Genomic DNA, 72,089 nt, shown 5'->3' on the forward strand with positions numbered 1-72,089 from the left:
CCGCTGGAGAGACTTGTGTCTGCTAGCTTGAGCGCCCCCACTTCTCCCAGGGTGGAGAGTCAGAGTACTGCTGAGGGATTGAACTGCAAGTTGACAATATATCGCCCCCTACCTTGAGGCAGAGGTACTTGCTGCCTCAAGACCTGCCTTTTCCATGTGGCAACAAGCATGCACGCCCAATACACACCGTGTGTAGCCGTGGAATTGTGAATTGTGAATTATATTTATATAACGCTTTACATAGTGAAACCCAATATCTAAGTTACATTTATACCAGTGTGGGTGGCACTGGGAGCAGGTGGGTAAAGTGGCTTGTCCAAGGACACAACGGCAGTGACTAGGATGGCGGAGGCGGGAATCGAACCTGCAACCCTCAAGTTGCTGGCACAGCCGCTCTACCAACCGTGTCTGCCTCACTTCTCATCTGCTGCATTGTTTTGATCAGGAAACATGGAATTTACGCGATTTTGACGGTGAAAATTAAAAATATACAGGAACCACACAAAAATCACATAGAAAACATAAACCAAAAAATAAATATTAAAACGTATTTCATTTTATTACTTCGTTTTTGGAAAATCTCATGGTTAAGCCACCTGGTGGCAGGTGAGGCACTACCTCACTTGCCTCCCCTGACAGCACGTCACTGATTTCACTACACACCGTAGCTCACCGGCGTCAAAATGTAAACAAACGCCATTGGTGGATCTATACCTAACATCTACTGTAATGATACAAAGTACAGGAGCGTATCTAGTTGATTGTAAACAAACGCCATTGATGGATCTACACCTAACATCCACTGTAATGATACAAAGTACAGGAGCGTATCTCGTTGTTTCTACTATGATTACGTCGGTATTTTTTAGCATCACAAACTCTTTTTTTGTTTTTTTTTGTTTTATTTTATTTATATTATGTTTCTAAATTCAGAAAATATGTTTCTGGACACATGAGGACTTTGAATATGACCAATGTATGATCTTATAACTACTTGGTATTGGATCGATACCTAATTTTGTGGTATCATCCAAAACTAATGTAAAGCATCCAAACAATAGAAGAATAAGTGATTACTACATTTTAACAGAAGTGTAGATAAAACATGTTAAAAGAGAAGCAGATATTAACAGTAAAAGAACAAGTACATTAATAATTCATTTTTTACCACTTGTCCTTAATAGTTTTGACAAAATAATAGAATGGAAAATGACACAATATGTTACTGCTTTCGTTAGCAGACAAATTAGGAGCATTTGTTTGATTACTTACCAATAAAAGACAAGTTGTCTTGTATGTTCACAATTTTTTTAGAGGGGAACATTATCACCAGACCTATGTAAGCGTCAATATATACCTTGATGTTGCAGAAAAAAGTCCATATATTTTTTTAACCGATTTCCGAACTCTAAATGGGTGAATTTTGGCGAATTAAACGCCTTTCTGTTCATGCCTCTCTGAGCAACGACGTCAGAACGTGACGTCACATCAGTACTCAACGCCATTTTTCCCCACACATCACACGCATTGAGTCAAATCAGCTCTGTTATTTTCCGTCATTTCGACTGTTTTCCGATACCTTGGAGACATCATGCCTCGTCGGTGTGTTGTCGGAGGGTGAAACAACACGATCAGGGACGGATTCAAGTTGATCTACGTAGAATGTGCATCGATTAGCACTAACATGCTATTTAGGCTAGCTGTGTGTACATATAGCTGCATTATGCCTCATTTGTAGCTATATTTACATCTAGCCTTTCCCTCCATCCACATTATGCTAAACAAACACTTAGCAGTCGACGGATTTAAGTTGCTCCAGTGTCAAGAGATGCAAAAGTCCCCCGTTTGGTTTTTACCGGCGATGCTACGACAGATATGGCACATAGATGGCAAAAATGTCTGGATATCCTGCGACACTCAAAGCAGATGCATTCCCAACAATAAAGTCAACAAAATCACAAAGGTGAGTTTTGTTGTTATTGATTTATGTGCTAATCAGACATATTTGGTCGAGGGATGACTAATGCTAACATGCTATTTAGGATACCTGTATGTACATTTGAAATTATATTTACATCCAGCGTTTCCTTCCACCCACATTTATTGCAAAACAAACACTTACCAATTGACGGATATAAGTTGATCCAGTGTCAATGCGAAAGTCCTAAACGGTTGATCTGCAAATTTTACCGGCGATGCTAACGCAAAGATGGCCGAATAGCGTCAATAGCTATTCGCTCAATAGCTTCAGTTTCTTCTTCAATTTCGTTTTCGCTATGTGCTTCCATACTCCAACCATCTGTTTCAATACATGCGTAATCTGTTGAATCGCTTAAGCTGCTGAAGTCCGAGTCTGAATCCGAGCTAATGTCGCTATATATTGCTGCGCTATTCGCCATTGTTTGGATTGGAATCGTTATGTGACGTCACAGGGAAATGGACAGTGGCTTAAGCAAATAGCAAAAATCAAGCACTTTAAAGCTTTTTTTAGGGATATTCCGGGACGGGTAAGATTTAGAAAAAAAATTCGAAAAATAGAATAAGCCAACTGATTTTTATTGGTTTTAACCCTTCTGAAATTGTGATAATGTTCCGCTTTAAAGAACAATCTTGCAATAGGAAACATTTCTTCAAAGTACCGTAAGATTTTGTTGTCAGAATAAAGCCAATAGTGCAATTTTTTTCCGGTGACCTTTATTTAGAAAAGTATCGAAATAATTTTGGTACCAGTACCAAAATATTGGTATCGGGACAATAAAAGTAGAACATTATATCAGCTTTGAAGTTAGGGTAAATGCACTCTGTAAGACTCATAAGGGACAGCATTACTCTGCTCAATACTACACTGGCATAGAAACAGGAGTTCAGAACATTCAGCAACTGCGTGTTCCCCATCTCGCTCAAGTTTATTCAACAAGCTTTTCGGTGCCGGGAATCAAACCAACTACCGTTATCTTGAGAGACAACCCCTCTGCCGGCTAATCCCAAAACTTCCTGTTAAGCATGAGTGGGAAGGACCAATAGAGGTCTCATCTTACAGCTGAATTTCCATGCAAAAAATGTTCACGGTACATATGATTCCGAACATGCAAACGTTGGTCTATGTCCCTTCAGACAAATTCTGAGGCTTGCCTCGTCAACATGGCTTCATGTTTTCATCTCCTGGTTCTTTGCTGGATGCAGACCTACTGTGTAAATTCACCTGCATGGTTTCAGAATATTTCCACTAACATATTTTATCTTCCTGGTGACATTATGCTGGGCGGGCTGTTTTCTATCCACGATTTCACCATCGACATCAGCCAAAAGACAGAGTCGAACAACATCAACTGTGAACGGTATGTTGAGAAGTGATATTCTGTATGAATATGTACATGTATATATGGAGAGACTACGAACAAAGCGTTTTATTGTGTTTCCTATCTTCAGCTTGAATCATATGGAACTGGGCCTCGCCCTGGTGATGAAATATACAGTGGATGAGATCAACGCCAACCAAACGCTGCTCCCCGGCATCAAGCTAGGATTTGAAATCTACGACACCTGCAGACAAGCGCCCGGTTTCATGAGGCCCACTCTCTCCTTCCTGACCGAGAAAAACAGTAACGCGCTATCTGTGCAGTGCAATTACACCAACTATGAGACCAGGGTGGCAGCTGTGATCGGACCCTACCACTCAGAAATGGTGTCCATCGTTGGGAAACTGCTGGGATTTTTTCTGATGCCACAGGTTTGTTTACTAAAGTCATCATAGACTTTGGCCTTGAAATATTTCTCCAAAGAGTTATTATGTGTCGTATTAGCTTTAAAATGTGCACAAAGTTCATTTACTCTAATGCAGGGGTCTCAAACTCACTTTACCTGGGGGCCACTGGATGCAGAGTCTGGGTGAGGCTAGGCCGCATAAAAAAAAAAAGATTTCTTAAAAAAAATGTTGCATACCCCTCAGCATGTCTAGTTGTATAATGACGTTTCAAATCTGTGCAAATAAGAGACGTCGGGGTGCCCCTGTGCTCAACAAAGAAATATTGCATCTCCCACTTTTCCTGAAGTTGTCTTTGCTCATCACTAACCTTTCTCTTCACTGCAGGCTTTGAAAAAGACATGTTTGGGGTTGTGGAATATATTTGTATTTAGCCGATGCACGGAGAATAATGTTATTTCCGTAGTGTGTGTCGATCCGCTTGTCCTCCCTACAGCAACACAGCGGTCGGTGGATAATAGCCGGGAAAGTACAGGGATAGCGAGCGCAAAAAAATGACAGCCCCCGGAGTGTTATCCGGCGTCATATAAAAATATATGTAGTGTTCATCGTGTGAGGCAATGCAAATCAAACAACAAAAAAAACTAATAACGGTTTGAATTGGTCCAGGTTATCGGGAAGTGAAGTGAAGTGAATTATATTTATATAGCGCTTTTTCTCTAGTGACTCAAAGCGCTTTACAGTGTGAAACCCAATATCTAATTTTTACATTTAAACCAGTGTGGGTGGCACTGGGAGCAGGTGGGTAAAGTGTCTTGCCCAAGGACACAACAGCAGTGACTAGGATGGAAGAAGCAGGCAACGAACCTGCAACCCTTAAGTTGCTGGCACGGCCGCTCTACCAACTGAGCTATACCGCCTCGGGGACTGTTACTGACGGGCAGGTGTCGCGGTGCGACTGCAGCCAGGCACTTAAGAAAACCTTTGTCTCCATGGAAACGTCTCTGTCGCTTTCACTCATTTGCCGCTTTTCCACTAATGCAGGGGTAGGCAACCCAGAACGTTGAAAGAGCCATTTTGGACCCAAATAACACAACGCTGTCAAGTGCCATTTATATAAAACTCGGGGGACGCACTGACATTAAACTTTCACAATAAGGTGGGCGCCGCAAAATAATGTCTCTGTGTCTGAGACCCCTGCTCTAATGTGTATTTATTTAATGTATGTATTTATTTACAGATGGACATAGTTTTGTATTTCATTATTGTTTCTTTTGTTAATATCATAGTCCGTTCTGAAAAAAGGTCATCCCTGGAAGCACACATCTTAGGGACAGGGACCCACAGTAAAAATATACATCCATCCATCCATCCATCCATCCATCCATCATCTTCCGCTTATCCGAGGTCGGGTCGCGGGGGCAGCAGCCTAAGCAGGGAAGCCCAGATTTCCCTATCTCCAGCCACTTCGTCTAGCTCTTCCCGGGGGATCCCGAGGCGTTCCCAGGCCAGCCGGGAGACATAGTCTTTCCAACGTGTCCTGGGTCTTCCCCGTGGCATCCTACCAGCTGGACGTGCCCTAAACACATCCCTAGGGAGGCGTTCGGGTGGCATCCTGACCAGATGCCCGAACCACCTCATCTGGCTCCTCTCGATGTGGAGGAGCAGCGGCTTTACGTTGAGCTCCTCCCGGATGGCAGAGCTTCTCACCCTATCTCTAAGGGAGAGCCCCGCCACCCGGCGGAGGAAACTCATTTCGGCCGCTTGTACCCGTGATCTTATCTTTTCGGTCATGACCCAAAGCTCATGACCATAGGTGAGGATGGGAACGTAGATCGACCGGTAAATTGAGAGCTTTGCCTTCCGGCTCAGCTCCTTCTTCACCACAACGGATCGATACAACGTCCGCATTACTGAAGACGCCGCACCGATCCGCCTGTCGATCTCACGATCCACTCTTCCCCCACTCGTGAACAAGACTCCTAGGTACTTGAACTCCTCCACTTGGGGCAAAAATATACATCATTACATAATATACAAAATACAGTACTATACAATACATTTCAAAATCTACCCACCAAGTAATCATTTACAATTTCATTTATGAATAAAAGAATAATCTTTGAATCCACCAAATCAGTCTCAATATCCAATTATTCAAATTTGATTAAAAGGTTGCCTCATGATGATCTGCTATAATCTCATCATACATACAGAAGTCAAGACCATAATTATGCAACTAATGTGAATTCCTCAACCATAGGCAGTGTGCTAAATGTACTAAGCATAACGTCGTAATAAATCTAGTTTAACAACCTCTAAAGGCACCTTTTAACAAAAACAATTTAAAACGGTCTATTAGGCAAGTTTAAAGCCTTTTTCCATTTTTTACCACCAAGTGACACCCCAGAAAACCACCATAATGACCAAAACTTTAAATACAGTAGCATAGTAGGCTTAAGTATGCATTAAAAACAAGGCAGCAGTTTTATTCAGCAAGTATATAAAATATTTTTGGTACCGGTACCAAATAGTTGATAGTTTCGATGCTTTTCAAAGTAAAGGTGACCACACAAAACAACATGATTAGCTTTTTTTTAACAGAAAATATTGTGATATGTATCTTTTTGCAATATAATAGGAATACTGTCATTAATAAATCCTCTTAATGTTGAAAGAGCCATATTGGACCAAAAATACAAAAACAAATCTGTCTGGAGCCGCAAAAAATGAAAAGCCATATTACATACAGATAGTGTGTCATGAGATATAAATTTAATTAAGAGGACCTAAAGGAAACTAAATGAGCTCAAATATACCTACAAATGAGGCATAATGATGCAATATGTACATACAGCTAGCCTAAATAGCATGTTAGCATCGATTAGCTTGCAGTCATGCCGTGACCAAATATGTCTGATTAGCACAAGTCAATAACATCAACAAAACTCACCTCTCGTTAAAAGTTTGGTGGACAAAATTAGACAGAAAAAGAAGTGGCATAAAACACGTCCTAGAAAGTCGGGGAAAGTTGTACATGTAAACAAACTACGGTGAGTTTAAGGAGCGTCAAAATTAGTAGGACAAAACGGCGCTCGCCAAATACTCAAATCAGTGAAGCATGTTTGATACAAGCAGTGTGCTTTATAACAATTAGGGATGTTTGTGTCATGTTTGTCCTCCTGTAGAAACCATAATAAAAACAAAAATTTATTTTTTTTCCTCTCATTTTTTTCCATTTTTCATACATTGTGGAAAAAGCTCTAGAGAGCCACTAGGGTGGCGCTAAAGTGCCGCATGCCGCAGGTTACCGACCCCCGCTCTAAAGGCTTAGTTGGCCACAAGCGTGGACAGCACCTTTTAGCTCTTATAGCCAAAATTGTGTACACCAGTGGTCCCCAACCACCGGGCCGCAGAATCTTTTTTTATTCATTTGTATTAAAAAAAAAAATTAAAAAAAATAAAAACATTTTTTTAATTAAATCAACATAAAAAACACAATATACACTTACAATTAGTGCACCAACCACAAAAACCTCCCTTTTTCACGTCCCTTTTTCATGACAAAGAAAAAAAAAAAAAAAAGGATTCCCCCCGCCCCCCGCCCCCCACCCGCAGGACAAATTATTAAGCGTTGACCGGTCTGCGGATACAAAAAGGTTGGGGGCCACTGGTGTACACTACTGAATTGGGGTGTTATGGCCATTATGTGGGCACTTATACTGCCATCTGGTGGAGTCAGAAGAGTATAACATACAATGGAATTTGGGGGGGGAGTGTAAAAATAAGAAGTAGCATGTCACTAAACATGAAGTACATGTTTGTTACATCATATAAAAAGATGATTCTTTGTTTTTATTCTGATTAGGGTCCAATAAGCCCAAATACCAAAGATAAATTTAAAAAAGCATGTAAACAAACAGCCTTAAGAGGTTTTAAAGCGCTTTTTAAACATGTTTAAAGAATGTGATTATTTTATAGAGTTATCAATCTCATTCCAAATCATCGGGCCTCTACAGGCTATCCTAAATCTTGTACACTTTAGATGACGATTTTTCCCTCTTAATAAAGGTTTACTTCCAGTGTTAACCTTTAAGAAGTAGTGGTCACTGGATTGAGCTGGTACAGTCTAGAATGTAATCCATATATGTCACGACCGGGTCACATGGTGATGCGGGGGTTGTTCTCCCTGGAAGCAAGAGGACGACTCCGGATAGGACTTGCACGTAACGACATAATTTAATCGTAACTGAACACAAAACAGGAAAAAAAACAGACGGAACAAGGTGCCGATCGCACCGGAAGCTAAGGCTACCACTTAGCACAGACTAGAGCATGGAACTAAACTCACTTGGCAAAGGTGTGACGCAAACAATGAAGCCAGAACGAGCGATCAACAAAGGCAGACTTAAATAGTAGTCCCTTGATTAGACAAGGGTGTGTCCCAAACAACAGAGGCAGGTGAAAATCATAAGTAACCATCGTGACCAAACGCAGGACGTGCACAAACCAGAACGAAAGGAGTCCAAAACTAACAGAACATAACTAAACAAAACATGATCCGTACCACGGATCATGACAATATACTACATTATACATAATACAAACACCGTGGAATCTAACCAATCACAAGATTACAAACCCCGTTTCCATATGAGTTGGGAAATTGTGTTAGATGTAAATATTAACGGAATACAATGATTTGCAAATCCTTTTCAACCCATATTCAGTTGAATGCACTACTAAGACAGGATATTTGATGTTCAAACTCATAAAATGTATTATTTTTTTGCAAATAATAATTAACTTAGAATTTCATGGCTGCAACACGTGCCAAAGCAGTTGGAAAAGGACATGTTCACCACTGTGTTACATCACCTTTTCTTTTAACAACACTCAATAAACGTTTGGGAACTGAGGAAACTAATTGTTGAAGCTTTGAAAGTGGAATTCTTTCCAATTCTTGTTTTATGTAGAGTTTTAGTCGTTCAACAGTCCGGGGTCTCTGCTGTCGTATTTTACGCTTCATAATGCGCCGCACATTTTCGATGGGAGACAGGTCTGGACTGCAGGCGGGCCAGGAAAGTACCCGCACTCTTTTACTACGAAACCACGCTGTTGTAACATGTGGCTTGGCATTGTCTTGCTGTAATAAGCAGGGGCGTCCATGATAACGTTGCTTGGATGACAACATATGTTGCTCCAAAACCTGTATGGATCTTTCAGCATTAATGGTGCCTTCACAGATGTGTAAGTTACCCATGCCTTGGGCACTAATACACCCCCATACCATCACAGATGCTGGCTTTTGAACTTTGCGCCTGTAATGGTCAGGATGGTTATTTTCCTCTTTGTTCCGGAGGACACCACGTCCACAGTTTCCAAATATATTTAAAATGTGGACTCGTCAGACCACAGAACACCTTTCCACTTTGCATCAGTCCATCTGAGATGAGCACGGGCCCAGTGAAGCCGGCGGCGTTCCTTTGTGTTGTTGATAAATGGGTTTTGCTTTGCACAGCAGAGTATTAACTTGCACTTACAGATGAAGCAACCAAGTGTAGTTACTGACTGTGGTTTTATAAAGTGTTCCTGAGTCCATGTGGTGATATCTTTTACACACTGATGTCGGTTTTTGATGCAGTACCGCCTGAAGGATCAAAAGTCCTTAATATCATCGCTTACGTGTAGTGATTTCTCCAGATTCTCTGAACCTTTTGATGATTTTACGGACCGTAGATGGTAAAATCCCTAAATTCCTTGCAATTTTTCGTTGAGAAATGTTGTTCTAAAACTGTTCGACAATTTGCTTACAAATTGGTGACCCTCGCCCCATCCGTGCTTGTAAATTACTTAGCATTTCAAAGAAGCCGCTTTTAATCATGGCAATCATGGCACCCACCTGTTGCCAATTAGCCTGCACACCTGTGGGATGTTCCAAATAAGTGTTTGATGAGCATTCCTCAACTTTATCAGTGTTTTTTGCCACCTTTCCCAACTTCTTTGTCATGTGTTGCTGGCATCAAATTCTAAAGTTAATGATTATTTGAGAAAAAAAAAAAATGTTTATCAGTTTTAACATCAAATATGTTGTCTTTGTAGCATATTCAACTGAATATGGGCTGAAAATTATTTTCAAATCATTGTATTCTGTTTATATTTACATCTAACACAATTCCCCAACTCATATGGAAACGGGGTTCGTACATAACTGTACATTGTTTTAAACGACCACAATGTATCTCACTGGAAATCTTCTGGATTTTTATCATAACTGGTAAACTGCAGTTTCGTTCACTGTTTTAGGCGTTGAAGTGCCGTGGTCCTTTTGTTTTCGAGTGTTCCACTTTTCGTATACTATGCAGCAGTACGCAAAAATAAGAGTGCCACAACTTATGAATGTTTTGAGATAGGAGTCTCAGCTAATTGTTTGCATTAAGTCAGTGGTCCCCAAACGGTACCTGTCCGTGACATATTTGCTACCGATCCGCACTGGAACGTTAGATAATTATTATACGACTGCACCCACACCTACAAGCGTATTTATAGATGTATAAAAAAACTCCTGATAGGTGGAAATATAACAATCAACAAAAATGTATCAATGGGCCGCGCAGCATGCATGCAAGTTGGGACTTCTTGCAGGCCGTAGTTTGGGGAACCTTGGTCTAGACCAGTGGTTCTTAGCCTTGTTGGAGGTACCGAACACCACCAGTTTCATAATCGCATTCACTGAACCGTTTGTTAGAGAAAAATAAAATGTGTTTTTTTTTTCTCAAATTCAAGACAAAGTTATATGTTTTTTTTTACTAGTGCAGGTCAGTAGGTCTTTGTTGTCATTGCAACAAGTACAACAACATTTTTGTTTACAGCACAATCCCGTTCAAGATTAAAAAAAACAATCTAGACCGGGCTCCTAAGGGGAACATTATATTTAATCACGACAAACTCGCAACAGAGGGGCGGGGTAGTTGGGGCCCTGGAAGGCGACTGCTGCTTGGAAGCGCTGCCATCCGACCATCGCACAGAGGGGAAAAAGCGGTGGCGAAGGCATGGGGGGGAGGGGGTTGCATGTATGCCCAATTGTCCTGGATGTGATGATGCAATGTTTTTTAGACTGAGGCCGATCTGCAAAAGTTCGACTCCAGGTATCGTTGAGGAGGGAGGGAGGTCAAAAGTGTCTATCATTGAGGTGTCCTTGGGGGTGTTTTCGGATCAGCCTGGTCCTGTTTCCACAGCGTCAAGGTTGTTCGAGGGAGTCAAATCGTATATTAAGATGTCTGTTTTCCGCGAGCAGACAAAATGTACCGTGCATGGATATCATCTTGTACAAAGAACAAAACCAACAAAGTGCATGAACTCACAACAAATTACACACCTGCGAATCAGATGGAAAATTAGAGGGAACGTTGTTTGGCGGTATTCATAATACGGCGATAGGGAGAAGTTTTTATTTACACGATGAGTCGTAAACCGCTGAGGCCGACTCACCGAACTCGTAGGGTATGATGGAACCCAGATGAAGAACCACTGGTCTACACTGAGGTTGTAAAACTTGTATGCTGCCATGTTTTTTTTAAAGCATTTCCCCACAACCATTAGGCACCACAAATGTAATTTCCAATTTTACAGGACTCTACCATCTGTAAGTATGTATGTGACTATACTTTTTCAGATCAGCTTTGGTGCCACCAGCGACAAATTGAGCAACAAGGACGTCTACCCGTCCTTTTTACGCACAGTGACCAGTGACAAAGGGCAAGTGGCTGCCATGGTCCGCCTCATAGAGGAGTTTGGGTGGAACTGGGTGGCAGTGGTGGGCAGCGACGAAGCGTATGGACAACAGGGCACACAGGAATTCACCAAATTAGCCGAAACCAAGTCCGTGTGCGTGGCCTACCACGGGCTGGTTCCTGTCTACTCGGACCCTGCAGCCACAGTCCGAAACATCGTGGACAACATCCAAGCCAACAAAGTCAACGTGGTGGTGGTGTTTTCTCTCCCAGAGCAAGCTGCAGTCTTCTTTAAAGAGGTCAGTACATACAAATATAACCACGGAATAACTGACATTATTTACCCATCATCTCCTTCATTTAAGGTTATTAAAAGGAACATAACAGGAGTGTGGATTGCCAGCTCCGGTTGGGTGGTTCATAATCAAGTAACTTCCCTCCCTGGTATCCAAACCATCGGTACGGTCATCGGATTTTTGGACAAAACACAGAGCCTGGATCTTCTACCAGCCTACGCGAGGGTGTTCTTCACCAAACTGAGCGAGCAGAAGATAAAGCCTGTCATGCCACAGCACAACAATCCCTGTCCGCAATGTTGGAAAATGACACCTGCAAACCTTAGCCTCATTCTGGATGCTGCAGTGCAGCGTAAATCTTTCGCTGTGTATGCCGCCACCTACAGTCTGGCACAGGCATTGCACAGCATGCTGGGATGTAGTTCAAGCTCATGCAACTGGAATGCTGAAATCAAAATTTTTCCATGGAAGGTGAAACTTGTATCTTTTTTTTAAGTGACTACAGTACATTCTGTTTTTAAACTTAATATGTGTTATTTTTTGCAGCTTTTGCAGGTTTTACGGAACATGTCTTTTAACATTAACGGCACACATTTAGTGTTTGACAGCAATGGCAATCCCAACATAGGATACACAGTGGTGGAGTGGGTTTGGAAGGAGTCTCATTTGGATTTTGACTCTGTTGGAAGCCACTTCAAAGAACTGTCCCTGAACAAATCTCTTTTCAAATGGCACACTGAAGACTCACAGGTAATTATTCAAACATGTTTGAACGATTTGCAAAAACTGGCCATGACGCACATACCATATTTTCCGTGGATTATAAGGCGCACTGCCGATGAATAGTCTATGTTTTATCTTTTTTCATATATTAGTTGCACCGGGTTATAGGGTGCATTAAAAAAGTATTTTATTTAATTTTTTTCTAAATTGAACACATTTCCTTGTGGCCTACATAACATGTAATTGTGGTTCTTTGGTTAAAATGTTGCACAGATTACAATTTACAGATCATCTTCAAGCCGCTTTCTGACAATCTCTCCCGGATGAACCGTTTTGTGGGCGGTCTTATTTACGTGGCTTACCTGCGGCAGCGTCTTCTCCCCCGTCATCTTTTTTGTAGCGGTGTAGCGTGCAAGGACGGGAGTGGAAGAAGTGTCAAAAGATGGAGCTAACTGTTTTAATGACATTCAAACTTTACTTAAATCAATACCGGAGAAGCATCTCCTCATCTGGAAACAACAAGGCCGGTAATGTGTCCCATGAAAAACCGTTGAGGGGTTTCTTTTCGGACAGCTGTCCCCAAACTTTTTGACTCGAGGGCCAGATTGGGTTAAAAAAATCCGGCCATATTATATATTATATATATATATATATATATATATATATATATATATATATATATATATATATATATATATATATATATATATACACACACATATATATATATATATGTATATATATATACATATATATATATATGTGTGGATATATATATATATATATATATACATATATATATGTGTATATATATGTATATATATACATATGTATATATATATATATATATATATATATATATATATATATATATATATATATATATATATATATATATTATAAAAACCTGTGAAACAGGCCTGTAGGGATGATATAGCCCAGGGGTAGGGTACCTATGGCTCTAGAGCCAGATGTGGCTCTAAAGCCAGATGTGGCTCTTTTGATGACTGCATCTGGCTCTCAGATAAATCTTAGCTGACATTGCTTAACGCAATAATTATGAATAATTTTTAAATGTCACCTTATGTTTCCTATAAACAGTCTGCAAGAGTGTTTCATCCCGTTTACTTTAATCCAGGTTTCAGAGTTCCTAAAAAATGACTGTGATGTCATCACTTTTGCAGATCCCTGAATCCACCTGTTCAGCAGCATGCGGTAGCGGCCAGGTGCGAAGAGTCAAAGGCTTTCATTCGTGCTGTTTCGATTGCATCGACTGTTTGCCCGGCACTTACCAGGCCGACGAGGGTAAAGATTGATCATTTAAATGATACATAGCACAACAAAATATATACAAATATTAGTGTATATACAGTATTTGTACTTTTTCATTGTATTATTGTATATTTTATCTGTACACTAGTTGGTTGAGAAAAACAGACATAAGTTTGTCAATTTCTCAGAATGTCAAGCTCTTACTGGGTTGCAATTACATGACCTAGAAAGGCACTTCCGGCTTTGAGGCGATGGTCTTGAGCAGTGGTTCTCAACCTTTTTTCAGTGATGTACCCCATGTGAATTTTTTTTTAATTCAAGTACCCCCTAATCAGAGCAAAGCAATTTTGGTTGAAAAAAAGAGATAAAGAAGTAAAATACAGCACTATGTCATCAGTTTCTGATTAATTACATTGTATAACAGTGCAAAATATTGCTCATTTGTAGTGGTCTTTCTTGAACTATTTGGAAAAAATGATACAAAAATAACAAAAGAATTGATGAAAAATAAATACTGTAAGTGATTCGATTATAAATAAAGATTTCTACACATAGAAGTAATCATCAACTTAAAGTGCCCTCTTTGGGGATTGTAATAGAGATCCATCTGGATTCATGAATATAATTCTAAACATTTCTTCACAAAAAAATAAATCTTTAACATCAATATTTATGGAACATGTCCAAAAAAATATTGCATTGTTGCATTTCTTTTCACAGTTTATGAACTTACATTCATATTGTGTTGAAGTATTATTCAATGAATATATTTATAAAGGATTTTTGAATAGTTTATATTTTTAGAATATTAAAAAAAAATCTCACGTACCCCTTGGCATACCTTCAAGTACCCCCCGGGTACGCGTACCCCCATTTGAGAACCACTGGTCTAAAACAGTGTTTTTTAACCTTTTCTGAGCCAAGGCACATTTTTTTTCATTGAAAAAATTCTCAGGCACATCACCAGCAGAAAACATTAAAAAAAAATGAAACTCAGTAGCCGATATTGATAATAAAAAGTCGAATTCAAACCATAACCAAGCATGCATCACTATAGCTCTTGTCTCAAAGTAGGTTTACTGAAACCACCTTTTACATCACGCCCTGACTTATTTGGAGGTTTTTGGTGTTTTTCTTTGTGTAGTGTTTTAGTACTTGTGGATCGTGAGAGCGACAGGCAAATCGTTGCAGCGTCTTCAGTAATGCAGACGCTGTATCGATCCATTGTGGTGAAGAAGGAGCTGAGCCGGAAGGCAAAGCTGTCAATTTACCGGTTGATCTACATTCCCATCCTCACCTATGGTCATGAGCTTTGGGTTATGTCCGAAAGCACAAGATCACGGGTACAAGCGGCCGAAATGAGTTTCCTCCGCCGGGTGGCGGGGCTCTCCCTTAGAGATAGCGTGAGAAGCTCTGCCATCCGGGAGGACTTTAAAGTAAAGCCACTGCAACCTCCACATCGAGAGGAGCCAGATCAGGTGGTTCGGGCATCTGGTCAGGATGCCACCCGATCGCCTCCCTAGGAAGGTGTTTAGTGCACGTCCAACCGGTAGGAGGCCACGGGGAAGACCCAGGTCACGTTGGGAAGACTATGTCTCCCGGCTGGCCTGGGAATGCCTCGGGATCACCCGGGAAGAGCTGGACGAAGTGGATGGGGAGAGGACAGTCTAGGCTTTCCTGCTTAGGCTGCTGCCCCCGCGACCCGACCTCGGATAAGCAGAAGAAGATGGATGGATGGATTTAACACATTACGTTAGATTATTTGCACAAGCAGGTCTTCATAGTCATGTTTAGGCATAGCAAACACAAAAAAACACAAACTTTTGTGATTTATTCTCTTTTCTTTATGTTTAGTTCTGCTCTCAAACACAACTAATATTGTAGAGAAACACAGTTCAGTTTCAGCACCGAGGGGTTTGTTTTTCTTGGTTGCCATGGGTGCTGATTATTTTCACTTGCTCTGATTAGTGTTTGGGATGCTCACCTGCTCCCAGGCACTAATCCGAGAGCTATTTATTCCTGCCTTTCGCCACACTCGGTCTGGCTGTTTTGTGTGCTCCTGCAACAAGTTACGTGAGTACTTCTTTAATTCTTGTTTCTTTGTTAGCCTTCCAGTGCTAGTTTTCTGCCTTAGCTCCCCGTGCAATCTGCAAGCTCTTCTTGTGTTCGTTTGGAATGTTCCTGCATTTTCGTATTAAGGGTTGATTTATGGAAAATAAGACATCGTCCTACCTGCACAGTGCCTCCGGAGATTCGTCTGCATCTTGGGAAAAAAGATCCGCGCACAAACATGCGACCCTATGCTCAAACTGCTTGACCAACATGTGAATTAGGCCACGAAGAAAAAAAACGAATGCGACGTCATATGCAACCCAGCATTTGCTTTCACAAAGTTGTTGTAAGATGTTACATCATTTCCCTGTGAATAACCTATCATTTCCAATTGCTAGAGGACATCCAGTGCACCAGGTGTCCGGAGGGCCAGTGGTCCCAAACTAGAAGCACAAACTGCTCGAAACCCACTTTTGAGGTTTTCTCCTGGGACAGGCCTGCAGCGATAAAAGTGGCGTTGATTGCGCTGCTGCTGTTGTCCTGTCAGGGCGCAGTGGCTGTCGTCTATCTGAGGCACCGGCGAACCCCCGTGGTGGCGGCGTCTGGTGGCCCCTGGAGCTTTGTGGTGCTTTTCAGCATGATGGGAGCCTGTCTCAGCGTGGCGCTGTTCCTGGGTCAGCCGGGGGACATAGTGTGCCAGCTACAGCTGTCCCTTATGTTCTGTTTTCAAACCATAGCCCTCTCCGTCATTGCCTCCATTTCCCTGCAGGTGAGGACAAACATTGATAAACATGAGAAAACATATGTCTTTGGATGTTCTCATTCATCCAGGTCATTGTATTCAATTCAATTGATCACCAAAGGACTGTTGGGTTTGTCTTAGAAGACGTGTTGCCTCTCATCTAAGTAAGCGTCATCAGTTCAGGAATTATCATAACCCAACAACACACAGCTGATAACGTTCTCACTAGCCCACAGGCCAAAGAGAAGGAGCAAGAGCATTTGGGGGAGGCCCTCAAAACCTGTGGCTACCACAGGTGGTCTTTTGTACAGAGTACATACAGTTCCAAAAGCAACAAGAACAGAGTGGATAAGGAAGTGACAGGCATCAAAACATTGTCATTACATCATCGGCGGTCACTCAAACGAGTAGAGCCTCTTGGTAGGGGTGTATTCCTTTATGGAGGATGCCTGTGCATGACTTTGTTTAACGTGAGGAGACTGGTGCACAACAGTCACCACACGATCCTTGACAGAATCGTGTCAAGGTCCAGTGGCATGGAGTCCAAGACGATTGGGGACCCTTTTCTGCAACAGCCTTCCTCTGCCATCGCAGCCGTTGCGGTAATTCTTAAATCTACCGTCTTCTGCCTGCTCCGCCGTTGAGGTCTTCACCTGGCTAGGGAGCAGTCAGGTACTAGGCCTTTGCCAAGGGCCACCTGGGGTAACAGTTGTAAAGGGGTTAACATCGTAGTGCCCCAAGACCCCATAGGAGAGCCTCCACTGCCAGATGCACTTTAACGTCATGCCCACGACACTTCAGGACACAATCATTACATATGTATCAGGTCTATAGAAGAAACTCAGAAGAACATCCGAGTCTACTCCAAACCAGGCAACACCCTGAGACAGAGACTGGTGCATCATAGAAACCGGACACCACACACCCACAGAAACAATCTGGTTAATCCTGCGCAGTGTATTGATAACTCCACTGATTCATATATTGGGTAAACTAAACAACCACTAAGCTGACGTAAGGCAAACCATCGACAAACAAACACATCAGGTCAAGACTCGACTGTCAACCTGCACCTCTGGGACAAACAGCATTTTTTTTAGAACAACAATGTGCAGACTCTGGACAGGGAGGACAGATGGTTCAAAAGGCAAGTGATGGTTGAAAAGCCATCCCGGTGGTCTGTGACGCTACCTACTGTAATCCCCACATACAACAATATTCTTCCAGGAATTCCTAAAAGACAGCAATTTAGCTTCCAATAAATAACAGGAGTTACAAACGTCCCCGTCACGGATGCTTCATTTGTGCCATGTTTAACAACAGAATGCAATGCTAACGTGGGTAATTCCGTAATTTTGGGTAGATAGTGGTCGATCCAAAGCGATATTCTGCCACGCAATACCCCAATGCTTGAGGAAACTCCACTCTAACAACTGTGCCGTTGACATTGACAGAAGGGTTGCTCTTTTGCATCTCAACAGTTGTTTTTTTCACCACAATGGGGCGTAACCATTCTTGCCCAGGCACACATTCCTTGTGTTGGAATAGAGGTGGGAATCTTTGGGCACCTTACGATTCAATCAACCAATCAAAGTTTATCTATAGAGCCCTTAATCACAAGTGTCTCAAAGGGCTGCACAAGCCACAAGGACGTCCACAGCTCAGATCCCACATCAGGGCAAGAAAAAAACTCAACCTAATGGGATACAATGAGAAACCTTGGAGGGGACCGTACATGTGGGGAAGTCATCCACCTCCCTAAATTTCACTGTTTATATCAAACATGCTTCAGTGATTAGAGACTATTTGGCGAGCGCATTTTTGTCATCCTAACTTTGGCGGTCCTTGAACTCACCGTAGTTTGTTTGCATGTACAACTTTGTCCGACTTTCTAGGATGTGTTTTATGCCACCCCTTTTTTGTCTCACTTTGGCCACCAAACTTTTAATGTTGTGCGTGAATGCCCAAAGGTGAGCTTTTTCTGTGTTATTGACTGGTGTGGAGTGCTAATCAGGCATATTTGGTCAATGCAGTGCTAGACTGCAAGCTAATTGATACTAACATGCTATTTAGGCTAGCTGTATGTACATATTTAGATTTACATTTGGATGTATTGGTCCCCTTTGGGGAAAGTTCATTTTCACTGCCGTACATTTAAACAACAGACATTACACATAACAAACAAAAATAACCAAAAGACATCTTACATGACCAACACATTTACAGGCTTGTCAGACAGGTTGGCCGGGCCTGCAGTGTTTAGGGCGGCTATAACTGCAGGGATAAGGCTTTTCCCGAGGCGGGCCCTCCGGAATTTGATAAGTCTGTTCCTGCGCCCTGATAGTAGTGGGATGATGTATTGGTGTAGTGGGTGAGTCATATCCTGGACTATTGTGTTTGCCAGTCGAATGATAGACCTGTGGTTTAGATCTCTGATATGTTCGGTGTGGGTAGACCGATAATTTTAGCTGCTATGTTTGTAATGCGTGTGAGTTTGGTCCGGTTGGTTACAGAAAGTATAGTGAAAAAAACATGTGGAACAGTACAAAAGGATGAGTTGAACTATTGAAATGTTCCATCATTAGGCCTTGTTTGTAAATATATTCAAGCTCATTTAATTTAACTCCTCTTAATTCAATTTTTATTTGCATGTCTCACGACACATTATTCGTACATAATATTGGTTGCATTTCTGATAGTTTTTAGTGTGCCATGTTGTTCCAGACCACAGCAAACATTACCCAGCTTGCAAAGATTGTAATAAATCCATTGGAATAAGACAGCCTGCCGTTTCCTTTAACTTGGACACACACTTCTATACCTTTGGTAATTCTAAACCAGTCATTTCCAGAAGTTATCTCGCCCTCTGAGAAGCCTCCATTTAACTCATGATTTCGAATGTTGTAAAAATGTGTAGAATAAATATTACATTTCAACATTTCTGTGAACAAAGATTTGTGTCAGCCTGCGACACATAGTCAGTTAAAGTACCAATGATTGTCACACACACACCAGGTGTGGTGAAATGTGTCCTCTGCATTTGACCCAACCCCTTGACCACCCCCTGGGAAGTGAGGGGAGCAGTGGGCAGCAGCGGTGCCGCGCCCGGGAATCATTTATGGTGTTTTAACCCCCAATTCCAACCCCTTGATTCTGAGTGCCAAGCAGGGAGGTAATGGGTCCCATGTTTTTATAGTCTCTGGTATGACTCAGCCAGGATTTGAACTCACAACCTACCGATCTCATGGCGGACATTCTAACCACTAGGCCACTTAGTGGGTTACACATCACAAACAAAAATAACAAAAAGACATCATACATGACCAACACATTTACAGGCTTATTTGCATGTCTCACGACACATTATTCGTACATAATATTGGTTGCATTTCTGATAGTTTTTAGTGTGCCATGTTGTTCCAGACCACAGCAAACATTACCCAGCTTGCAAAGATTGTAATAAATCCATTGGAATAAGACAGCCTGCCGTTTCCTTTAACTTGGACACACACTTCTATACCTTTGGTAATTCTAAACCAGTCATTTCCAGAAGTTATCTCGCCCTCTGAGAAGCCTCCATTTAACTCATGATTTCGAATGTTGTAAAAATGTGTAGAATAAATATTACATTTCAACATTTCTGTGAACAAAGATTTGTGTCAGCCTGCGACACATAGTCAGTTAAAGTACCAATGATTGTCACACACACACCAGGTGTGGTGAAATTTGTCCTCTGCATTTGACCCAACCCCTTGACCACCCCCTGGGAAGTGAGGGGAGCAGTGGGCAGCAGCGGTGCCGCGCCCGGGAATCATTTATGGTGTAATATTTATTCTACACATTTTTACAACATTCGAAATCATGAGTTAAATGGAGGCTTCTCAGAGGGCGAGATAACTTCTGGAAATGACTGGTTTAGAATTACCAAAGGTATAGAAGTGTGTGTCCAAGTTAAAGGAAACGGCAGGCTGTCTTATTCCAATGGATTTATTACAATCTTTGCAAGCTGGGTAATGTTTACTGTGGTCTGGAACAACATGGCACACTAAAAACTATCAGAAATGCAACCAATATTATGTACGAATAATGTGTCGTGAGACATGCAAATAAAAATTGAATTAAGAGGAGTTAAATTAAATGAGCTTGAATATATTTACAAACAAGGCCTAATGATGGAACATTTCAATAGTTCAACTCATCCTTTTGTTCCAGTGTTTAAGCGGGCCCTCCGAAATTTGATAGTTCTGTTCCTGCGCCCTGATGGTAGTGGGATGATGTATTGGTGTAGTGGGTGAGTCATATCCTGGACTATTGTGTTTGCCAGTCGAATGATGGACCTGTGGTTTAGATCTCTGATATGTTCGGTGTGGGTAGACCGATGATTTTAGCTGCGATGTTTGTAATGCGTGTGAGTTTGGTCCGGTTGGTTACAGAAAGCATAGTGAAAAAAACATGTGGAACAGTACAAAAGGATGAGTTGAACTATTGAAATGTTGCATCATTAGGCCTTGTTTGTAGATATATTCAAGCTCATTTAATTTAACTCCTCTTAATTCAATTCACATTTGCATGTCTCATGACACATTATCTGTATATAATATTGGTTGTATTTCTGATAGTTTTTAGTGTGCCATGTTGTTCCAGACCACAGCAAACATTACCCAGCTCGCAAAGATTGTAATGAATCCATTAGAAGAAGACAGCCTGCCGTTTCCTTTAACTTGGACACACACATGTGTATACCTTTGGTAATTGTAAGCCAGTCATTTCAGGAAGTTATCTCGCCCTCTGAGAAGCCTGCATTTAACTCGTGATTTCGAATGTTGTAAAAATGTGAAGAATAAATATTACATTTCAACATTTCTGTGAACAAAGCCTGTGACGCATAGTCAGTTAAAGTACCAATGATTGTCACACACACTAGAGATGCGCGGTTTGCGGTCTCATCCGCGGAGTCCGCGGATAAACCACGGGTCAGGCAGGTGACATGACGAAAAAATAGATTTTAATTAGATTTGGGCAGGTGGCGGTTGAATCATCCGGAATATTTGATATTCATGGTTCTGGGATCAGTATCCTTTGTCATTCAAAGAGCCATTTAAGACCCGTGTCACAAAGCGAAGAAGTCAATAGGAGACGCTAATATTCTCTAGAATGACAGCCGGCAGTCACCCAGATAATAAATATTAGGGCGTGCTATGAAGTCATTGACTTTGTCGCCCTCTACAGCATGTGCGTTCTGCTTGCCAGTCCAGCAACATGTTGTGTGTGAATTCCGCAGCAACACGCACACGACTGCAAGGAATACTGGGTGACACAGAGTACACTAATGGTTGTGATATCAGCAATTTTTACACTCTTAGGAATATGCGCCACGCTGTGAAGCCACACCAAACAAGATTGACAAACACATTTTGGGAGGACATCCTCCCAGTAACACAACATAAACGCAACACAACAAATACCCAGAATCCTTTGTATCATGACGCGTCCTGACTATTTTATACACCCCGCTAGCAGCAAACTGCTTTTTGATAGTAGGCTAGTATGACTAATATAGACTCTTACATAATTTGTTGTCTTCATTATAACATCCATATAAGACTTTTAATTTTTTGCAGCTCCAGACAGATTATATTTTTCTTTTTTTTGGTCCAATATGGCTCTTTCAACATTTTGGGTTGCCCTGATCTACCCAATCTGAGTCGAACACTGGATCTGATCCATGTAAGTTTATGAGCATGAATTAATGAATCATATTTGGATGAGAGGCAAAACATCTTCCAAGACAAACCAAAGAGTCCAGTTGCGGTCGATTGAATGCTCTGAGAATAAAAAATAAAAGCAAATGATGTCTCATTAACATCTCTCCCTGCGCAGATATTCTTTCTAACAGAATTCCCTGACAAGGCCGCTCCTTTCCTGAAAACACTGAAAGGACCTGCTTGCTGGCTGTTCCTGATTATCTGTTGGACCGTGCAGGCCGCTTTCTGCAGCTGGCACATCTATGCAGACACCACATTGTCAGAACATATGAAAAACATGAAAATCAACTTTTTGAGGGCCTTCCTGTCGTGCACAGTCATACAATCTTTTAAAACTATTTTCATGCAAAGCTTCAACTTTACATTGGCCATCGTGTCATTCATGTGCACCTTCCTGGCCGTGAAACCTCCTCATCAGTACAACCTCGCCAGAGACATCACCTTTTCAATGTTAAACTATAGCATCATCTGGGGGACCTTTATTCCAATCTACATGGGTTCAGAAAGTGAAAAGGGAAAGCATTTGGTTCTGATTTCATTTAACATGATGGGCAACTTTGGACTAGTGGCAGGTTACTTTTTCCCAAAATGTTACCTCCTTTTGAGAAAACCTGGGCTCAATACCTCAGAATATTTCTCTAACTTCCTGGAGGGAACACCACTGACATCGGCAAGGGAGGATTCACAGTCACAGCCGAGCAAATAAAACGCCTTGATTTTTAACGTGGTTTGACTAACACTAGTGGGAGGGGGGCTTCATCCGTTGCAGTGGTTCTGAGGGATTTTCTGTCATACCCACCTAGAGAACAGAATTTTTTTCATGCCGCACAAATTTGCCCAGGATTTGAACGCAGATATTTTGCCAACTTGCACCATTAATGTACATACAAACATACAAGCCCTTAAAGGCCTACTGAAACCCACTATTACCCACCACGCAGTCTGATAGTTTATATATCAATGATGAAATATTAACATTGCAACACATGCCAATACGGCCTTTTTAGTTTACTAAATTGCAATTTTAAATTTCCCGGGAGTTTCTTCTTGAAAACGTCGCGTAATGATGATGTGTACGCTTGACGTCACGGGCTGTTAGGAATATGAGCGCTGCACACACACACAGCTAAAAGTCGTCTGCTTTAACGGCATAATTACACAGTATTTTGGAGATCTGTGTTACTGAATCCTTTGCAATTTGTTCAATTAATATTGGAGAAGTCAAAGTACAAAGACGGAGTTGGGAAGCTTTAGCCTTTAGCCACACAAACACACGGTGATTCCTTGTTTAAAATTCACGGCGGTGAAACTTTACTATGGATCCCAACCAAATGTCAACCAGCAGGTTTCGGTGAGAAAATTGTGGTTAAAAAGTCGCTTCTTACCGGATATCAACTGAGCTTGTGCCGCCCATACAGCTGCCGTCGACTTCCCTGAGACACTGCGCGTCAACACCCGGCCGTGGACGTACACTTCCGACTATCAGGTACTGTTAAACTCACTAAATCACTAGCAACACAATAGAAAGATAAGAGATTTCCCAGAATTATCCTAGTAAATGTGTGTAAAAACATCTAGTCCGTCGCTATCAATATCCTCAAACACAAATCTTTCATCCTCGCTCAAATTAATGGGGAAATTGGCGTTTTCTCAGTCCGAATAGCTGTTTTTGTTGGAGGCTCCCATTAAAATCAATGTGAAGATGTGAGGAGCCATCAACATGTGACGTCATCGTCTGCGACTTCTGTTAGAGGCAGGGCTTTTCTCTTAGCACCGAAAGTTGCTAACTTAATCGTGGATGTTCTCTACTAAATCCTTTCAGCAAAAATATAGCAATATCGCGAAATGATAAAGTATGACACATAGAATGGACCTGCTATCCCAGTTTAAATAAGAAAATCTCATTTCAGTAGGCCTTTAATGACACCACTATACAGAACAATCTATCTGGACCGGTCCAGGAGGTTTATCGTAGTTACCAAGATAAAGCCCAGCAAGAAATAAGTTAAACATCCATGCATCGGCCCAATAGTTTAGTTAAGTATCTAAGGGAAAAACTCCTGGTACTCCCAATGGACAGTGGTATAGTAGTATTTGAATAAAAAGACAGAAAAATATTAAAAACTTTACAAAAGCCCATGGGCTCCAAGCATAACAACTTTTACACCAACTCCACCACCTATGATTACAACGTGCTTTACTGCATAGACCAAGGGTCTCACACTCATTTTAGCTCAGGGGCCGCATGGAGGAAATTCTGTGCACACACGGGTCGGACTACTAAAATCATGGCATTAAAACAAAAAAATAGAGACAACTTCAGATCGATTTATTTGTCTTAGTTTGGCCAAAAATAGAACAAACACATTCTGAAAATATTACAATAAGAATATATAAAACAATACGGTAAAGTTTAGATCCATGAAGGAAAGAAGAAAGTGAATGAATGTTTATAACTGAATACATTTACATATGCATAAAAATGTGTTTTCTTTCTTTATAATTATTGTTTATGAATTGAGTTAACGCTTATGACAACATTTTTCCAAGAAACAATATAGAGTGTGAGATATAACAGGATAATGCCTACATTTATCATTTATCAAAACGGTTACAAAAAAGTGGGACCCCAAAAATGTACTGTGGGATTCCATTTTTATGACTTGATGGGGTCCCTCGGTCCCCATTTTGAAAATTCCTAGAGCCAACACTGACGGAGTATTGGTGCGTGCAAAACAGCAGCAGGCGGCTGTGGCCTGTGGGCCGATTCTAATACTAATCAATTATCATCATAGATAATTAATTAATGGGCCGGATCTGGCCCGCGGGCCTTGACTTTGACACACAGGGTATAGACAAACAACCATATTCACCTAGGACAATTGAGAGGCTGAAATTAGCCCTAAACATGTTTATATATGAACGAAGGCCACCTGTATGCCACAAAAATGCTGTACATAAAACAAATTGAATCACCATCATGCAATAATGGATTGATTGATTGAGACTTTTATTAGTAGATTGCAAAGTACAGTACATATTCCGTACAATTGACCACAAAAGGGTAACACCCGAATAAGTTTTTCAACGTTAATCAATTCATGGTATAAATATATACTATCAGCATAATACAGTCATCACACAAGTTAATCATCAGAGTATATATATTGAATTATTTACATTATTTAATGCATGAGCAAGGCCAGTACTAATACTAATACTGTACTAATATTATTGCAGCTTTTATTTGTGATTTTTATTAGCTGTATTTTTTTTAAGGCAAATAAACAAATCATGGGATCTTTTTTACGCCTATTGATGTTTTTACAGATGTCATAACTGAACAAAGCGTGCAATTACGCTGTTTCTGTCATGTCTTGTGATCATGTTTTGTTTACTTATATTCTGTTTGTTTTTGACTCCTTTAGTTCCTGTTTTTGCGCACCCTGGTTTGTTTTAGTTTCCATGACAACTCATTAGTTTCATCTGTACTCATTTGGACTCATGCACCTGATTTGTTTAGGATTCACGCACCTGTGTTAATCATGTCACTATTATTTAAGCTTGTAGATGCCAGGCAGTCAGCCTGGCATCATTGTTCTTTTCATGCTTTGTTCATGCTGGTTTTTTCACGCCAAAGTTCATGCTGCTTCTTCATGCCGTAGATTCATGCTCGTTTTCCTGTTAAGTAAGTTTTGTTTATTGTCCATTGTTTTGTCTAAGTTGTGTGTTCGCCTTGTGCGCGCCTTTTGTTTGTACTTTTTTTGTAGCTTCTGAGTTAAAGATTAAATCATGTTTTTAACTGCACGCCATGTCCCGAGTAGTCCATCTGCTTTCCTGGGAAAACGACCTCGCAGCAAGCTGCGACCCCCCCATCTTGACAGTTTCCCCAATATACTGTTTTTAACAAGTGTCCAATGATCTGTGTCCAGTTGGCGTATTCTCCATTAAAAAAGTATGGAAGGTTACATACCACAGATAGGGTGTATGCTGGGGAATGTAGTGTAACGTAGTTCTAAACCGCGGGTGTCCAAAGTGTGGCCCGGGGGCAATTTTCGGTCCTCAGCTAATTTTTTTTTGACATTCTACAAATACTTTTTTTTTTTTTTAAGTGGAATAAAAGAGCAAAAATGTAAACGAGAAAAAGTTACAATGTTGACTCTAAAAACTGTTGTTTTTTTTTAAGCTGCCATTCCTCAAAAAATAGTAATGAATTAAAATCAATGTTGTTCTGAATTATTGATATATTCTCGGTTCCATGTACCTTACAACAAATATTCCACTTTGAAATATTGCATAATTTGTGGGCATGCCATATAACAAACAAAGTTGTCTTTGACAAAAATAGCAAAAAACCAACAAACAAAAAATACGTATGTATAAAAAATGTATTAATTGACGGATCTGAAGTTGATCTACAGATTTAGTCCATCCATCCATTTCTACCGTCGTTAAAGGGGGAAAAAAATGTATGACTTATTTTATGAGTGGGGCCCTTTTGGACCCCCAATCATTTTTAATTAGACTTGTTTTAACTACCATTGGTTAAAAAAACAGTAAAGAATTCAAATATATTTTGTTATGAATTGTTGACCTATTTCAATCAAGCAGTCAATCAAAGCTTATTTATTTAGCCCTTAATCACAAGTGTCTCAAAGGGCTGCACAAGCCACAGCGACAACATCAGATCCCACATCAGGGGGAAAAAAAAACTCAACCCAATGGGATACAATGAGAAACCTTGGAGGGGACCGCAGATGAGAGACGTCCCCAACAGATGAGTGTTCCACCCCGGGACGCGACTTCGAACACCTAGCGCCGTATCTGTGGTCACCTAATAACCTCTCCACGCAAGAGAGGGGGGCAAAGCAGAAAAGAGACGGCAGATCAACTGGTCTAAAAAAAGGGGTCTATTTAAAGGCTAGCGTATACAGATGAGTTTTAAGGTGGGACTTAAACGCTTCTACTAAGGTAGCATCTCTTAACTGTAGGGCATTCCAGAGTACTGGAGCCCGAAAAGAAAACATTCTAAAGCCTGCAGACTTTTTATTTGTTTATTTATTTAAGGCTCCCATTACTTCATATCAAATATTCCACTTTGAAATATTGCATATTTAGTGTTTTTGCAGTTAAAATTTGATTTTGGCAAAAAGGGCATAAAACATAAAAATATAATAATAGACTTTAAGTTGTTCTTGGGCAGGGGTCGGCAACCTAAAATGTTGAAAGTGCCATATTTGACTAAAAATACCTAAACAAATATGTCTGGAGCCGCAAAAAAATAGAAGCGATATTACATACAGATAGTGTCATGAGATATAAATTGAATTAAGAGGACTTAAAGGAAACCAAATGAGCTGAAATATAGCTACAAATGAGGCATAATGATGCAATAAGTACATCTAGCTAGCCAAAATAGCATGTTAAATTTATTTCCATTTTTTTCGTGTTTTCTCCTCTTTTAAACCATTCAATTAAGTGTTTTTTTATCATCATTTATCCTCTATTAAAAAAACCTTCCGTAAAATGAAAAAAAATGTACGACGGAATGACAGACAGAAATACCCATTTTTTAATATATATATATATAGATTCATTTATTAAAGGTAAACTAAGCAAATTGGTTATTTCTGGCAATTTATTTAAGTGTGTATCAAACTGGTAGCCCTTCGCATTAATCAGTACCCAAGAAGTAGCTCTTGGTTTCAAAAAGGTTGGTGACCCCCTGAGTTAAACCTACCACATCGGTTCCGAAATGCATCCTGGGTAATGTAGTTTATCAAACCCACATGGATACCGTTGCTAACAACTCATGTTGTTGCCCAAGTCCAACCGAGAGAAGCTTCAACTATTTCTCACCTTCTTTCCGGTAAGACTGCTTTTTATTCGAATTTTTACCCTTCCCCCTCTCCTCGCCGACGACCTTAAAGCGTTTAGGAACGAACTACTTTTGACAATTATCTCTAAATGTTTTGCCTGTCGCCATATTGGATTTACATGGCGAAAAGTGACGTCGGGGATTTAGCTAATTGTTAAAGTTTTAAATGTTTAAATAGAAAAATGAAAAAATGTGAGCGCTCTTTGTGTTTAAATCATCTTTTTTTTTTGTCCTCTAGAGTGCAGTATAAACATGTCTAAGGGAAGATCAACCCAAAGTGCCCATTCAGAAAGCAGAGATGTAGATGATGGGACAGGTAATGCTGTGTGTTATTGGTTATACATCATTTTATAATATATTTACATTCATGAGTTATTGTTGAATAGAATTAGAGAAAGCCAAGCTGATAAGACAGTACAGGATCATGGACGGAGACCGACAGGCCTACAGCGTTCAGGCCCGCCAGCAAATGCATAAACAACAGTAAGACAATGCAACTACAAAACCCTAAACTAGGGAAGTCGGCACTTTGTATAAATTGTCAATAAAAACAGAATACGATGCTTTGCAAATAAACTGCAATGTTAAGATACACAGACTCTGTGGCGCAACGGTAGCGCGCCTGACTCCAGATCAGAAGGTTGTGTGTTCAAATCACGTCAGGGTCAAATTCTTCTTTACCATGAATTAATTTATGTGGATCCGGACTTAAACAAGTTGAAAAACTTATGCGGGTGTTACCATCTAGTGGTCAATTGTACGGAATATGTACTGAACTGTGCAAACTACTAATAAAAATTTCAATCAAACTGAAAAACGTAGAATTTTTATTTTTTTTAATTTTTTGCAACTATAAGCTCATTTGGAATTTGATGCCTGCAACATGTTTAAAAAAAGCTGGCATGAGTCGCAAAAAAGACTGAGAAAGTTGAGGAATGCTCATCAAACATTTGGAACATCCCACAGGTGAACAGGCGGGTGCCATGATTGGGTATAAAAGCAGCTTCCATGAAATGCTCTGTCATTCACAAACAAGGATGGGGCGGGGGCTACCACTTTGTGAACAAATGCGTGAGCAAATTGTTTAAGAACAACATTTCTCAACCAGCTATTGCTAGTAATTTGGGGATGTCACATCATCAAAATGTTCAGAAAATCTGGAGAGATCACTTCACGTAAGCTATGATATTACAGACCTTCGATCCCTCATGTGGTACTGCATCAAAACGCGACATTAACGTGTGAAGGATATCACCACATGAGCTCAGGAACACTTGAGAAAACCACTGTCAGCATCTACAGTTTGTCGCTACATCTGTAAGTGCAAGTTAAAACTCTACTTTGCAAAGCAAAAGGCATTTATCAACAACACCCAGAAATGCCACTGGCTTCACTAGGCCCGAGCTCATCTGAGATGGACTGATGCAAAGTGGAAAAGTGTTCTGTGGTCTGACGAGTCCACATTTCTAATTGTTTTTGGACACTGTGGAGGTTGTGTCCTCCGGAGCAAACAGGAAAAGAACCATCCGTACTGTCATAAGCGCAAAGTTCAAAAGCCAGCATCTGTGATGGTATGGGGGTGTATTAGTGCCCAAGGCATGGGTAACTCACACATCTGTGAAGGCACCATTAATGCTTAAAGGTACATACAGGTCTTGGAGCAACATATGTTGCCATCTAAGCAACGTTATCATGGACGCCCCTGCTTATTTCAGCAAGACAATGCCAAGCCATGTGTTAGAACAGTGTGGCTTCATAGTAAAAGAGGGCGAGTACTAGACTGGTCTGCCTGTAGTCCACAACTGTCTCCGATTGAAAATGTGTGGCGCAATATGAAGCCTAAAATACCGCAACAGAGACCCCGGACTGTTGAAAAACTTAAGCTGTACATCAAGCAAGAATGTGAAAGAATTCCACCTGAAATGTTTCCAAAATCGGTCTGTTCAGTTCCCAAACATTTACTGAATGTTTATAAAAGGAAAGGCCCTGTAACACAGTGGTAAAAATGCCCATATGCCATTTTTTTTGCAATGTGTTGCTGCCATTAAATTCTAAGTTAATGATTATTTGCAAAAACAAATTCAGTTTCTCAGTTCAAATATTAAATATATTGTCTTTGCAGTCCATTCAACTGTATATAAGTTGAAAATGATTCACAAATCATTGTATTCTGTTTTTATTTACTAATTACACAAAGTGCCAACTTCACTTGTTTTGGGGTTTCTAAAAATTTTAGCCGTGATCGACGATGTCATTAGTCTAAAAGGCTGTTTGTGCCTTTTAAGACAGGAGATCGACAAACTCAAGGCGGAGCACGAAGAGCTGAAGCGTAAACTGGGGGCTTGCAAGAGCTTGTCCCATCAAAAGAAGGACAAGAAGGATGCAAAGCGCCTTCATGCACTGATGGAGCAGAGAGATTCACTGGAGGTGGAGTTGGAGAAGGAAGTGCTGCAGCAAAAAGAGATACAGAAAGAGGTAATGATCGTTGTAGCGTTACCTGACCGGGTTTGTGGTTATTTATTGCGCCATTTGGGCTTGTGGGCAGATTTCAAGCATTGAGATGAAGCTTAAAGAGCTGAGGAAAAAAGACGTCAGCACAAGTGACACTCACAAGTCTGCAGCAAGGCACAATCAGAAGGCCGTAAGAACACTGGAAAACAAACTGGAAGGAGTGAGTATCAAACATGGTATCAGGACAATTATGAACTCAAAACACTGCCAGTAAGATTTGGTATCGGGGTGAAAAAAATTACATTGGCACTGAAACAAGTTGTGGCAACAAATAAATGCAATCATTTGGAAAAAGTACTATTTTTTTGGTGGATTAGGTTCCAGCAACCCCTGTGACCCCAAGAGGGACAAGCGGTAGAAAAATGGATGGATGGATGGATGGATGTTTCATATCATGACATGTTTTCACTACCAATAGTCATGTTTTTTGAACACCTTTATTGTTTTTGTGTGTTTCACAGGTTTTTATTTAATTTTTGACTTTTCCACATTCGCTTCTCTTTATTTAAAGTTCAAGTTAAAGTCCCAACGATAGTCACACACACACTAGGTATGGTGAAATTATCCTTTGCATTTGACCCACCCCCACGTTCACCCCCTGGGAGGTGAGGGGAGCAGTGAGCAGCAGCGGTGGCCGCACTCGGGAATCATTTTGGTGATTTAATCAAATTTTGCGGTTTCAAATTAATGGCAGTGTGTTGACTTTGCATGCCCGTATCTAGTAAAGCTGCTTCTTGGTAAACTTTTAATAAGCCAGATCACTGCCATCATTTTGAAACCGTAAAAAACGAGAAGCGAACGTGGAAAAGGAACAGTTGAAAATAAAATCCAGTGAAACACACAAAAACAATACCTGTATTTAAAAATATGAACAGTGGTATTGATACAAAAATATCATCCACCAAAAATATTGTATTTTTTTAATGTTGAGTTGAGTTGAGTTTGAGTTTATTTCGAACATGAATGCATACAACATGATACATGACAATTTCCAGTTTCTCTTTTCAACATGTTCGAAAAGGAGTAGGAAAAAACAGAGCTTATTTAATCATACCTCTTTTCTTTTACATAACAGTTGCTAAAACTTTTGTTCACTTCCTGTTCTCAATTTATTCACAATATACCCCTTAAGTAATCACAATAAAAATAGATGAATAAATAATACTCGGTGAAGTAAGTTACATTTCATATGATGAGATGAGTAAGATTATTTTGAGAATGAATGAATGGAGGCGCCAGCGCCCCCCGCGACCCCGAAAGGGAATAAGCGGTAGAAAATGGATGGATGGATGGATGAATGGATGGATGAAATAAATTCAGAATTTTTATCATGGTTCTTTTTCTTTCTAATTTGTAAACACTTTATGTTTGAAGAGTTTCTAGAAGTGGATCATAATAGTACAATGTGTGATTGCTTTGCTTAATTCATTCCATAATTTAATTCCACATACAGATATACTGAAGGTCTTAAGTGTTGTACGTGCATACAAATGTTTTAAATTACATTTTTCTCTTAAGATTATATTCCTCCTCTTTTTTTGAGAGTAATTATTGTATAATGTATTTATTTGTTGCCAAAACTCATTTCGCTGCCAATACAACTTATATTACAATGTCAAAAAAAAACATTTTCGATACCAAATCTTAAGGGCAGTGCATTGGCTTCATAGACAATTAAACCTCTGATTTACTCCTCAGTCCTTGACCCGCTTTAACGAACAGTTAACCAAGAACAGCCGCCTCAGAGAGGAGCTGCAGATTCTTCACATCGAGCGAATGCGATTCCAGCGGCTACACGACAGGCTGGTCCAGGTGAGCAATCTGTCATGTCGCTATTGAAGACAGATTGAGTGTTAAGCTGCGACTTCATCTGAAGCTTCGTCACTTGTTCTTCACAGGAGATCCAAGAGGTCCGGAAGAAGATCGGGGAATTAGTCACCGTGTCTACTGTAGCCCATGATGCAAGGTACATCACTTACACAGTTGGACATCACATAAAAAGTGACTACATCGCTCAAATTTTAGCAACCATTTTATGACACTATCAATTCTACAGAAATTAAACACGGATATACTTTAGAGTAGTCTGTACACAGCTTGTAGTGCAGTATTATAGTACGGTAGGTTTACAATCCACTGGAAATTAATACATACAGCCCTTATTACTTCCCCGCTGCCTGACCAGGGTTCAGGAAATCTGTAGAGACTCCTCCCACCCCCACCAAGGACTGTTTTCACTGCTGGAAAGAGGTTCCGCAGCCTCCGTAGCAGATCCCCGAGGTTCTGTAACCATTTCTTCCGTAGGGCTATCAGATTCTTGATTGCATCAAAATAATTCCCTCAATCCCCCCGCCCCAAAAAACGGATTAACTCGCTGGAATATAAAGAATATATAACATACATCCATAAACGTGGATGCATATGCAAAAGTGCAATATATTTATTTGTATAGTAATCTATTTATTTATATCGGCACCTTATTGCTCTTTTATCCTGCACTACAACAAGCTAATGCAACAAAATGTTGTTCTTATCTGTACTGTAAAGTTCAAATTTGAATGACAATAAAAGGAAGTCTAAGTCTCTAATTCTAAAATTATTGTCTAAATAGCTGGAAACACAAAGTGAGTTCACCTCACAGTGTTCAACTTGTGTAATTATTTAGTGTGAGCACCATTATTATCTAGCGTAGCCCTAATCCTCTTGGACATGGAATTGAGCTGAGTTGCACAGGTTCTTAGTGGAATTAATTAACAAGCTCTGCTTAACTTAACTATCAACAAGTGGGGATTTGTGTACTGGTGTTCAAATCCCTGGCAGGTTGCAGGTCTGGACACATGTCACATGTGTGTTAAATCTCTAGTATACAATCTAAGCTATACACTTATTACTTTAAAGTACAAACCCCGTTTCCATATGAGTTGGAAAATTGTGTTAGATGTAAATATTAACAGAATACAATTATTTACAATCATTTTCAACCCATATTCAGTAGAATATGCTACAAAGGCAACATATTTGATGTTCAAACTGATAAACATTTTTTTTTTGTGCCAATAATCAATAACTTTAGAATTTGATGCCAGCAACATGTGACAAAGAAGTTGGGAAAGGTGGCAATAAATACTGATAAAAATGAGAAATGCTCATCAAACACTTATTTGGAACATCCCACAGGTGTGCAGGTTAATTGGGAACAGGTGGGTGCCATGATTGGGTATAAAAGCAGGTTCCATGAAATGCTAAATAATTCACAAACAAGGATGGGGCCAGGGTCACCAATTTGTAAGCAAATTGTCAAACAGTTTTAGAAAAACATTTCTCAACGAGCTATTGCAAGGAATTTAAGGATTTCAACATCTACGGTCTGTAAAATCATCAAAAGGTTCAGAGAATCTCGAGAAATCACTGCACGTAAGCGATGATATTACGGACCTCTGATCCCTCAGGCGGCCCTGCATCAAAAACCGACATCATTGTGTAAAGGATATCACCACATGGGATCAGGAACAATTCATAAAACCACTGTCAGTAACTACAGTTGGTCACTACATCTGTAAGTGCAAGTTAATACTCTGCTATGCAAAGCAAAACCCATTTATCAACAACACCAAGGAACGCAGCTGGCTTCACTGGGCCCGAGCTCGTCTAAAATGGACTAATGCAAAGTGGAAAAGGCTTCTGTGGTCTGACGAGTCCACATTTCAAATTATATCTGGAAACTGTGGACGTAGTTTCCTCCGGAACCAAGAGGAAAATAACCATCCGGATTGTTATAGGCGCAAAGTTCAAAAGCCAGCATCTGTGATGGTATGGGGGTGCATTAGTGCCCAAGGCATGGGTAACTTACACATCTGTGAAGACACCACTGATGCTGAATGGTCCATACAGGTTTTGGAGCAACATATGTTGTCATCCAAGCAACGTTATCATGGACGCCCCTGCTTATTTCAGCAAGACAATGCCAAGCCACGTGTTACAACAGCGTGGCTTCGTAGTAAAAGAGTGCGGGTACTTTCCTGGCCCGCCTGCTTCCCATTGAAAATGTGTGGCGCTTTATGAAGCGTAAAATACGACAGTGGAGACTCCGGACTGTTGAATGACTGAAACTCTACATAAAACAAAAATGGGAAAGAATTCCACTTTCAAAGCTTCAACAATTAGTTTCCTCAGTTTCCAAACGTTTGTTGATTGTTGTTAAAAGAAAAGGTGATGTAACACAGTGGTGAACATGCCCTTTCCCAACTACTTTGGCACGTGTTGCAGCCATGAAATTCTAAGTTAATTATTATTTGCAAAAAAAAAAGTTTATGAGTTTGAACATCAAATATCTTGTCTTTGTAGTGCATTCAATTGAATATGGGTTGAAAATGACTTGCAAATCATTGTATTCCGTTTATATTTACATCTAACACAATTTCCCAACTCATATAGAAACGGTGTTTGCACAATGATGTGTACATTATATTTAAAATCAGACTTTAAAGCCAGTCAAAGCCCAATATTTTCTCCAATCCATTTTACAAAGTTTAGCCTGTATAAATATGACAAATAAGGACATGTTTTTGTCCAATGTGTTGTTTTAATCCACTTTTGTCAACATGCTAACACTGTGATTGATTGTGCTTTATTTATTTTTAATTATCTGTAGCAGATTAAAAGCAAGAAGATCCACATTCAATACTTACTGCTCAGAAAAGTTTTCTGTTTTTTAATGCGTTAACTTCAACACTTTATATCAGGGGTGTCGAAACTTTTTGACTTGGGGGACGCATTGAACTAAAAAGAATTTGGCCAGGAGCTGAAAGCCGACTGCATGTAAAGTAACTAAATATGTACATATATATACACACATATATAATCTGTACATTAATATGTGTATATATATATATATAAATATATATATATATATATATATATATATATATATACACACATATATAATCTGCACATTAATATGTGTATATATATATATATATTTATATATATATATATGTGTGTATGTATATATATATGTATATGTATATATATATATATGTATGTATATATATACACATATATATATATGTGTGTATGTGTGTGTGTGTGTGTGTGTGTGTGTGTGTGTGTGTGTGTGTGTGTGTGTGTGTGTGTGTGTGTGTGTGTGTGTGTGTGTGTGTGTGTGTGTATCTATATAATGTTTTTTAATATAAAGGAGAGATCATTCATATAATTGGATATAAAGAGTATGGGAACGTTTGACTCTTCTTACCTTGTTTACTTCCTTAAAGTTTTGTAATCAATCAAAAATATCAAGCAGCTAAAATGCGGCAAACAATAATACGTGTGGATTGTGGACAAAGTGTTTTCCATTTCTCCTATCATACATTGCAGGGGATTTAAATGAGTGTAATTTTGAAATATGTGTTGTGATTGTGAGATAGGCTCCAGCAATCCCCCTGTGACCCCAAAAGGGACAAGCCGTAGGAAATGGATGGATGGATGTGATTGTGAATGGAGGTTTTTTTTATAATATCCACAACGTTTAATGAGCAGGTTGTGTTGTTTGTGACCATATGTGTTGAATTTTTTTGTTAGTTTATTTTTGCCATGACTGAGAAAGGTTGTTTTTATTAGGTCATATATAAAAATGTTGTGGTGTGTTTTATACAGACTGCAATTAATGGTCATTAAACCGAAATTTCTATTATGACCACCAAATGCCAGGAGAATTGTTGGCAATTATGCTGGTAGATATTTTAAATTAATCTAGAGGTGCTCCTCACGGTATTGTCTTTATTAAACTCTTGAAGTCTCACGGGCCAAACTGAACAAGGCGAAGGGTAGTAGTTTGGCTACTGCTCCTTTATTTGGTCCTTTTGTTTTGTTTTAGTGAAAAAAACGGACTGCGTTTGTTCAAGTTTGTTAAAAACAAATTGCTTTATAAAGCCACTTTTTAATTATTTATCCATCTTTACAATAATAGATTTACCGGTAGAGGTAAATACTTGAAATTGAGGGCTTTTCTCAGAATATTAAGTGAGATTACAAAATAGATCAATTAAATTGTTTAATCAGAGATCCTAATTAATTTATCACACACTTGTTTAATTGCTTGACAGCACTAGTTGTATGTATTCTGTGGATTAGGATGGAGGCTCAATCCAAGTTGTCGATGATGAGAGAGAAGGCTGACAAAGAGAGTGCCCAGTATAACACTGAAATGAGGGAACTTGAAAGGGTTATATCCCATGAATGCGGCCTCAAAGACTTCATCACCACCAAATACAGCGAGAAGACAAGCCAGGATGATGAGCAGGAGGAGGCTGGGCCTGAAGAACGTAAGACGTATGGGAACTACGGTTCAAGTTTTGTGTTGTGAAGACATTTGTTACACATCAGGTGCTCTTTTAGCACATTTTTCTAATGCTGTTTGCATTACTTAGTGGCAGGTGTAAAGGAGCAGGGGAAGATAGGCTCGAGTGAGGAGTCGCAGGATGATTTGGAAGTGTTCTTTGAGAGGATCCGGTCCGTGACGGGAGAGGACGACCTAGACTTGCTGGTCAACAGGTTTATGCAAGGTAATGTATGTCAATAGTTACACTATAGGTTGTAGAGCTAAATGCAATTGTCTCTTTTTATAAGGCAAGGAACCACATTTGGTAGATGGACCCTTCCGTCAAATTAGTGCCATTTGTATACAGAGGAAATTAAATCCAGTATATAAATGCACAATCAAATTAACCAATTAATAGTGGTGTTTTGCTCACCAATCTGACTGAGTAGTTAATTAATACAGTTTTAAGGATTAATTTTTACTACTTTGAAAACTGGGGGAAAAAAAATGCATTTGCTGCCTGTTCCCACGTTCTACAGTTGGACTTTTTATTAAATATAAGTTTCAATCTTTCACAAATGTTAGTTATTACATATTTGGCTTACTTGTTATTCCAACTATTCTTCAAGTTGATTTTTTTTTTTTTAAACAAAATTAATTTAGCTCAAATTTACAATTTAGTTTTTTTCCTTGGTTTACACTCAGCCTTGTTACCTTTAATGTATATCAGCAACCTATCATTTAAAATTGTATTATTATTATATTTTTATTATATTTATAAAATTATATTTATATATATATATATATATATATATATATATATATATATATATATACATACATATATATATATATTATATTTTTATAATATTAATAAAACTCCCAAACAAAATGACAAAAGAAATAGTGCTACTGATTTATAAGACTAGAGACAAACACTAGTTTTCTTACTTGCACAATTTTCTAAAAATATCGAAAAATTGTATAACAATAGAGTGGAAAAATGCAGAAGTCAAAGTGGAACACTCGCAGACAACAGATACAAATACAGAGCCAGCATTTAAATAGCAATGGCGTCAATAGAAATAACGGAAGAGATTACCAATACAATAGCTGGTAAACAGTGTGTAGCTGCAGTGTTTATGGGTTTAACAAAAGCAATTGACACATTTAATCATAACATCTTAAATAACAAATTGGAGTGGTAGGGCATCAGAGGGTTGGCATTGAACTGGGTAACAAGCTATTTAACCAACAGCAAGCATTACGTCAAGTTAGGCAAACACACGTCTACAACGCAAAATATATTTTGTGGCGTACCCCAAGGAACAATACTGGAACCAAAATTGTTCAATTCCTATATAAACGACATATGTAAAGTATCAATGGATAAAAAGTTAGTATTATTTGCAGATGACACAACTGTGTTTTGTTCAAGAGAAAACAGACCAAAGCTAATACAAATAATAACAGAAGAAATAAACAGATTAAAGAGATGATTTGACAAAAAACAGACTGTCTTTAAATCTCAGTAAAAGTAAAATAATGCTGTTTGGTAACATAAGAAGAAAAAGTGAAACAAATTTTGAAAAAGGGTCAAATAAATTAATTTTTGGGGTGTGAATATATACGAAAAACATTTACTGGAAATCTAAGGGAAAATATACAACCAAAGGTGGCAAGAAATACATCGATAATGAAAAACGCTAAACATGTTCTGCACAAAAATCACTCTCTATTCTGTACTGCTCACAAATGTTACCGTATCTGAGTTATTGTGTAGAAACCTAATGAAATAACTGCAAAAGTACAATTCATTCACTAACCGTGTTACATAAGAGGTCAGAATAGCTTAGAATAATACAGAATGTTGGCTATTGAGAACATTCAAACTCTTTATTTGTTGAATTACAAATATTGTATAAAGCAAACTATAATCTGTAATCAGTACAACAATTACTCTCAAAGAAGAGGAGAAATATAACCTTGAAAAAAAATCGAATTTAAAACATGTATGCACACACAATACTTAAAACATTTAGCATATTAGTGCGTGGAATTAAATAATGGATTGGATTGAGCAAAGAAATCAAACAATGTACTTAATACGGGGCGGTATAGCTCGGTTGGTAGAGTGGCCGTGCCAGCAATTTGAGGGTTGCAGGTTCGATCCCCGCTTCCGCCATCCTAGTTACTGCCGTTGTGTCCTTGGGCAAGACACTCTACCCATCTGCTCCCAGTGCCACCCACACTGGTTTAAATGTAATTTAGATATTGGGTTTCACTATGTAAAGCGCTTTAAGTCACTAGAGAAAAAGCGCTATATAAATATAATTCACTTCACAATATACAGTTTAAGAAACTGTTCAAGCTCCGAGTTTTTACAATGTAAGAAGAAGACTTTTGATAAGCATCTTGAAATTTATCAAAAAAATACATATTCTTATTCATCTCGCACTGCCAACCATAAATTACCGTACAGAACAATGTATTCATGAGAAATGTATTTTTTGTTTGTATATGTATTTAATACTTATTTACCTACTCATTGTCTATAAATTATCTTATGTAACTACTTATTGATCACAATGGTGTTTCAAATAGAGTACAAACAAATGTGTTTATAACTAATATACGAGAAGGGATAGGATTAAATAAGCCCTGCGTCCTCTTACTGCTTTTTGGACCTGCTGTAATAAAAACAATCTGGAAATATGTGATGTATTACATTGTAAATGTATACATGTTCAAAATAAAAAAAACATAGCCCTACCTAACACATTAATAACAGATTCCATATAGAATTCTTGCATTTGCTAAATCTATATTAAAAACTCCTGTTATTTTCCGTCCTGCTGCTCAAATTAGTCTTCTCTGACATAGGAACTTTGTCAAAAATAGAATAAAGTTGCCTGAGATGGTTGTTGAATTATTTGTATTATTAGATAAATAGTTGAAAAAGTCCGAAATGTAAAAGTTTATTTTGAGAGGCACAACAAGCAAATGGCACTGATTCATTAAAAATGGGCCAAATGGAGGCCTCATACTTCACTCTGGCTGTATGTGATGCCCCACCCCCACTCCTGAGGCAATCAGCAAACAGAGGTAAAGATGGTTAGAATTACATATAAGTAAAGTCAGTAAATCATACTGCTGTATGATTACTTTAAAAATATCTAAAATGTATTTAAAAAATTCTCAGATTTTTAAAAATACGTTAATAACGAATTCTAAAATATATCGTTTTGGATCCGAGGGCTTTACTATGCTCACAGGTCACAACATAAGGCACGGTGTACAGTAATACGATCTAACTTAGAATAATGCAGGGTTTTGAATTTATTGACATTGCCAGATAGGTAATACTGTAATTTAACTAACTTTTATTGTTTTAGTTGTAAGGTGAAGTGCTGCACATTTACACTACATCATATTGCGAGGTTGGGTCTGCAGGAGTATCAAATTAAGTGCTGTGAAGAGGTGGCGACTTGTCCAGGGTGTACACCGCCTTCCGCCCGAATGCAGCCAAGATAGGCTCCAGCAACCCTCGCGACCCCAAAAGGGAAAAGCGGTTGAATGGATGGATGGATGGGTGTCTATATCTCCTAACTTATGCTGTTTGTCTGTGCAGCTGAAGACCGTAACTTTGCCCTCTTTAATTTTGTAAATGAGCAAAACAATGAGGCTGAGGTGCTTCGGGATCAAATCAGTCAGGTGCGTTGCTTATTTCCTAACACGACCACACCGACATTCGGTGTGTGTTAGTGCGATGTTGTTAAATGTGTCTGCACCTACTCAGATCCAAGAGGAGATGGAGCGCTTTCGACTGAGCGGTTTGAAACAGGAGGAGGCTCATAATTCTTCGCTGAGAGATATCGACGTTCAAGAGAAGGAAGCCCTGTTGCAAACTCAGGACTACGACGCCCGAGTTGGCATCTTAAGCAAAGTCCTGGAGGAGATTGAAACAGGTCTGCATGGTGCATTCGCCATGTTTGCGTGACATCACACAAAGAGCTATATGTTTTTTTGTTTTTGTTTGCAATAGACTTGATTGGCATGTGCACCTAATGCTGTAACAGGTGAATAGTTGTATATAATACAGAGCTGTTGTACTGTTACAGGGGTTAGCAGTATTTTCTCTGAAGTGGTGTCCGACCCCTCTGCAATGGAGGACCCCATTAGTGATAGCAACTTGATGTCCTACCTGGGTGTCGTAGAGCATAAGGCCAACGAGCTCCTCACCATACAAGCATTCCTTGATAACAAAGTAAGACCTTTCCTGTATTCTGATGTAGCATCAGTATCAACTTCAGATAGCAATATTTTTTTTTGTATTAGAACTGTCTTCAAATCGTCAAAGATTTGATGATTGCATTCAGATGAATCCGATCAGACTTTTAAAGTTGCAGTAGAATCGCGCGATATTAAACCCGTGGGTGAGAAGTGAGATAATACCTTCTGTGGCTATCAGGTGTGTTGGGAGGCTAAATTGACTGTGTCCATCATGTATTATAATAATTGATAAATGATAAATGGGTTGTACTTGTATAGCGCTTTTCTACCTTCAAGGTACTCAAAGCGCTTTGACACTACTTCCACATTTACCCATTCACACACACATTCACACACTGATGGAGGGAGCTGCCATGCAAGGCGCCAACCAGCACCCATCAGGAGCAAGGGTGAAGTGTCTTGCTCAGGACACAACGGACGTGACGAGGTTGGTTCTAGGTGGGATTTGAACCAGTGACCCTCGTGTTGCGCACGGCCACTCTCCCACTGCGCCACGCCGTCCCTGTTTGAATATCAGTCAAATATTCTTGTGTGCTGATAAGAAGTTGAAGGGAAACTGAAATTTTTGGAGGAATTTTGCCCATCGTTCACAATCATTATGAAAGACATGATAACGGATGTTTTTTTTTAATGCATTCTAAATATTATCCATCCATTTTATACCGCTTGTCCCTTTTAGGGTTTGCGGGGGGCCGCTGGAGCCTATATCAGCTGCATTCGGGTGGTAGGCGGGGTACACCCTGGACAAGCCGCCACCTCATCGCAGATTCTAAATATGAAATAAACGTAAATAAAAGTCAGCTTACAGCGCAGACAATGGGAGCGCCACTATTCCGCCCAAAAAATCTGATAACCATTCAAAAAGCGTCAACAAAACTCAATTAAAATTTCATGACTTGAGTATTAATCAAGTATTAGTGATATTGTTATTGTAAGCTCTAATGCAGACCAGCTATGTATAGCAGCCCCGTGATCACTTCCCTGTGTGCCTATGTTTACATCATCGAGTGGTCAGCTGCTTCCTCGCTTCCTTTCTCCCTGTAAGTTTATTATCGATAATAAATCATGCATCTCACCTGGACGGTAGATGGCTAAGAGTACAATCCGACAAGTTGGGACACTTTGACAACCATTTCGGACCTGGAACTGGCGAGGACGGCACGAAAAGCGCTTGTTCCCCTCAGCCCCAGCCAGTTTCTTTGCGAGGATTATGAGACATTTTTCCTCTAAATGGGAATATATGAATATCCGGCAGTCAGCATCCTAATGACACCAGACCTTGCACAGTAAGTGGTGTTTTATTATGTTTGTTGGCTCTCATAAAGTCTGCAGTGAGTAATAATCAGTGAGGAAGGGAAAAAAAAGAAAATATTGTATTGCGTTTTTGAAAATAATGCGTATGCTTGATATTATCAAAATACATAAATATAAATGTGCCGGTTACTACATTACATATATACTTACATCATGTATATAAAACCCTAATAGAGGTGTTTGTAAGCACACTTTTGATCGAATTTACTTAATATTGAGAATTTTTTTTTTTTTTCATCCATCCGTCGTCATGTCTTTCGTAATGATTGTGAATGATAGTCAAAATTCCCCCCAAAAACGCAGTTCCCTTTTAAGTAAAGAAATCAAACAGTGTACCGATTTAAGAAACTGTTCAAACTCAGTGTTCATAAAGAAGAAGAACAATGACAAACCTTCGGAACTTACTGATATTCTTATACATCTCACTTTCTGAAATACAACGTACTTCCATCCATCCATCCATTTCCTACCGCTTATTCCCTTTTGGGGTCGCGGGGGGCGCTTGCGCCTCTCTCAGCTACAGTCGGGCGGAAGGCGGGGTACACCCTGGACAAGTCGCTACCTCATCGCAGGGCCAACACAGATAGACAGACAACATTCACACTCACATTCACACACTAGGGCCAATTTTTAGTGTTGCCAATCAACTTATCCCCAGGTGCATGTCTTTGGAAGTGGGAGGAAGCCGGAGTACCCGGAGGGAACCCACGCATTCACGGGGAGAACATGCAAACTCCACACAGAAAGATCCCGAGCCTGGATTTGAACCCAGGTCTGCAGGACCTTCGTATTGTGAGGCAGACGCACTAACCCCTCTGCCACCGTGAAGCCACAACGTACATCACTATTTATTATTTATTTATAAATGTTATCATTTATGGAGTATATTGTGAATAAAATGAGAACAGGAAGTGAACAGAAGTGTTAGCTATGGATATGTATTAGCTTCTTCATACTCCTTTTCGAACATTTTGAAAAGAAAACCTGGAAATCGTGATGCATCGCGTGTAATTGTATGCACGTTCGAAATAAACTCAAACCAGAAACCAGTGGTCCTCAAACTACGGCCCGCGGGCCAGATCCGTCCAAAATCCGGCCTGCGGGAAGTCCCGAGTTAAAAATAAATAAATACATTTTTTTTTTTAATTATTATTTTTTAATCTGTCATTACTTATCCATTTCTACCGCTTTTTACTGTCAGTATCTCCAAGATGCTCAGGAAAATCATGTTGTCTGAAACTGCATTTTCCCATCGATAACGTGACATCATCTTACTCAGAAAATATATATATATATATATATATATATATATACATATATATATATATATATATATATATATATATACATATATATATATATATATATATATATACACACACTGCCCGGCCACCAAATTTTTGGGGACCCTGCCATAAATGATAGTTTTTAGAGAGTAAGCAATACATTTTAGTTTTGGCTGTCACTTCCAACTTCTTCAGAGCGGTCGCTGCTTCCTGGTGTTACATCACGTGTCTAAAAATCAGTTCATAATCACAATTACTCAAAATAGTATGAAAGAATCTGAATTAAAAAATGAACTGTTTAACAGCAAAAATAGTGAGGTGAATTATATTTTATATAGCGCTTTTCTCAAGTGACTCAAAGCGCTTTACATAGTGACACCTAATATCTAAGTTACATTTAAACCAGTGTGGGTGGCACTGGGAGCAGGTGGGTAAAGTGTCTTGCCCAAGGACACAACGGCAGTAACTAGGATGGCACAAGCGGGAATCGAACCTGCAACCCTCAAGTTGCTGGCACGGCCACTCTACCAACCGAGCTAATAGAAAGTTGTTCTTTAACAGTGCGTTATTTACTGACAAATAATCACTGCCCCTGAATTCCCCTAAGCTGTATATAATCTACTTTTATTTACAATTCCAGGAAGTTGGAAAGGAGTACAACACAGCCGATCTGCCCAAACTTATTTTTGGCCGAACCACAGAGATGCTCCAGGAGAATCTCCAAGCTTCATTTCAGAGGTTGTTTTTTTTAAGCTGTATTTCAAACACGGATTGATTAAAAAATCCTGCTCACTTGCTTTATGCTGGCGTGTGTGTTTTGTGTTCGCTGACCTTCCAGTGTGGAATATGACGTGGATGACTTGCCTGTCACCAATGAGGAAGAGCGTCCTCTCTCACAGTGGGAACTTCGCAGAAAAATACTAGAAGGGTTCAGTCAGATAAAAGTAGGATATTTATAGTCTATTTACCACAAGAGAGTCTTATATCGAAACTAATTTTCTCCTCTGATTTAAAGGTCACACAAAGAGAGAGTCGGACAACAACAAAAAGCTCCAAAACAAGCCCACGTGTTCTGGAGGAAACCCTCTGACACAATCTGAGTGGTGGATTTTTCTAAAGCATATTCTTAAATGCAAGGTTAGGATTTGACATATAGCTTGCACACATATATAAATATTCAATGCATATTTTATTTTTTTATCATAAAGTGATTTGTTTGTTAGCATCTGATTAGTTGTGTAGCGATAAAGAAGCTCTGTGGTAACCAGCTGGGCTTTTCATGTGTTATGGGCCATCTGGCTTCTTCTACACTGCGGTGACACTCGCTGCTATTCGCCAACACAAAGGCTGGGGGCAGCAGAAAGCTTTTGTCATTCTAATTGGTTTTCTTAGATTTGGATTGGAGTCTCTCCGAACCTGGACTACATTTCCACTGCAGGCCAAATTGGACCAAATCAGAATTTTTTTCAGGCTGACTGTTTAGATTACAATGAAATATGAGCCTTATCAGACTCCAGAATAAACGCGCACCGGCTCCAATGTAGCCTCGACCTCACTTGCATAAACAAGTTGAATAAAGTGAAAATAAAGGAAGTTGACTGGATTCCGTAAATAATCAAGGAAGTCTCTACGACTCTATACTACTACTTTACTAAATAAAAACTGCCACACCTTAAAAAAGAATGTTTTGTTGATGTGAAAACAAACAAAATTTATATATTGTATGAATGGATATATATATATATATATATATATATATATATATATATATATATATATATATATATAGTGCAATATACTGTACTTGATGGGGTTTTAATATGTATATGGCTGTTAAAGGAGACAAGAACATCAGCGTGAATCTACATTAGCGTTATTTTTCAAGTCGCTTACATTAAAAAAATCATACGCAATTTCTTAGGAATTAAAGTATACATATACATCTACATATAGTTATATATATATATCTATTCATATATATACATATATTTATCTATAAGGGCTACATGCTGAAAAGATTTGCGGACACTTTTATTCTGCATTTTAATTTTAATAAACATGTTTTTGACCTACTCAGTGGCCTAGTGTTTAGAGTGTCCGCCCTGAGATCGGTAGGTTGTGAGTTCAAATCCCGGCCAGGTCATATCAAAGCCTATAAAAATGGGACCCATTACCTCCCCTGCTTGGCACTCAGCATCAAGGGTTGGAAATTGGGGTTAATTTACCTGGGTGCAGCCTTCGCTGAAGCCCACTGCTCCCCTCACCTCCCAGGAGGTGAACAAGGGGGCGGGTCAATGCAGAGGACAAATTTCACCACACTCAGTGTGTGTGACAATCATTGGTACTTTAACTTTAACTTAACCAATCCAACAATATTACTTGTATAACGCTTTTCCACTTTCAAAATACTTACTGCTACCTCATTTACAATCTCAGAAGCAACTCCGGGTTCAGTCTGTAAGTTTCCATGCACGAAATGAAGGGAAGCCAGTTCAGGGGCAATGTGCTCACGTCATTTGGTTTTGGTTAAAAGACGAGCAGCAGAGTTCTGCAAGCGCTGCAGCCGCTGGAGAGAGCTCTGATCCAGGCCTACGTACAACGAATTACGGTAATCCACGCGTGACGTCACATATGCATGGATAGCTCTTTCAAAGTCAGCCTGATGAAGATACTGTTTTATTTTTGCAAGGAGTCTTAGCTGAAAGAAGGTAGATTTATAGACACAACTCATTTGTTTGTTCATCTTAAGCAAGGTGTCAAAATTGATACGTACAGTATTGTAGATAACCGAGATAATGGTGATTATTTGGATTTGTGGATTATTGGATGCGTGACAGCGACAATTGACATCATCTTGTGATGTCAAACGATACATTTTTTAAAATCAGATTAATTAGACTTTTTACTTGGATTGTCACGCTCAATCGCAGTTAAAGGGGAACATTATCACAATTTCTGAAGGGTTAAATAAAACCAATAAAAATCAGTTCCCAATGGCTTATTTTATTTTTCGAAGTTTTTCTCAAAATTTTACCCATCAAGCAATATCCCGAAAAACGGCTTCAAAGTGCCTGATTTAACCGTCGTTATATCCACCCATCTATTATCCTGTGAAGTCACAGCGTGACCACTCGGAAACAAACATGGCGGATAGCACAGAAAGGTATAGCGATATTAGCTCGGATTCCGACTCAGGTTTCAGCGCCGTGAGCGATTCAACAGATTACGCATGTATTGAAACGGATGGTTGGAGTGTGGAGGCAAGTACCGAAAACAAAATTAAAGAAGAAACAAAGAAGCTTTTGAGCCATATCACGACAGACAGCGGCACGGGAGGAAGCGAGGACGAATTTGGCGATCGCCTTCTAACCACCGATTGGTATGTGTTTGTTTGGCATTAAATGTGGGTGGAGGGAAAGGCTGGATGCAAATATAGCTAAAAATGAGGCATAATGATGCAATATGTACATACATCTAGCCTAAATAGCATGTTAGCATCGATTAGCTTGCAGTCATGCCGTGACCAAATATTAGCACACTCCACGTAAGTCAATAACATCAACAAAACTCACCTTTGTGATTTCGTTGACTTTATCGTTGGAAATGCATCAGCTTTGAGTGTCGCAGGATAACCACACATTCTTGCCATCTCTGTGCCATCGCTGTCGTAGCATAGCTGTCGTAGCATAGCTGTCGTCGGTACAGTGTGCAGAACAAACAAGGGACTTTCGCATCTTTTGACCACTGGTGCAACTTGAATCAGTCTCTGTACATGTTGTTACACCCTCCGACAACACACCGACAAGGCATGATGTCTCCCAGGTACCGGAAAACAGTCGAAAAAACGGAAAATGACAGAGTTGATTTGACTTAGTGTGTGTAATGTGTTTGAGAAAACGGTGGGTCGCTTCACGATGTGACGTCACGAGTGAAAGTTCATTGCTTCGACAGGCGAACAATTGAAAGGCGTTTAAATCGCCAAATTCACCCTTTTAGAGTTCGGAAATCGGTTAAAAAAACATATGGTCTTTTTTCTGAAACATCAAGGTATATATTGACGCTTTCATAGGTCTGGTGATAAAGAGGCTGTGTGGTAGAAAAACCAGAATCCTGTTCGTGACGCTAATTTTATGTGGTAGAAAAGTCTGAATCTTAAACAGGAACAATAGAGAGTTTGTTACAACACTTAAATTTACTCATAATCAGATGGTACAAAGTTGGATTGAATCGATATGATTACAGACAGTCACTCATGAGAGGAAAGATGGTGCCTCTTGTGAAGGAATTAAGAAAGAGCGCACACCAGGCTTGGTCTTCCCTTCTTATTTATACGCTCCCTTATGGCCTGATTGTAGCATAACAACTTATGTAACTGTCCAATGTTCAACTATTACCCCACGACAGAACTAGCACTTGGTCAGAGTGACATGACCTCTTATGTCGTGTCCCTCCCAATGCGCACTTGATCAGGGTGACTTGACCTCTTATGTTGTGTCCCTCCCAATGCATTCAATTTAGAGGTAACCCTAGGAGAGAAATTTTCCACAACAGCTCTTTGCAAGATTTACACAGATGCCTAGAGGGCGCTAACTTTCCAATGTGTTTCAAGCAAAAGTTCTATTTTGGTTTCATCTGACCACATGACATCTTCCAATCATCTACTGTATCATCCATGTATCCATTTTGGTATAAACTCAACTCGTCATGTTTGGAGGAAGAAGAATACTGAGATGCATCCCAAGAACACCACACCTACTGCGAAGCATGGGGGTGTAAACATGCTTTGGGGCTGTTTTTCTGCTAAGGGGACATGACAATTAATTCTTGTTAAGGAAAGAATGAATGGGGCCATGTATCGTGAGATTTTGAGCCAAAACCTCCTTCCATCAGTGAGAGCTTTGAATGGTTGACCAAATACTTATTTTCCACCATAATTTACAAATAAATTCTTTAAAATTCCTACAATGTTAATTCCTGGATTTTTTTTTCACATTCTGTCTCTCACAGTTGAAGTGTACCTATGATGAAAATGACAGACCTCTGTCATCATTTTTAGTGGGAGAACTTGCACAATCCGTGGCTGACTAAATACTTTTTTGCCCAACTGTAGATTTGAGGGTCAATAGAGCCATTTTCATTTTGGTCTTTTACAGTATCCGTCCATTTTCTACCGCTTATTCCCTTTGGGGTTGCGGGGGGGGGGGTGCTGGTGCCTATCTCAGCTACAATCAGGCGGAAGGTGTTGTACACCCTGGACAAGTCGCCACCTCATCGCAGGGCCAACACAGATAGACAGACAACATTCACCCTCACATTCACACACTAGGGCCAATTTAACTTTGCCAATCAACCTATCCCCAGGTGCATGTCTTTGGAAGTGGGAGGAAGCCCACGCATTCACGGGGAGGACATGCAAACTCCACACAGAAAGATCCCGAGTCCGGGATTGAACCCAGGACTACTCAGGACCTTCGTATTGTGAGGCAGACGCACTAACCCCTCTTCCACCGTGCTGCCCGTCTTTTACAGTAGTGCCTTATAAAGTATCCAAACACGACATTCCTCGGTACGAAAGATAAAAGTGAATGGGTATTGTAGGAGGTGTATTGTAAACCAATTCACTGGTGAAAACAAACAAAGCCTGCTTTCTATATTTAGGCTTTAAAAGGTTACATGCAGTAGATGGCATTGTTGTTTTTCCAGCACAGGGTAACCCAGACACACAAATGGGTCAATCTGATGTAATTGACTGCAGCTCGTGTGGTTTTAATGGAGGCTTCTCAGGATGTGGAACGGTTACTCCGAACACGTGTGACATGGTGGCGCGGCAGCTCGGTTTGTTCAAGATAATCCCGCCTGTGAAAAAACAGATTATGTCAGATAAAAGGAAACAGTAAAAAAAGAGGGGTGGCTGGCAGCCGAGGGAAATGTGATGGAGGAGGCTGATGTCTTTGAAATTCAACTCTCGCCGAGACCCCCCCCTCACTCCCCTCTTGATGAGTGCTTCCTGCACACGGCCCTGCATTGCCATAGAAACGCTCTTTTTTTTTCTAATCGCAACACAAACCTCGTTTTCCTGCTCCTGACAAAGAGCCCTCATTGCCCGCCTCGGCCATTTGCCAGGGCCACCACCACCTCCTGCAGGCTTTACCTACAACCTATAACCCCACCCCTAACACACTCTGTACTTGATTTACTCCTCTTGCTCAACCACTTCATTGACTGACACCCCCTTCAAGTCATCAGGTTCTTCTGGATTTTCCACAGTGCCCTAGAATAAAGGCAATCATCTAAAGTGTGGTTTTGTTGAGCAGCACCACAGTAAAGATGATTGTAAATCTACACGCCCTTACGTGAACTCTGAGCCTCTCTCTTCCAAACGTTTCTTCAGATTTATTTTCACCCCCTTCCTGTCTTGTTATGGGAACAATAACCGTGTTATCGGTTATTGTTCAAAATACACCCTTCCTTAGTATTGGGACTAAAATAAGAATGTCCCTGTGCTCCCTGTCTAGTTTGTTTATTTGGGAATGTTGCCAGGTAGTTTCCCAGCCAGTGCCCCTGCACCCTCCCCTTGACGTATGCATAACACCCCCTACCACCATCCACCCCACGGCCAGGGACGTTGCTAAGCAACCACCCACCGTGAGAGCTTTTTTTTCCCCCAACCAATCAAGTCAGCAGATAGATTTTCGAACACGAATGAAAGACGCCAAGATATTTTTTTTTTAATCTGCACAATTTACATTACTGCAGCTTTTTTCCTTTACCCTCCCCTCTTAAAAATGGGATTCCTTTTTAATGAGAGCTTAAAGATGTCCACTTGGTGGCAGTACGGCGGGTATATCCTGGAAGATTTTTTTTTTTTCCTTCCCTTGCTGTTGCTAAGCAATCTTGAATCTCATGCTTTCCACATTTTCAGATATCCCTGACACCATTTTGTTGATGCATAGATTGGCGTCCATAATACGAGCCTTGACAAATGTTACTCTTGCTGTTTGCGTGTTGGCTTCAAACTGCTCCATGTTGACTGCTTTGTATTAGGCTGCACACAGGAAATGTACTCTTGAGTGATTAGGCCTGCAGCTCTCATGTCTGCCACTTTGCTCGCCCTCAGAGCGCGTCCTTGTTTCCTTGTAACCCTGTGAAGATGCTATATGATATAAATGTAGCTGATCTATTCATTCATTTTTGTCGTGTTTTTTTCTGTGGAGGGGGACTTCCAGAGAACCAACCCCCAATGTATATGTCGTGGCAGCTTTGGTTGCCGTGCAGATGGCTCTTTGTTGGTGCATCACAATGGATCTAAGGTCAGTGCGCCTCATGCCATCAGCACACTCTAAACTTGTTCTCCTCTGCAGCTGCCTCTCTGGCCTTTATTTTTTATTGTCAATTACTTTTGGCAGCTCAACACACTTGCTCTTATTGTAGTAGTGTAGATGTACCTTCCCATACAGTAGTGTGCAACACTCTCCTAATTTTCACTGTTCTGTTCTGCCCTCTTCAACACAGAGATCCCGGAAAATAGTATCAGAGACATCTGGTATGTGCACAACGGTATGCACTTTACCACATCGACATGATGTGCCAGCGTCCAGTGTGATCAAGACATTTGTGGGCAAATGCGACACGGCGAAGGAAGTGAGTCCCGAGCGTTAACTTCAAAGTCATTTGCCCTTATTCCCGTTACTAAAAACACAGGCATCGTCCCGCCAATGTCACAACTTGACTTCCAAAGTTAGAAAATCGGCATGCCTTTTGTTGCGTTCCAATTACCTTGGACATTGGAAGTCGGAGCTGAAAAAGACGTCATAGCCGAACTGTGAGCGTTCCGGTTTGTGCACTTTCCTTATCTGAATATAAACATCTTCTAGACCAGGGGTCACCAACCTTTTTGAAACCAAGAGCTATTCTTGGGTACTGATTAATGCGAAGGGCCACCAGTTTGATACACACTTAAATAAATGGTATTTCTGTCTGTCATTCCGTCGTACATTTTTTTTTCCTTTTACGGAAGGTTTTTTGTAGAGAATAAATGATGAAAAAAACACTTAATTGAACGGTTTAAAAAAGGAGAAAACACACAACAAAATGAAAATTTAAATTTTGAAACATGGTTTATCTTTAATTTCCACTCTTTAAAAATTCAAAATTCTACTGGAAAAAAGAAGAAAAAAACTAGCTAATTTGAATCTTTTTGAAAAAAAAAAAATTATGGAACATCATCAGTAATTTTTTCTGATTATGATTAATTTTACAATTTTGATGACATGTTTTAAATAGGTTAAAATCCAATCTGCACTTTGTTAGAATATATAACAAATTGGACCAAGCTATATTTCCAAAAAAGACAAATCATTATTTCCTCTAGATTTTCCAGAACAAACATTTTTTTTAAATTCAAAAGACTTTTAAATAGGAATTACATTTGATTCTACAGATTTTCTAAATTTGCCAGAATAATTTTTTGGAATTTTAATCATAATAAGTTTGAAGAAAAATTTCTCCCATGCGTAGACAAAAAGAAAAGAAAACACAACAGTAAAGTGCAACGTAAATATGTCTACCTACTAAAATGACACACTGATGTCGGTTTTTGATGCAGGGATCGAAAGTCATGGGCATTCAATGTTTCGTGCAGTGATTTCTCCAGGGTTTCTGAACCTTTTGATGATATTACGGACTGTAGATGGTGAAATCCCTAAATTCCTTGCAATAGCTCGTTGAGAAATGTTGTTCTTAAACTGTTGGACAATTTGCTCATGCATTTGTTCACAAAGTGGTGACCCTCGCCCCATCCTTGTTTGTGAATGACTGAGCATTTCATTGTATGACTCGACCAGGGTTTGAACGCACAACCTATCGATCTCAGTGCGAACACTCTAACCACTAGGCCACTGAGTAGGGAAAGTAATTTACCATATTTTCCAGACCATAGGGCGCACCGGATTATAAGGCTTACTGTCGATGAATGGTCTATTTTTGATCTTTTTTCATTAATAAGGCGCACCGGATTATAGGGTGCGTTAAAGGAGTCCATCCATCCATCCATTTTCTACCGCTTATTCCCTTTGGGGTCGCGGGGGGCGCTGGTGCCTATCTCAGCTACAATCGGGCGGAAGGCGGCGTACACCCTGGACAAGTCGCTTATTTTATCGCAGGGGAGTCATATTATTTTTTGGTTCTAAATTGACGGAAGGACAAACACGGGCATGTCTGGATGACTCACCATATTTCCAGTGGTTAGCGCCGAGTTACGAAACCGCTTTATTATAAAGCTAGCTGTGGCGCGGTCTTTTTGACATCTCTTCCTATGTGGTGCGCAGTCTTTCTGGTGTCACTTCCTCTCCGAACTCAGTTTGTAAACGGTAAATGAGTCCATACAAAGCTAAGAGCCGGAGATTCAAGAAACAGACGGCGCACTTACCCGTGTAAAAAAATTGTCTGAGGAGGGGGACCTTAAACGATAGTTTAGTGTGGCTGAAACAGGGCTTAGGTTGAATAATTAATTGTTTAAGGGGTTTCCGGCTTAGTGTAGACATAGCCTCAGAGGCGTTCCAGTTGGAACTTCTGACTAAAAAATGCGGAAATGTTACCAGTACAAATGGAAAGCACCAATAATCTTCTATTCAATTGGTGCTATTCATACAAAGCAAGGAAAAATGTTTACATCGGTTGGCCTAAAATGGAGGAATTGACTTGGTCTGTGAAGTTAGAAAAAAATCTGGCTACTACAGGCAGTAAGTGTAACAGAAGCTAAACTTCACACCCCTGTCCTCGCTTTGCACCATTCCCTTGACACCTCAGGCGCTGTCCTCCCTGTTCCAGCACCGATTCTCCCTCAAAAGGAAGAAACAAACTTAATTGCTGTCATTTCTACAAAACAGAAAGGTGATAGAATGCAGGCTGTGTAAAAGAGGGTAAAATTCAGACCTTTGTCCCCATTCTACCTTTACACGCAGACGCTGTCCTACTTCTGTTGCACCTCCGATGCTACCCTAATGGGGTCATATTATGCAAAACCAACTTTACTTACATGTTGACGCCTGTCTTTAGGTTTTTGGGAAGCCCATAACTCCCGAAAACTTGAATCCAAACCATGGCGGCGTTGTAGGGAGACAACTATAAAATATGTTTGCCTTTTTCTAAACAAGAGGATTGATATTGGAGACTTTAGTGACGTATTTTGCCTTAGTTACGTCAGCGGACATTTCAATATATGGTAAAGATTTACCGAAAGATCTTTGCGCAAGTTTGCCATTTTGATTCACCTGGGGATAGGTTGATTGGCAACACTAAATTGGCCCGAGTGTGTGAATGTGAGTGTAAATGTTGTTTGTTTATCTGTGTTACCCTGTAAAGAGGTGGCAACTTTTCCAGGGTGTACCCCGCCTTCTTCACAAATGTAGATGAGATAGGATCCAGCATCCCCCGTGAGCCCCAAACAAGGCACAAATGGTAGAAAATGGATGGATGGATGGATGTAGTACAAAGTTGTAGTCAGTAATTTACTGTATTTTTCGGACTATAAGTCGCAGTTTTTTTCATAGTTTGGCCAAGGGTGCGACTTATACTCAGGACCGACTTATGTGTGAAATTATTAACACATTACCGTAAAATATAATAATATTATTGATCTCATTCACGTAAGAGACTAGACGTATAAGATTTAATGGGACTTAGCCATTAGGAGTGACAGATTGTTTGGTAAACGTATAGCATGTTCGATATGTTATAGTTATTTGAATGACTCTTACCATAATATGTTACGTTAACATTCCAGGCACCTTCTCAGTTGGTTATTTATGCGTCATATAACGTACTGTATTTTCCGCACTATAAAGCGCCCCGGGTTATAAGGCGCACTGTCAGCTTTTAAGAAAATTTGAGGTTTTTAGGTGCGCCTTATAGTGCGGAAAGTACGGTACACTTAGTTTAGTCAGTTGTTCACTATTCTTTATTTATTTTAAATTGCCTTTCAAATGTCTATTCTTGGTGTTGGATTTTATCAAATAAATTCCCCCCAAAAATGCGACTTATACTCCAGTGCGATTTATATGTTTTTTTCCTTCTTTATTATGCATTTTCAGCAGGTGCGACTTATACTCCGGAGCGACTTATACTCCGAAAAATATGGTACTTATTTTTCTCCATCTCATTTTCTTCAGCAATCTGGCTCGTACATGCACATGCATGCTAAAATGTCTAATAAAAAGTAGCGTATATAGTTGTAACTTCAGTAAACGTTATATGGTAGCACTAAAAACTCCAACATGGCTGACGGGGTGGAGACAGTCGCAGGAAGCTTGGCCTGGAGAAGGACTTCGGCACATAAGGCCCATAAAACGGCTCATTCTGGAGAAACAGAAAGTGGCTTGAAGACGGTCTGTAAAACCAAATCCATGCAAAATTTGGACTAGCGCATCATCATTACATGTTATGTACGTAGACCACATGGAAGTGTTTTTAATGTAAAAAAACCAAAACTAGTGAACTTGGCACATTATGTAAATCGTAAATAAAAACAGTATACAATGATTTGCAAATCCTTTTCAACCTAAATTCAATTGAATACTCTGCAAAGACAAGATATTTAATGTTGGAAGTGAGAAACTTTTTTTTTTTAGCAAATATTAGCTCATTTGGAATTTGATGCCTGCAACATGTTTCAAAAAAGCTGGCACAAGTGGCAAAAAGACTGACAAAGTTGAGGAATGCTCATCAAACACTTATTTGAAACATCCCACAGGTGAACAGGCTAATTAGGAACATGTGGGTGCCATGATTGGGTATAAAAGCAGCTTCCACGAAATGCTCAGTCATTCACAAGCAAGGATGGTGCCAAGGTCACCACGTTGTGAACAAATGCGTGAGCAAATAGTCCAACAGTTTAAGAACAACATTTCTCAATGAGCTATTGCAAGGAGTTTGGGGATTTTACCATCTACGGTTCTGCAAGGCCGAAAACCAACATTGAATGCCCTTGACCTTTGATCCCTCAGGCAGTGCTGCAACAAAAAACAACATCAGTGTGTAAAGGATATCAAACATGGGCTCAGGAACACTTCAAAAAACCAGTGTCAGTAACTACAGTTTGTCGCTATATCTGTATGTACAAGTTAAAACTTTACCATACAAAGCCAAAGCCATTTATCAACAACACCCAGAAACGCCGGTGACCTCGCTATGCCGAACTGTTCGAAGATGGACTGATGGAAAGTGGAAAAGTGTTCTGTTGTCCTACGAGTCTACATTTAAAATTGTTTTGGAAACTGTAAACGACGTGTCCTCCGGACCAAAGAAGAAAAGAACCATCCGGACTGTTATAAGCGCAAAGTTCAAAAGCCAGCATCTGTGATGGTATGGGGGTGTATTAGTGCCCAAGGCATTGATAACTTACACATCTGTGAATGCACCATTAACGCTGAAAGGTACATACAGGTTTTGGAGCAACATATGTTGCCATCCAAGCAACGTTATCATTGCACGTAAGCGATGATATTACGGACCTTCGATCCCTTCGGCGGTACTGCATCACAAAGTGACATCAGTGTGTAAAGGCTATCATCACATGAGCTCAGGAACACTTCAGAAAACCACTGTCACTTAATACAGTTTGTCGCTACATCTGTAAGTGCAAGTTAAAACTCTACTATGCAAAGCCAAAGCTATCTATCAACAACACCCAGAAATGCCGCCGTCTTTGCTGGGCCTGAGCTCATCTTAGATGGACTGATGCAAAGTGGAAAAGTGTTCTGTGTCTGACGAGTCGACATTTAAAAATGTTTTGGAAACTGTGGACGTTGTGTCCTCCAGACCAAAGAGCGAAAGAACCATCCGGATTGTTCTAGGCGCAAAGTTCAAGTGTGTTCAACTGAATATAAGTTGAAAAAGATTTGCAAATCATTGTATTCTGTTTTTATTTACCATTTACACAATGGGCCAACTTCACTGGTTTTGGGTTTTTTGAAAAAAATCATATTATGACCCCTTGAAGAGACAGAAATTGACTCACTTTGGTGAGCCGTTTTACAAAACAGTGACGCGCCATAAAGAAGGCAGAAAAAAAATGCCGTCTTGCAGGCAGGCAGTATGTGTAAAAGGGGCTAAACTTCACACTAATGCCCACGTGTCCCATCGCCCCTCAGCTATAACTTCGATACAACATTAAACAGAACAGCTACACAGAAAAAGGCAGAAAAATGTCTGTTTAAGCAGAGTGTGAAAGGAGCTAAACTTCACACTCCTGTCCCAGCTTTCCCATTATGCACAGGCGATGTCCCACCTCTGGTACTACAGACGGAAAGGCAGAACATTTCCTGGTTGATAACATTTGTGCAATATAAAAAGGAGACAAAAGACAGTGTAAAAAGGGATAATAATGCCAAGATGACAGTCAATAAAAACAACAAAGCAAGTGATAATTTAGACTTTTGTACAATATTGTATATTAAATGGGATTCTCCTATGTCACAATTCTTCAATGTTTTTATGGAAGCCGTGCTTTGGTGCATTTGGTATCTTCATAAAACTAACCCAGCACCAGCCGCAGAAATACAAATGCAAATTAACCATCTGCTGTGTGACTGTAAACAAACCTCACTTATGTCACAGAAGCACCTCTTAAATTATTCACAGCATAACAGGGTATGCCATATTTTTTTTGAGATTGCAAACAAAGCCAGGTCTTGTTTGGAGAAAGACACGCGGCTTTAAACCTTATCCTGGTAATCCATGCACGCGAGTTCCAACATGGTGGCACAAACATGCAAGCAGAGCCAGGCCATGAGGTCTGCAGCAGGAAGGAGCAGGTAGAGTGCAAGGCGGGAAAGTAGGAACGAGAAGGAGGAGGAGAAGGTGGAGCTTCTGGCGAAAGCTCTCGGAATTACTGGAAATTTCCACTTTCCCTTTGCAAGACGGTCTCTGGAGGGGTGGGTGGAGCTCAGAGGTGAAGTTAAATAAGGTGGCTGAAGCCGAGCACAAGGGAGGAAGGCATTTGTAAATAAATGACTTCCTGATAACTTTTATGGACATTGCAGGGAGGTGTGTGTGTGTGACCATTATGTTGTATTTCTGTTGCCCCTGTGGTAATAAGAGAGACGACTTGTCCCAGCAGTGTAGTTGCCTGTCCTGGCTGAGAAGTCCCAACAGCTCCTTTGTCATTTCAGAGGAATCTGAATAAACAGAAACACTATTGTTCACGCTAACAAGTGAGAGGCCTGAACCCACGAGCATAAGTTTGGCAGTTAAGAATATTCATAGCAAGTAGTCAATTGAAATGTTATTGAAGTGGATAGCAAACACGCTTGAAATCTTCTTGGACCACGTCCAAACACACTCGAGCATTTTGCAAATCCTCAAAGCACTAATCCGATGTTCGCATTAAAAAAAGGCAAGTCAACCTCGACTGTCCAACAAGATCCAAAAGCCGTCAGCGTCTCTTGATCCACGCAAGATATAGCTCACAGAAATAAAGGCGGACTGCACACTTTTAGTTGTATTTTATAATTCACATTAAATGGGGATTAAGGTCATGTCAATCAATTTGCATAGGATATGCACAAGCATACTACTTCAGTGGGAAATGTGTCTTGGGAAACGCTAGTTGACGTGCAAAATTCTTCTGATTTTAAAACTATTTTCCCTGCAGGCAATAATCTTAAGTGAAACTCAAACCGTTGCCATCATTAATCCCTAATTTTATGTTCTAGCAGTGAGGTTCAAAGCAGGTGAAGCATTTTGGAGTTTTTTTTTTAAACTTCATAGGCCAGGGGTGTCAAACTCATTTTAGATGGGGCGCCACTCTGAGTAAAATCTACTCCCAAGTGGGCCGGACTGGTAAAATCACGGCACGATAATTTAAAAATAGGGACAACTTCAGATTGTTTTTCTTTGTTTAGAAATAGAACAAGCACATTCTGATTATGTACAAACCATAATGTTGTAGGGTTTTTTTTACACTTACATGTTGTGGTTAATAGTATTCTATTCTATTATTTATACTTTCTGAAAAAGTTATATTATAATGTTTGTGTTAATTTACAATCCATCAAGATAAAAAAAAAATCAAAATCAAATTACTGAGTGTTATTTATGTAGTTTGCTCATTTTCCTCGACTGGTTCACTAACAATGTGTTGTTGGTTGTTTTTTTTTACATATGTAGCATCATCTACAACAGGGGTGTCAAACTCAAATACATAGTGGGCCAAAATTTAAAACTGAACAGAGCCACGGGCCAAGGTTGAACAAATTAACCATTTAATAGGGACCCAAACAAGTTTTCCATTGAATATTGAACAAGCAAGGCTTATATAACATTATAGTGACATGTAAAATCGAGTTTTAAATAATAATCATTAAAAAATATCAATGGCATCCATCCATCCATTTTCTACCGCTTATTCCCTTTCGGGGTCGCGGGGGGCGCTGGCGCCTATCTCAGCTACAATCGGGCGGAAGGCAGGGTACACCCTAGACAAGTCGCCACCTCATCGCAGGGCCAACACAGATAGACAGACAACATTCACACTCACATTCACACACTAGGGCCAATTTAGTGTTGCCAATCAACCTATCCCCAGGTGCATGTCTTTGGAAGTGGGAGGAAGCCGGAGTACTCGGAGGGAACCCACGCATTCACGGGGAGAACATGCAAACTCCACACAGAAAGATCCCGAGCCTGGATTTGAACCCAGGACTGCAGGAACTTCGTATTTTGAGGCAGACACACTAACCCCTCTTCCACCGTGAAGCCAGTGGCATATCAATGGCATATCAAATAAAATTTAAATAAAAATCGAATTCCTCTTTTCTATTTGCAGCCCATTGAGGTAAATATCAAAATAAACTTTTTCCACAGGCTAGTTATGAATTTGCAAATAAAATAACAATAACTAATTAATCAAACATCCAAGCCTTGAAGTAGCAAGAGAAAGTGCATGAGTAAAACCTTGATTATTGCTTGGGGGGGGGGTTATTGCTGCAAGGGGTTCTGGGTATTTGTTCTGTTGTGTTTATGTTGTGTTACGGTGCAGATGTTCTCCCGAAATGTTTTTGTTATTCTTGTTTGGTGTGGGTTCACAGTGTGGTGCATATGTGTAAGATTGATAAAGTTGTTTATACGGCCACCTTCAGTGTGACCTGTATGGCTGTTGAACAAGTATGCTTTGCATTCACTTGTGTGCGTGTGTGTGTAAAAGCCGCATATATCATGTGATTGGGTTGGCACACTATTTCTATGTAGGAAAAGCGGACGTGACGACAGGTTGTAGAGGACGCTAAAGGCAGTGCCGTTAATGCACGCCCCTAATATTGTCATTCGGGTAGAAAGGGGGAGAAATTCGGTAGAATGTTTACCCCGGGAGATTTTCGGGAGGGGCACTGAAATTTGGGAGTCCGGGAAAATCGGGAGGGTTGGCATGTATGAGTATTAGTGGTGAGTATTAGCTGTATAAAACCGGCGGGCCAGCTCTAATGTTACTTTCATACTGCCTCAAGGGCGAAATGAAATTACACAGCGGGCCAAATTTGGCCCACGGGCCAGAGTTTGACACCCATGATCTACAAAGATACAAATAATTGCTTTTGTGAAAACTAGTGGACACATTTAGAACAGCAGTTTCTTTCATTCAAAAATTTTGGTTCATTTTTAATACTCAGCAAACTCATCCCGCGGGCTGGATAAAACCTGGGCCATATATTTGACACTGTATAACTGTCATACTAATTATGGTAAATGGTAAATGGTTTGTACTTGTATAGCGCTTTTCTACCTCTTTTTAAGGTGAAAGTTATATAAACATAACTCCAAAATCAAACGTGCACTATGTCTAAAAATGCCTGTAATAATGTATCATAGACTCTCACCAGTGGACTTTTATCATTCTCCATTCTTTTTAAGAAAATAACAACAAAAATAAGATAATATGTATCTTTCATGAAAATGTTATCAAATACATATTAACCACATTTAAATTTTAAAAAAGAACATTTAGCGTCTGACCTTTTATTTGTATGTGAAATACATGCAACTATCCTATTTCAGGAAACGTTTTTATACTGTACATGTACAGTACTTAAATGATAAAAGACTGTACCCCGCCTTCTGCCCGAATGCAGCTGATATACGCTCCAGCACCCCCCGCTACCCTGAAAGGGAAAAGCGGTAGGAAATGGATGGATGGATGGAAAATCACCTTCCATTAAAAAAAAAAAAAAAAAAGTTCAGTTCGTAGACATTTTTGTTTGTGCTTGTATCTATAATCCTATATTTTGGTAGTCACATTCATTCATTTATTCTGCACAGCATTAAAATAAATATTTTTTTTTGGTTTGTGGAAATTAAGATTTTTTTTTTAACAAAAGCCTCTGATTTTCGTCTGTGAAAAATAATGGTATGGTAGCAACAAGCACCACTCCAATTCATACTGACTTTTATGTGTATTAGCAAAAATAATGAGGTCACACTTACATTGAAGGGGACCTATCATGATTTCAGTGTACATTTAAAAACTTCCTTGTGGTTTATATAATATGCATTGGATATGTTTTAGTGTAAAATGTGCGTATATTAGCTCCACGGTCATATTTCTAAGTGTTTTGAGTTTGTCTGCAGGCTGTTCGTTCTGGATTGCAAATGAAACCAATTCCCACCCGCTCATAATGTACTGTATCTTTTAAAAGTGTACACTGTTTAAATATATACTATATTGCCAAAAGTATTTGGCCACCCATCCAAATGATGAGAATCAGGTGTCCTAATCACTTGGCCCGGCCACAGGTGTATAAAATCAAGCACTTAGGCATGGAGACTGTTTCTACAAACAGTTGTGAAAGAATAGGCCGCTCTCAGTGATTTCCAGCGTGGACCTGTCATAGCATGCCACCTGTGGAACAAATCCAGTCGTGAAATTTCCTCGCTCCTACATAATCCAAAGTCAACTGTCGGCTTTATTATAAAGAAATGGAAGCGTTTGGGAACAACAGCAACTCAGCCACGTAGGCCACATAAACTGACAAAGAGGGGTCAGCGCATGCTGAAGCGCATAGTGCAAAGAGGTCGCCGACTTTCTGCACAGTCTGTTGCTACAGAGCTCCAAACTTCATGTGACCTTCCAATTAGCCCACGTAGAGTACGCAGAGAGCTTCATGAAATGGGTTTCAATGGCCGTGCAGCTGTATCGAAGCCACGCATCACCAAGACCAATGCAAAGCGTCGGATGCAGTGGTGTAAATCACGTCGCCACTGGACTCTAGAGCAGTGGGGACGCGTTCTCTGGAGTGATGAATCACGCTTTTCTATCTGGTAATCTGATGGACAAGTCTAGGTTTGTTGGTTGCCAGGACAAACTACATTTCGGACTGCATTGTGCCGAGTGTGAAATTTGGTGGAGGAGGAATTATGGTGTGGGGTTGTTTTTCAGGAGTTGGGCTTGGCCCCTTAGTTCCAGGGAAAATATCTTTGAATGCTCCAGGATACCAAAAAAAATTGGACAATTCCATGCCCCCAATCTTGTGGGAACAGTTTGGAGCGGGCCCCTTCCTCTTCCAACGAGACTGTGCACCAGTGAACAAAACAAGGTCCATAAAGACATGGATGACAGAGTCTGGTGTGGATGAACTAGACTACCCTGCACAGAGTCCTGACCTGAACCTGATTGAACACACTGTGCACCAGTGCACAAAGCAAGGTCCATAAAGACATGGATGACAGAGTCTGGTGTGGATGAATTGGACTGGCCTGCACAGAGTCCTGACCTGAACCCGATTGAACACCTTTGGGATGAATTAGAACGGGGACTGAGAGTCAGGCCTTATCGACTAAAATCAGTGTGTTACCTCACCAATCCGTTTTTGAAAGAATGGTGGAAAATTCCTATAAACACACTCCGCAACATTGTGGACAGCCTTTCCAGAAGAGTTGAAGCTGTAAAAGCTGCAATAGGTGGACCGACATCATATTGAACACTGTGGGTTAGGAATGGGATGGCACTTCAGATTCATATGGGAGTCAAGGCAGGTGACCAAATACTTTTGGCAATATAGTGTATATCTTGAAGTCATCGCCTTTTTTTTTAAAAAAACTTCATAAACATAATATAGATTCACCCGGTCACAAGATAAGGTACACCTGAGAACTTTCAGATCGATTCAGTCTCTGCATTAAAAAAAGCTTCTTTTAACAGCGTTTTTTTAGCAGCTTTTAACATCCATCCATCCATTTTCTACCGCTTGTCCCTTAAGGGGTGGCAGGGGGTGCTGGAGCCTATCTCAGCTGCATTTGGGCAGAAGGCAGGGTACACCCTTGACAATCCAATCCAATCCACTTTATTGATATAGCACATTTAAACAACAAGAACATTTCCAAAGTGCTGCACAGCCATGTTAAAAACAATATTAAAAAACAATATTATGCTCCACCAATGACTGAATAAAAACAAAAAATAAATAAATACAAAACCAAATAAAAATAAAAATGATTAAAAACAATTTTAAAGGGTAAAATCAATTAAAACAGTAAAATAGAAATCAAAGTGTATAAAAACACAGAGGAGGACAGAGGACCACACAACTTACGTAGTGTTAAAAGCCAAAGAATAAAAATGGGTCTTAAAACGAGACTTAAAACACTCTAGTGTGGAAGCAGTTTGAACATGGAGGGGCAGAGTGTTCCAGAGCTTAGGGCTGACCACAGAGAAGGCCCTGTATCCCCTGGTTTTAAGTCTGGTCTTGGGCACCACGAGCTGGAACTGGCTCTCGGACCTCAGAGCGCGCGCAGGAGTGTAAATTTGGATGAGGTCCGAGATATACTGAGGTGCCAGTCCATGTAAAGATTTAAAAACAAACAGCAATGTTTTAAAATCAATTCTAAAATGAACAGGGAGCCAGTGCAAACTCTGAAGAATTGGGGTTATATGCTGGCGTTTCCTGGCCCCTGTTAAAAGTCGAGCTGCCGCGTTCTGGACTAACTGCAACCGGGAGAGAGCTTTTTGGCTAATGCCATCATAAAGTGCATTGCAGTAGTCCAGGCGACTTGAAATGAAAGCATGCACGACTTGTTCAAAAAGGTTAAAAGATAAAAACGGTTTAACCTTTAGTAAAAGACGAAGGTGATAAAATCACGATTTTAAAACGCCATTTACTTGTTTGTCAAGTTTAAAATCACTGTCTATAGTGACGCCAAAGCTGGTGACTTTGGGACGCACATAATTTTGCAATGGTTCCAAGTCAGTGAGGGCCGGACCAAAAACAGAAATTTCCATTTTTGCCTCATTCATTATTAAAAAACTCTGTGCTAACCAAGCCTTGACGTCACATAGACAGTTGAGAAGAGGTGTCAGGGGGCCGTGGCCTTTTGAAATTGGCATATAAATTTGCCAGTCATCTGCATAAAAGTGATAAAACACTCCATGTTTTTAAAAATCTCTCCAAGAGGGAGGAGATAAAGAGCGAACAGGATGGGGCCTAAAATAGATCCCTGGGGGACACCACAGTAAAGCGGGGCAGAAGAAGAGGTGGCGTCCCCCAGCCTGACAGAGAAGGACAAGTCGCCACCTCATCACAGGGCCAACACAGATAGACAGACAACATTCACACTCACATTCACACACTAGGGCCAATTTAGTGTTGCCAATCAACCTATCCCCAGGTGTATGTCTTTGGAAGTGGGAGGAAGCCGGAGTACCCGTAGGGAACCCACACAGTCACGGGGAGGACATGCAAACTCCACACAGAAAGATCCCGAGCCTGGGATGGAACCCAGGACTACTCAAGACCTTCGTATTGTGAGGTAGACGCACTAACCCCTCTTCCACCGTGCTGTCCACATTATACTCATATTCTTTTTAAACCAATACTTGCACCAATGAAAGCATGTTATTGACACAGTTACTCCATTGCAGACTGTTTCAATCTTTTCTGCATGACGAAACTAAATGGTGTTAATTACAGAGAGATTCATTAAGACCTCCCCTTTCTCCGGCGAGAAAGTCAACTTTATGTTGGCCCCATGTGCGCTGCGGGACTCGCCTGACAACCACAGAAAAGCCTGCCGAACCGTGTGGGACTCCCGCTGTTCTAAACAAAAGAGCTACCAATTCCTGCAATTATGGGCACCCCAACCCCCCACCCTAATGCTGACCCTTGCTCTTTGAAGCACTTCGCTCTGGGCACTGACATTCCACAAGTCATGTCTTTGGCCTTTGTCCTCAGAACTGAGGTGAATTGAGGGCGTTTTTAAAAGATACCATCCTGTATCATGCCGCTGCAGAGGAGAACAGTCGGGGTCTTGGAAAAGTCTTTCCAAACATGACCCCGTTTTTTTATGCAGAAACATAGAGGTGCTTGTCTTTTGTGAATGATTCCTTTGGCCGGTGCCATGTGGCTTTTTTTTTTTCCAGATGGGAAAATGTGGGGTACTGTTGCATCTCTTTTTCTTTGGCTTCCCTACTGTTAGGCTTGTACCTGCACACAGGCTGCCCTTTGAGCTGCAGAAACACGGACGGAAATATGTTGTCCTAGGCAAATGAGGAAGGAGAGGAAATTATCTCACAATCTGCCCGCCTCTTTCTCATGCGCCCACTTTCCACTCACAGAAAAGCGAGTGAGTAATGCCTCCCGGCGATGCAATCCCTCTTGGCTTTGCAGAGTATTTTACGTGATTATTATTGTAGGGAGTATGCATATGATATTCAATTGTTTTTGTGTGTGTGTCTTGTACAGGGATTGGCAACCTAAAGTGTTGAAAGAGCCATATTGGACCAAAAATACAAAAATATAGAGTCGCGAAAAATAAAAGCCATATTACATACAGATAGTGTCATGAGATAGAAATTGAATTAGGGGGCCTAAAGGAAACCAAATGAGCTCAAATATAGCTACAAATGAGTTATAATGATGCAATATGTACATATAGCTAGCCTAAATATCATGTTAGCATCGATTAGCTTGCAGTCATGCAGTGACCTAATATGTCTGATCATCACTCCCAACAAGTCAATAACGTCAACAAAACTCACCTTTGTGCATTCATCTACAGCGTTAAAAGTTTGGTGGACAAAATGAGACGGGAAAATAAGTGGCATAAAACACGTCTTAGAAAGTCGTAGAAAGTTATACATGTAAACCAGGGGCCGGCAACCCGCGGCTCTGGAGCCGCATGCGGCTCTTTAGCGCCGCCCTAATGGCTCTCTGGAGATTTTTTCAAAAACATATATCAAAAATGGAAATGATGAGGGGAAAAAAATATATTTTTTGTTTTCATTTGGTTTCTGTAGGAGGACAAGCATGACACAAACCTCCCTAATTGCTATGAAGCACACTGTTTATATTAAACATGCTTCACTGATTCGAGTATTTGGCTAGCGCCATTTTGTCCTACTAATTTTGCCGGTCCTTGAACTCACCTTAGTTTGTTTACATGTATAACTTTCTCCGACTTTCTCAGACGTGATTTATGCCACTTCTTTTTCTGTCTGATTTTGTCCACCAAACTTATAACGTTGTGCATGAATGCACAAAGGTGAGTTTTGTTGATGTTATTGACTCTTTGGGAGTGATAATCAGACATATTTGGTCACTGCATGACTGCAAGCTAATCGATGCTAACATGCTATTTAGGCTAGCTATATGTACATATTGCATTACTATGCCTAATTTGTAGCTATATTTGAGCTCATTTAGTTTCCTTTAAGTCCTCATAATTCAATTTATATCTCATGACACACTATCTGTATGTAATACGGCTTTTAATTTTTTGCGGCTCCAGGCAGATTTGTTTTTGTATTTTTGGTCCAATATGGCTCTTTCAACATTTTGGGTTGCCGACCCCTGATGTAAACAAACTACGGTGAATTCAAGGACCGCCAAAATTAGTAGGACAAAACGGCACTCCGCAAATACTCGAATCAGTGAAGCATGTTTAATACAAACAGTGTGCTTTATAACAATTAGGGAGGTTTGTGTCATGTTTGTCCTCCTACAGAAACTATTAAAAGAAAAAATATATTTTTTATATTTTTTTCCTCGTCTTTTTCCATTTTTCATACATTTTTGAAAAAGCGCCAGAGGGCGGCGCTAAAGAGCCGCATGCGGCTCTAGAGCCGCGGGTTGCCGACCCCCGGTCTAGTACAAGCAGACTCACTAGGCTACAAAAACCCTACAGTACAAACCCGCACACAAGCCTTTAAACTCAGCATGTAATTACTCTTCATAATTATATTTCTTGAAGGCGAGGTGAGTCACTAAATAGGCTTATAGAGCCCCGAGCCTTCCTTGAAAACGGTGGCTTGGCAAGGAGAAGATAAGACGGGGCGGTGAGCTCCCAGGAGAGGTGCTAAAATTAGAAACTTGTTACCAAAAAAATGGAACAATAATCTTTTTAGGCGGTTCAATCTTAAATAGTGTTTGTTTTGTAACACCAGGAAATGAACTGCAGGTGACACGGCCTACACTTTCGCTGATGAATGTTATGTTCCGCTTTGTAACTGAAAGTGAGACGCGGGTACTACAAATAAATAACGAGGCCCGCCGGCGCTTCTTGTCACTTCCTTTGGTTTAACAGTTGAATGAGCGGGTTGCAGTAGAAAGGAAGTGAACTTAAGATACCACAGAGTGAGAAAAAGGGGGATTTCTAATCAACAGAGAGAGAAATTATGTGCAATTCCAAACACAGAGAAGGCTATAATGTTCTTGCACGAGTGCATGTCGCAAACATGAATAGGACAACTAACTATTCTTGTTTTTGTCAAACCAACTATACTTAAACCTCAATAAAACTAAAATAATGCTATACGGAAAAAGTAGAAGAAAAAGTCAAATACAAATAGACGGAATACACATCGAAAGAGTATATGAAATAAAACATTTTGGTGTAATAATTGATGATAAAATGAATTGGGATTCTCATAAAAAAATATACAACATAAAGTGTCAAGAAACACGGTAATAATGAATAATGAAAAATACACTCTGGGTCAAAAATCACTTCATATTCTCTGCTGCTGGCAAGTGCCACCATATCTGAGTTATTGTGTAGAAATATGGGGAAGTCACTATAAAAATACACTTCATTCACTAACCCTGTTACAAAAGTGGTCAGTTATAATAATACATAATGTTGGAAATAAAGAACATTCAAACCCTTTATTTATTGAATCAAAAATATTGATATCCAACGACATAGTGAGTTTGCAAACAGCTACAATTTATGCACAGAGCAAACTATAACCTGTTACCCAAAAATATACAACAATTCTTCTCAACCAAAGAGGAGAGATATACAACCTCAGAGAAAAATGTAACTCAAAACATTTGTATGCACGTACAACACTTAAAACCTTTGGTATGTTTGTCTGATCTTGAATGGGATTGTGCTGAAAATGTTAATTTCCCCTCAGGGATTATTAAAGTATTTCTGATTCTGATATGTGGAATTAAATTATGGAATGGATTAAGTACAAAAATCACAGTGTATTAATACGATGCAGTTTAAGAAACTGTTCAAACTCAAAGTGTTTAAAGGCCTACTGAAATGAGATTTTCTTATTCAAACAGGGATAGCAGGTCCATTCTTTGTGTCATACTTGATCATTTCGCGATATTGCCATATTTTTGCTGAAAGGATTTAGTAGAGAACATCCACGATAAAGTTCGCAACTTTCGGTGCTAAGAGAAAAGCCCTGCCTCTACCGGAAGTCGCAGACGATGACGTCACATGTTTGATGGCTTCTCAGATATTCACATTGTTTTTAATGGGAGCCTCCAACAAAAATAGCTATTCGGACCGAGAAAACGACAATTTCCCCATTAATTTGAGCGAGGATGAAAGATTCATGTTTGAGGATATTGATAGCGACGGACTAGAAAAAAAACGGAGAAAAAAAACGCGATTGCATTGAGACGGTTTCAGATGTTTTTAGACACATTTACTAGGTTAATTCTGGGGAATCCCTTGTCTTTTTATTGTATTGCTAGTGTTTTAGTGAGTTTAACAGTACCTGATAGTCGGAAGGGTGTCTCCACGGGTGTCTTGACGTGCAGTGTCTCAGGGGAGTCGACAGCAGCTTTATGGACGGCACAAGCTCACCTTTTCCCCGGTAAGAACTGGCTTTTTAACCACAATTTTCTCACCGAAACCTGCTGGTTGACATGTGGTCGGGATCCATAGAAAAGTTTTACCTCCAGGAAATTTAAACAAGGAATCACCGTGTGTTTGTGTGGCTAAAGGCTAAAGCTTCCCAACTCCATCTTTCTACTGTTACTTCTCCAATATTAATTGAATAATTTGCAAAATATTCAGCAACACAGATGTCCAAAAAACTGTATAATTATGCCGTTAAAGCAGACGACATTTAGCTGTGTGTGTGCGCAGCGCTCATACTTCCTAAAAACCCGTGACGGCTTGCGCACACGTCATCATTACACGACGTTTCGAAGACGAAACTCCCGGGAAATTTACAATTGTAATTTAGTCAACTAAATAGGCCGTATTGGCATGTGTTGCAATGTTAATATTTCATCATTGATATATAAACTATCAGACTGCGTGGTCGGTAGTAGTGGGTTTCAGTAGGCCTTTAATGAAAAAAATATTTAACTTATTGATAACCTTATTCATGTCACTATATAAAATACAACTTACTTCAGTATTTATACATGTTTTATATATTTATTTTTAGAATTGTATTACTAATGGAGTATATTGTGAAGTGATTGAGAACAGGAAGTGAACAAAAGTGTTATGAAATGGAATAAGGGTAGGATTAAATAAGCTCTGATTCTTCCCACTCCTTTTCTAACATGTTGAAAAGATAAACTGGAAAGTGTGATGTATGATGCTGTAATTGTACGCATGTTCAAAATAAACTTAAACCATAAACTGTAAGACAAGAAGAAATTAGCTTGTAAAGTCACAGCCTAATACAAAGGTACTGTACTTCGGTTTTCATACGTGCCACTTTAGGTACGATTCTGTTTTCGACAAAATGCTGCCATAGTTTGTATGTTGGGAGAAGAGGAAGAGGAACTGCATACTGAGAAACACTATTCAATTCAGGAGTGTGCCGTCAAGGCCTTCTCTGCTGACCTAACATAACCTGAAATAATGATCATAATTAAAGACAAAATTGTTTTTGTATTTACTTTCCCTACATATCTAAAATTATTAATATTCTCTTCATGTCATATTTTGCTCCTTCCAGTGTTTTTAGTTTTAGTTTGTATTCAATCGGAATTCAGCTTATGTTGCCATGCTGTACTAAATCAGCCTGAGCCCTCCAGAATCAACAATGCGGGCGTCCATGCATTGTAAATGAATGGATGCATACAGTTGATAGACAGTTGCGATAGCCAATCAGATCACGAGTTGTTGTCAGTAAGGCCTTACAGCTGGCCTCACGCTGAAAGTGACATTTACACATTCTGTGATTGGATACTCACCGGGACCGTTAGCAGATTAATTTGAGAAGAAATACAGTTGATAGACAGTCGCAACAGCCAATCAGATCACAAGTTGTTGACACTAGCCTATCTAAGTAGCCTGATGTTAACGAGACTGTGATTGGATATCCAATCGCAAGATTCAATTTAGCAGGAAGCGGGAAGTGTTGCGCTGTAGCCATACCGGGATCGCAGAGAAGGAAAACAAAACGTTGATTAGGTGGCAGATCTATATTTGCAAGGCCATTTTCAAGAAGGATATTTAAAGAGAAACTACATCTTGTGAGCTGGCTCATCTGTTCTGGCGATGAAATGGGGAAATGCTCGCCATTTCCACTCGAATAAGTAGACTACGAGAGGTACCACTGGCTTATACGGCGTCGAATAGGTACTCCAAATTCTGAGTTTAAATATTTTATTTTGTCACTTTTAATATCTTTTTTGCGATTTCAACTTGTACAGTACCACATAAGATATGTTTTAATTGCTGATGCGTTTTAATTGATTTTTATATGCGCCAGAAAATACCCCGTTTTGTACACTGTTGATGTGGGTCAATGCCCAGTAGGGCGTAAATGTGTTCCTGTACAGTATTTCTCCAGCAATGGTCATGTGGTGACATAAATGATGGTATTTTGAGAGGTAATCATTGAAGTCGGACATCACTGAAGGCTTAGGTGGGAAACGCACGATTGATTGACTTTAAGAAAGAATTTGAGCAAAATACAGAGGTGGCGTCCCATCTTTCCTCAGCGCTTATCACCTCTTTCGACAACAAGAGTCCTAATTTCATTTTCCATGCATTTTCTGCGTATAAGGCTTGAACTATTCTCTACAAAAAGTGTTATTATTTTTGGGTGTTTAGTACAAAATAATTGTACTTACATGACTTCTTCCAGACAACAATGCTTATCGCAGTACCACAGTAATGGTTATGAGATTTTTGTTCTATTTCTATCATACGTGTACTGCCATAAGGCCTCACTATGGCCTCGTGGTCGGCATGTCAGCCTCAAAGTCACCTAGGTTACAGTATATGCTGGGATCCGAGCACCTTTTCAGAAAAAAAGAGGAACATAAAGGGGGAGAGGAACATTTCTATCAGCATAAAGTGCTACCACGCAAACGCTGAATTTTCTTTTTTTTTTAAGCAATATATTTTTACATTTCCTGCAGTTGGGTGCATTTCTACACTATATTTTACCTTTACATTTAGTACTATACACCAACCTCTTTTGGCTGTCTTTTTGCATGACTTATGTAATGTACCACATAATTGTTATTTGTAATATAAAATGATATAACACGCATGCAAAGAAGTGAGAAAAAGTTTACAATTAGGCCACGCTATCTATACTCCCTGTGTCATAACCTCTGTTGTATCAAAAATATACCTTTTCGCTGGCTACTAATAAATATGATTAACGTCAACGATGTGCCTCGTAGAGCAAACGGAGGCCACAAGAAGTAAGGCCCCTTCTACACAAAACCCAATAAGTTTATCCAGGGTAAATCCCACCTAACCTTATCCTTGTCCACATACACACACAATTGTCATTTAAGACCTCCTCTCCTCCTCTGTCCGCCGTCGCAACGCGATCTAGTACGCATGCGCGGAAAATGCGCAACTCCAGTGTTGCTTTGTGTGCAAGTTCTTAAATTAAATGTAACTTATCTGAACAATATCCAATGTTGTGGTATTTCAATTAACTGGAATCCTGTGTGCTGTGGGGCTCTATTGTAGTGAATCACACCTGAGCCATCATA

General features: G+C 39.9%; 2 protein-coding genes and 1 non-coding gene across 3 annotated transcripts; all 3 read left to right on the plus strand.

Moving 5' to 3' along the window:
* Window positions 1-3,141: 3,141 nt before the first annotated feature.
* LOC133535117 (taste receptor type 1 member 3) lies at window positions 3,142-23,282 on the plus strand. The gene is made up of 8 exons (XM_061874631.1): window positions 3,142-3,338; window positions 3,430-3,730; window positions 11,379-11,735; window positions 11,802-12,203; window positions 12,279-12,482; window positions 13,640-13,760; window positions 16,178-16,548; window positions 22,402-23,282. Exons 1-8 carry the CDS (start codon window positions 3,142-3,144, stop codon window positions 22,990-22,992), a joined length of 2,544 nt encoding a protein of 847 aa, XP_061730615.1. The 3' UTR covers window positions 22,993-23,282.
* A 4,766-nt stretch (window positions 23,283-28,048) lies between these two features.
* odad1 (outer dynein arm docking complex subunit 1) lies at window positions 28,049-45,496 on the plus strand. Its single transcript, XM_061874643.1, has 15 exons — window positions 28,049-28,155; window positions 28,403-28,480; window positions 28,551-28,647; window positions 30,450-30,639; window positions 30,710-30,835; window positions 32,374-32,487; window positions 32,574-32,641; window positions 36,805-36,995; window positions 37,101-37,235; window positions 40,623-40,705; window positions 40,791-40,959; window positions 41,113-41,258; window positions 44,525-44,622; window positions 44,723-44,828; window positions 44,900-45,496. Exons 2-15 carry the CDS (start codon window positions 28,417-28,419, stop codon window positions 44,972-44,974), a joined length of 1,662 nt encoding a protein of 553 aa, XP_061730627.1. The 5' UTR covers window positions 28,049-28,155; window positions 28,403-28,416; the 3' UTR covers window positions 44,975-45,496.
* Window positions 28,761-28,832, plus strand: trnaw-cca (transfer RNA tryptophan (anticodon CCA)). Its single transcript has one exon. It is a non-coding gene; the product is annotated as a tRNA-Trp (tRNA).
* Window positions 45,497-72,089: the final 26,593 nt, after the last annotated feature.

Source organism: Nerophis ophidion, linkage group LG02, assembly GCF_033978795.1.
Source record: "Nerophis ophidion isolate RoL-2023_Sa linkage group LG02, RoL_Noph_v1.0, whole genome shotgun sequence".
In the NCBI taxonomy this organism is placed as follows: Eukaryota; Metazoa; Chordata; class Actinopteri; order Syngnathiformes; family Syngnathidae; genus Nerophis; species Nerophis ophidion.

Bases quoted from the DNA above. Each gene is read 5' to 3' on its own strand.
- LOC133535117 (XM_061874631.1), top strand. From the start codon at position 3,142: ATGGCTTCATGTTTTCATCTCCTGGTTCTTTGCTGGATGCAGACCTAC. The intron at 3,731-11,378 runs GTTTGTTTACTA...ATACTTTTTCAG, and splicing joins GATTTTTTCTGATGCCACAG to ATCAGCTTTGGTGCCACCAG. The intron at 13,761-16,177 runs GTAAAGATTGAT...TCCAATTGCTAG, and splicing joins CACTTACCAGGCCGACGAGG to AGGACATCCAGTGCACCAGG.
- odad1 (XM_061874643.1), top strand. From the start codon at position 28,417: ATGTCTAAGGGAAGATCAACCCAAAGTGCCCATTCAGAAAGCAGAGAT. The intron at 28,648-30,449 runs GTAAGACAATGC...GTGCCTTTTAAG, and splicing joins CAGCAAATGCATAAACAACA to ACAGGAGATCGACAAACTCA. The intron at 36,996-37,100 runs GTAAGACGTATG...TGCATTACTTAG, and splicing joins GGAGGCTGGGCCTGAAGAAC to TGGCAGGTGTAAAGGAGCAG.